The sequence below is a fragment of the Geotrypetes seraphini genome, chromosome 6, assembly GCF_902459505.1.
Source record: "Geotrypetes seraphini chromosome 6, aGeoSer1.1, whole genome shotgun sequence".
In the NCBI taxonomy this organism is placed as follows: Eukaryota; Metazoa; Chordata; class Amphibia; order Gymnophiona; family Dermophiidae; genus Geotrypetes; species Geotrypetes seraphini.
This window is the reverse complement of record NC_047089.1, coordinates 104,628,150-104,700,238: the sequence shown is the minus strand read 5'-3', so window position 1 is coordinate 104,700,238 and position 72,089 is coordinate 104,628,150.

Here is a 72,089-nt window from a genome sequence, read left to right as displayed (position 1 = left end):
GGCCATGCAGGTGGACTGGGCCTCAAGCTGCAAACAGTGAGTTTGGTTTTTCACTTGACTGTTTGGACTATTTTGTTTGTTTGCAAAGCTAGGAGTGTGAATTGTTGGGAGAGGTTTTGCTAACACCCTGGGAGGGAATTTTGAAAGCCTGTCTAGAGGCCTTTACTTTGCAAAACCTGTGACACTCTCCTTTCCTGGCAGTGAACTGAATCAGCCAGAGGCTTTATTGGAACTTTGAGCACTGTGGTTTGCTGAACAAGTGCCATGAACTTTATTTTCGTTTATTGAAACTACCTGTTGTGGAGCTGGCAGTGCTAGCTCTGAGGAGAGCTGGATCCTCAGGTGCAGCTGAGACTAAAATAACACTGAGAGCAAGTTTGAACTTTATTTTGTGCTGGTTATTTTCCTGCTTCTTTTGGCATTCTTGTTTTGATGCTGTTTTGAAATCCTGACATATTTTGCATCTGTTATGATGAACTACTTACCTTTGTGAAGAAAGGAATAAAATTGAATTATTTTTTTCATGAACTACAATTGTTGTAGCTTTGATTTGTGGTTCCTGTCCAAAGTCCAGTCCTGCAGGGTGACTCCATTTCGGGTCACACGCTGTTGTGCTATTTTGAGGTAACCACTTGAGGTGCTGTAGAGCCTTGGTCTGGGCTACAGTGTGGGTTGCAACATGAGAGGTGGCTGTGAACCATGCCATACTGGGTGCAAAATAGATGGAGAGATTGATTTGAGCTTCCATAGATAACACAAGGCAACAAAAAAATTATGGGGGGAATCATCTGTCAACACGGCACATTTTTCTAAATCAGTTTTTCACACTGATTTCAGATGTTATTTGTTTTTTTCAATCATGTAAACTTTTAAAGTTATGACTAATGTTATTTTATAGTGTTTTAGCATATAGGTTTTTAAGAACTGCAGCATCAACTTAAAAAAATGTTGCAGTATCTTCAGTCCAAAGTCAAATAACACACAGTATAGCATAATTATACTGGACTGTGTCACCTAGCAACCAATATTTCTTCAAACATGCTTAGAATATGATTTGTTTTTGTGAGTTGTGTCTGGATTGTCACGACACAACATCCAGCAGTAGTCAGCCATCATACTCTCATTCCAGAAACCTTAGTAGTGACGCTCCATTAACTGTCCTAACATAGTAACATAGTAGATGACGGCAGATAAAGACCCGAATGGTCCATCCAGTCTGCCCAATCTGATTCAATTTAAATTATTATTATTTTTTTTTTTTCTTCTTAGCTATTTCTGGTCAAGAATCCAAAGCTTTACCCGGTACTGTGCTTGGGTTCCAACTGCCGAAATCTCTGTTAAGACTTACTCCAGCCCATCTACACCCTCCCAGCCATTGAAGCCCTCCCCTGCCCATCCTCCTCCAAACGGCCATGCACAGATACAGACCGTACAAGTCTGCCCAGTAACTGGCCTAGTTCAATCTTTAATATTATTTTCTGATTCTAAATCTTCTGTGTTCATCCCACGCTTCTTTGAACTCAGTCACAGTTTTACTCTCCACCACCTCTCTCGGGAGTGCATTCCAGGCATCCACCACCCTCTCCGTAAAGTAGAATTTCCTAACATTGCCCCTGAATCTACCACCCCTCAACCTCAAATTATGTCCTCTGGTTTTACCATTTTCCTTTCTCTGGAAAAGATTTTGTTCTACGTTAATACCCTTTAAGTATTTGAACGTCTGAATCATATCTCCCCTGTCTCTCCTTTCCTCTAGGGTATACATATTCAGGGCTTCCAGTCTCTCCTCATACGTCTTCTGGCGCAAGCCTCCTATCATTTTCGTCGCCCTCCTCTGGACCGCCTCAAGTCTTCTTACGTCTTTCGCCAGATACGGTCTCCAAAACTGAACACAATACTCCAAGTGGGGCCTCACCAATGACCTGTACAGGGGCATCAACACCTTCTTCCTTCTACTGACTACGCCTCTCTTTATACAGCCCAGAATCCTTCTGGCAGCAGCCACTGCCTTGTCACACTGTTTTTTCGCCTTTAGATCTTCGGACACTATCACCCCAAGGTCCCTCTCCCCGTCCGTGCATATCAGCTTCTCTCCTCCCAGCATATACGGTTCCTTCCTATTATTAATCCCCAAATGCATTACTCTGCATTTCTTTGCATTGAATTTTAGTTGCCAGGCATTAGACCATTCCTCTAACTTTTGCAGATCCTTTTTCATATTTTCCACTCCCTCTTCGGTGTCTACTCTGTTACAAATCTTGGTATCATCTGCAAAAAGGCACACTTTTCCTTCTAACCCTTCAGCAATGTCACTTACATACATATTGAACATGATTGGCCCCAGCACCGAACCCTGCTGAAAGTGTTCTCCTTGCTCGTCCCTCACCATACCAAGATTTTCTGAAAAAAAGTCAAGATGTGAGTGCAAAAAGTGTATTTTTAATGACATGCGACAGCCAAGTTTCTGATATAAGTCAAAGAGATTCTGAAATCCTTTCTTGTATGAAGGAGACTTATGGTTGCCCAGAAGATTTTCCACTAACCACGTGAATACCTCCCAAGCTTCAAGCTCAGTTGCTGAGAGTGATTGCTTAAAATCTTCATCCTGCATAACAGACTTGATCTGTGGGCCTATAAGTATCCCTTCCTTCAGTTTTGCAGTGCTGATTTTTAGAAATTTCTTAACAAGATATTGAAAATCTTCATCAACCCCAGTTTGATATGAAGAGATGGAAGAAATATTTTATGAGGATCCACAAATGGCATAAATTTCACACTGCTTGTCCCTGGGTTATAGGTATCCCTCAGCTGCCACACATACATGGCATAATGTTCAGCTGTAGATCTGCTATCTCACCACAGGATATGGCAGTATTTAGTGAATCCTCTTTGCATTCCCATTAGCATGCCAATGACATTAGATAATTTCCTGAAGGAAAAGTGGATAGAAGGTTATAGATAGAGGATTACTATACAGGTCCTGGACCTGATGGGCTGCCATGTGAGCAGACTGCTGGGCATGATGGACCTCTGGTCTGACCCATCAGAGGCACTGCTTATGTTCTTATATTCTTAAGATCACCACAGATGTTCTACTGGTATGTTTTATAACTGATTGCTTCTAGTAAATTCTTCATATTCTCATAAGACTCCTTTAGAAAAGGAGAATGAGCAATTGGTATACATGGTTTGGAATTTCCGTTGTGCAGTAACACTGCCTTCAAGCTTTTCTGTGAAGAATCAATGAAGAGACACCATTCATCTGGACAATGCTGTTGAAGAGCCCGTGATGTCATGATAAAAACACATTGAGCCATTTACAGTGAAGAATGTTGTTAAGTTATGATTCCTTTATCTGTAATGATTTATAATAGCATCTTTTGCAAGAAAGTGCTTTTGCTTAAGCCTTGAAACAAGAAGTTCTGCTTTTTCTTTTGAAAGATTTAGATAATGAATAAGATCATTGAGCTCAACTTGTATAAAGGTCTCTGGTTCTGAATCTTCATCATTCACATCATCAGGATCAGATAATTCTGGATTGTGACCAGTTGCTGCATCATTATCACATTCCTCATCATGTTCCACAGAAGCAAGTCCATCTTGTAGAGGTACAGGGACAGTCAGTGAGTCATCATGAGCAACAGGCCTAATAGCAGAATCCAGAGTAGGATATATAATTGTGTGCTTAGTTTTAGCTGAGAATCCACTTGAGAATCCAAAGCAAAAGTAGCAATCTTTAATATGTTTTCTGATTTCCTCCTTGGATTGGAAATTACATCATTGCCTTTCGTTAATTGAGTCTGTCACGAAGTCTGTTGGAATAACTGGTAAAGATGATATGTGGAGCCCAAGATTTATCCAGGTGGACAGCCAAAATACAGTTTCTATAACTTCTTCACATCTACAGTAATTGGGCGACATTGTGCTTTCGTTGTGAATGAACCACAGATGTAACAGAAACTATCTGGATGATTAGTACAATGTCTTGGCATTATAAAGACTGATATTAATCACCATAAATAATGTCTGTAGCATAAAAAAACAAATACAACTGTCATTAACCCTCCTTACATGTTTATCCTATAAACGCATGATATATTGCCCAATTAATGTTTATAATTATATATAATGAGCCTCATCACAAAAATGTGATGGGCTAGTGAAAAACTAAACATAGATTTGAAATCAGCATGAAAAGTACTACAAAACCCACCCAACATTAACTGATGAAAATGATGTGTTGACCTGTGTAATTGATTATCTAATTAGACACCTAATACATGTTGCTTGAAGATCAAAACTATAGCTAATCTTCCCCATACATAGCAATAGATCACTTCTAATCTTATATTGTGATCCTATCCACAGGAATTTTTATTTTCACCTTATTAATTTTCAGCTCTTGGAAAATATCCAATGTTCAACAAATCATTCAAATCATTGCCATCATCATGAAGGAGAAGTAAGATGTTAATCAGTATAAATATAACTGTACACCTTGCCAAACTAGCTGGGAAGGGAAGCAGAGGAGGAGAGGTGCTAGACTTAAGGCATGGGGACAGGAAAAAGAGAGAGAGAGAGAGAGAAAGGGAGGAGGAAGCGAGGGATGCTGAACTGGGTGTGAGCAGAGAGAGAGAGAAAGAGACTGGACCGGAGGAGAGAGGACAAACATATGATGAACCAACAGAGAGAGGGAGAGAAGGTCAGGGGTGGGATGCAGGAGGAAGGAAAAAAATGACAGGGACACAGAAGACATAGTTGCTGTGAAGGGGACAGGGACACAGAAGAGATGGTGATTGGAGGAAACAGGGACAGGAATGCAGAAGAATAAAACTAAACAGAATGGTATAGAGTATTGAATAAATGAATAAATAAACATAAAGGAAGGGAAAGGGACACAGAGTAGATATGCTGAACATAGGAGGAGGATAGGAACAGGGCACAGAGGGCAGATGTTATTGCCAAGATGGGTTATTTTACTGTTAACCTGGGTTATTGGCATCTAGGTCTCTTTGCTTAAAATGTGACCTGTGCTTATAAAACTTGTGTTAATGGTAGTAATAATAATAAAAATAATAACTTTATTCTTGTATACCGCATTACCATGGAAGTTCTATGCGGTTAACAGATGAAGAGACTGTACATTTACAGCGAAGTTACATTTTCATCAATGCTACATTTACAATGAAGTTATTTTTACAGCAAAGTTACATTTGCAATGAAGTTATATTTGCTGTGAGATACATACAGCGATGTTACATATAGCGGTGTTCGATATGGTAGAGAAGAGGCATTTAGTATGAGGAGTAATGAAGACGGGATAGTTAGATGGATTGAGTGATCCATTTTGCTAAGCCATTTAGTGGCTAACAAGATTGGGGGAGTCGGAGAGACTGGAGGTGAGTCGAGGTCAGAGGAGGAGGCAGGGAAGAGGGGGGGGAGAAGTTAAAGGAATTAGTCAAAAAGGTAAGTTTTGATTGACTTTCTGAATATTTGATAGGTGGGTGAATTGGAGATGAGGGCTGTAAGGTGTTTGTTCCATTTGCCTGCTTAAAATGCTAGGGATCTATCGAGGAATTTCTTGTAGAGGCAGCCCTTCAGGGAAGGAAAGGAAAACAGGTAAGTGTTTCATGTACGAGAGGAGCCTGCAATTTCGAGATGCTCAGATAGGTAGATTGGTGAAGAGCCTGCTAGGGTTTTGAAGCAGAGGCAGGCAAATTTAAAGATGATCCTTGCCTCCACCGGCAGCCAGTGGAGTTTAGTGTAATAGGGGCTAACGTGGTCATATTTTTTGAGGTCGAAGATGAGACGGACGGCAGCGTTTTGGACTATTCTTAAACGTTTGATGGTATTTTTATAGGATCCCAGGTATATGATGTTACAATAGTCCAGTATGCTTAAGATTAGTGATTGGACCAGAAGATGAAAGGAAAGGTGGTCGAAGTGGCGTTTAATGGTGTGAAGTTTCCAGAGGGAGCAGAAGCATTTTTTGACCTGGGCACTGGTATGATCTTCGAAGGTCAAGCATCTGTCTAGGAGGACTCCAAGGATTTTTATGGTGGGGTTGATAGGGTAGTCTAGGCCGTTCAATTTCAGGGAAGTATTTGTTAGTTTATGGGTAGGTCTTGCCAGAAAAATTTTGGTTTTTTCGGTGTTCAATTTTAATTTGAATTGTGAGGTCCATAGTTCTAGCTTGGTGAGGACAGAAGAGGTGAGATGTTCCGTCTGTTGTGTGAATGAAGTTGGGGGAATGATAATGGTGATGTCGTCTGCGTATATGAATGATTTTAGGTTTAAGTCGGCTAGTGTCCATGCCAGAGGGGCCAAGTAAATGTTGAAAAGGGAGGAGGATGGGGGGAACCTTGTGGGACTCCACAGGGATTGCGCCAGTAATGGGAGAAGGTTCCGTTGCTGTGGATCTGGTAAGTACGGTTAGTTAGGAAGCTTGAGAACCAGTTTAGTACTTGGCCGGTGATGCCGATGGAGTCAAGGCAGCTGAGCAGAATATCGTGGTCGACCAGGTCGAAGGCGCTGCTCAGGTCGAATTGGAGGACTAGGGCGCTTTTGCCCAGTGAGAACAGGTGAAGAAGGTAATTGGTCAGGGCAGCTAAGACAGTTTCTGTGCTGTGGTTTGTGCAGAAGCCGGATTGGGAGTCATGAAGGATATTTAACTTTTCTAGGTAATTCATGAGGTCATGGTTAATTAGGCCTTCCATGAGTTTTTGGAAGAGTGGTATATTGGCGATGGGTCTGTAGTTGGCGGTGGAGGAGATGGGTTCCTTGTTGTTTTTAAGGAAAGGGGATATGAGAATGTGGCCAAGTTCAGTCGGGAAGTGACCAGTGGATAGGCATAGTGAGACCCAATTGAAGAGTTCGGCTTTGAATGGGGGGGGGGCGGATTTCATGATGGTGGGTGAGCATTTGTCTAATAGGCAGTTGGAGTCAGCGTATTTTGAGTAGAGTTTGAGAAAAAGGTTCCAGTCTGGGCTTTTGAAGGAACTCCAGATCATGTCTGTTGTTGAGCCTAATGTGTCTGCTGCAGGAAGGTTGAATATTGGCTCAGGGCTGGGAGTTATGAGAGACGATTTTAAGGTGTGAATTTTGTTGGCAAATAGTCTGCTAGGATTGTAGCGGAGGGTGGGAGGTCTGAGCTGGAGCGTTTGTGTGAATCTGTGTCTAGCAGGGAGTTGACTATTCTAAAAGGTGCTTTACTGTTTACAGAAGGGGAGTTAATAAGTTGGGAGTAATGTTTACTGCGTTTTTCGTTGATCAATCTTTTGTATGCATTGACTTTCAGTCGCCAGTTGAGTCTATCGCTGTCAGTCCCTGATTTCTGCCATGTCCTTTCTAGTTTCCGTACTTCGCATTTTATGGCTAAGAGATCCACATCAAACCAGCTGTTTGAGGGCCGAGGTGTTTTCTTGCGAAGTCTTAGGGGGTGATGGTGTTTAGGACTTGGTCGCTGAAGTTTTTCCAGTCTAGATGGAAGTTGGGGTCAGGGTCGAGATTAGAAATGAGGGTGTAATATGACCAGAAATCTGCTGGATTAAATTTTCCTCTTGTCCAGGTTATCGTCTTTGTGTGGTTGGGCGTGGGCTTCCTGTCTGGTTGTTTTTTGAGCCATGCTAGTTCAAAATGACACAGGAAGTGGTCAGACCAGGGAGTGTTAGACCAAGTTTGGTCTGTGAGACTTATGTTGGGAGTGGTGGAGATGTTGGAAAGGAAAGTGATCAGGTCAAGCTGATGACCTTTATTGTGTGTTGTGGTATGGGGGGGGGGGGGCTTGGTGAAGCCTAGCGATGTGAGGAAGGAGAATAGGTCTGCAACATTGGGTTCTCTTCTTGCTCAAGGTGTAGGTTGATGTCTCCTGCTAAGAGTATGTGGGTGCTGGCTGCCGAGTTTGTAAGAAGGAATTCATAGAAGTCTTCTTTTGCTAGATTCCATTTATTAGGGGGTATGTAGAATAGCGTGACGATAAGATTATCAATGTGGTCAGTTTTGGAGATTTTACAGGTGAGGATTTCCAGGTCATTGGTTAGTTTGGAATCTAGGATTTGGAAGTGAAAGTGGTCACGGAAAATAATGGTCAGGCTACCTCCCCTTTTGGAGTTTCTTGCGAGGGGGATGATTTTGTAATGTGGTGGGAGAATATCCCCTATGATTGCATCCTGGTTGGAAATGAGCCATGTTTCGGTTGAAGTACAATGTCTAAGTGGGTTTCTTCCAGCCAATCTTTGAAGAGTTGGGCCTTATTTGTAACCGAGCGAATGTTCAGGTAGGCGCCAGGAAGGATGGATTGTTCTGGGAGGGGCAAGGGTTCCAAACATTGTAAATTTTTTAGGGATCATTTTCTGTTGTGTGTTGGTCTGGGTGGGTGGCGGGAAGTGTTGATCACAGGAATGGAGAAAGGCAGTGGCGTACCTAGGGTATGTGGCACCCGGGGCCCATCATTTTTTGACACCCCCCCACCCACCCTCCATATAAAAAATATTTTTTGTAATAACCATGAAACGGTATAAATGGTCAGAATAGAAACAGGGAGTGAAAATATTCTTTTATTGAACCTCATATATGTAACCATTATTCCAAACATAACATAACATAAATTATGTCTGAATTGTCATGACATCAGAAGTACGTATGGAGTAGTTGCAGGTGATGCTTGGGACAGTTCTGATTGTGTTAGTTCGGTTTTATGTGTTTTTTGAATAGAAGGGTTTTTATTTCTTTTTTGAAGGTTTTGCAGTCTGTGGTCGAGGTCAATAGGTTGTAGAGTTGGGGGTCGAGTGTTAGGAGGTTGTCGAACAGTTTTTTTCTTTTGACGTTTTTGGTTGGAGGGTGTGTGAATGGTGTGCGAGTTCTCCTATGTCTGGTTGAGGTGGATTTAATTATTTAGCTGAAGAAATTAGTTACCGCCCCCCCCATTCCACACACATTAATTCTCTTCCATTTTTGTTCCCATTATAAAAAACACTGATAAGTTCCCAGAAAAAAAATACATTAAAAGAAGAAGAGAACATAACATAAGAATAGCCTAATTGGGTCAGACCAATGGTCCATCATGCCCAGTAGCCCATTCTCATGGTAGCCAATCCAGGTCACTAGTACCTGGTCAAAACCCAAAGAGTAGCAACATTCCATGCTACCGATCCAGGGCAAGCAGACACTTCCCCATGTCTTAATAACAGACTATGGACTTTTCCTCCAGGAATTTGTCCAAATCTTTCTTAAAACCAGCTAAGCTATCTGCTTTTACCATAACTTCTGGCCACTTCATTTTTAAGCTCAGATCTTTCCTTCCAAACAGAGACCTTGCTAGATGTCAAATACAACACAAGGTAACTTCACACGGACTTAGCTGTGCAGGAAATGTGAATCTCCTCATACACCCACCTATAGTGCAAAAATGTGCAAAGGTCTGTTTTTTTTCTTTCTATCACTAGATAGCCTAATGCCACACAAGCAGCACTGTTACAAAAGGTCAATGCTAAGGTTAACAAAGTTTCCTTCCTTGGACCACAAGGAGATACTGACAAACCACTGGAAGAGATCACAAAACAACTACCTAGGCACAATACCTAAAGACCCACTCAGTGTGTGAACCAGTTGAGTGGAGTGGACTAACTGGGGGGTGGAAATGGGCCTGGAGTTTGCTCAGGAGAATTTCCCAGACCACCTCTTCCTCTCAACACATTGACACACTGCCACCATCACCACCACCACTAGGAACACCTCACTGGGTAGGCCAGCAATGCTTATAAACTTTATAAAACACATTATTATATTTTTTTTTATAAAGCACATATTTTAACTGAACTCTCTGACATCCTCAGCCTTTCCATTCAGAAAAATAGAAGGAAGAAAAGTTCCCATTTCCTGCTGTCTCATGTCCCGGCCTATACAATATTTTTCTTCTGCAGACCCTTCAAAAGTCTGACCAAATCCTCATTTCACTTGCATTATAAATTACTGAGGATGCCATCTCTCCCCAATCCCAGGTCCTAAAGTCTGAGACAGTAGCGCAAACTGCCTGATTCAGGAAGAAAAATTTCGATTCAGCCTATTTAATTGGTTTTTCGATTCGATTTTTCTGCCCAGTTGGGTGATTTTTTCAAAAATCCTGGTGGGTTTTATAGCTTTTTCACCCCCTTTGGCTTCTCTTAACCACACTGGCGCTGTGGTGTAAATAAAATAAAGAAACAAAAAGGACTTTTCCTCTCTCTGTTAAATCCTAGCTCACGTTTGCGGTCTAACACCAGCTCTGGCAGGATACACATTTCAAATCTGACATATTGTAATCACAAAACAGAAAATAAAATTAACTTTTCTACCTTTTGTTGTCTGGTTATTTTTCAAATCTTGTTGGTCCCAGGCTCTGGTTGTCTTCTGATAACTTGCTTGCCAGGGTCTCCTTCTTTCTTCATGCTAACCATCCATCTGCCATCTCTGTCCTCCCTTTCCATTTCCCTTCTCTCCCCAGGAAGTCTGGTATCTTTCCTTTTTTTCACCTCCCTCCACAGATCCACCTTTTCTTAACTACCCTTTCATCCGGCATCTCTCCCTTCTTCCCCACCACCCCAGGGCCCACCATCTCTCCCTTTCTTTTCCCAATTACCCTCCTATCCAGTATCTCTATCCCTCCTCCAAACCATCCCTTGTGTCCAATTTCTCTCCCTTTCTGTTCCTTCCCTCCCTAAATCCCATGGTCCATCATCTCTCTCCCTCTCCTCTATTTTCAGACCCATTATTTCTTCCCCCCCAAAGTCTGGCATATGCACATCTCTTTGAGCACCCCCTTCCCTCTGTATACTTCTACACCTGGGTCCCCCCCAAAGGCCTCTCCCCCATTGAAGGCCTGCACCCCCCTTGAAGGCCTGCACCCCCCGAAGGCCTGTACCCCCCAAAAGCCTGAACCCCCTTGAAGGCCTGTCCCCCCCCTTGAAGGCCTGTCCCAACCCCTTGTAGGCCTGTCCCCCCCTTAAAGGCCTGCCTGCCTGTCCTCCCCGAAAGCCTGTCTCCCCCCATGAAGGCAAGTCCCCCCCTTTAAGGCCTGCACCCCCCTTGAAGGCCTGCACCCCCCAGAAGGCCTACACCCCCCCGAAGGCCTGCACCCCCTTGAAGGCCTGTCCCACCCCCCTGTCCCCCCCTTAAAGGCCTGCCTGCCTGTCCTCCCCTTGAAGGCCTGCCTGCCTGTCCCCCCCTGAAAGCCTGTCTCCCCCCATGAAGGCTTGGCCCTCCTCTTGAAGGCCTGCACCCCCCCCGAAGGCTGCACCCCCCAGAAGGCCTGCACCCCCCCCAAAGGCCTGCACCTCCTTGAAGGCCTGTCCCACCCCCTGTCCCTCCCCTTAAAGGCCTGCCTGCCTGTTCCCCCCCAATAGCCTGTCTCCCCCAATGAAGGCTTGTCCCCCCCCCTTTAAGGCCTGCATCTCCCCCTGAAGGCCTGCCTGCTCGCCCCATCCCGAAGTACTGCTCGCCCCCCCTCCCACCCTCCATCCAGACGTCCGGTTCTTCCCCTCTGGCCTCCCCGCACCATTTAGAGTAGAAGCAGCCTGCAGCAAGATCGCGATGTTAGCGATCTTGAGCTGCTTGTGCTGTCCTCCGCCGTGGACCCGCCCCCTCCTCTGACGTCAGCAAGATCGGGCGAGAAAGAAGGCAGCTTGGGAGCCCTGTGGTTGTTGGACACGACGTGGGCCAGTGGAAACCAAGAGTGGCGGATGGGGATGTCGGCTACTCCGCCTCCTCTTGAGCGGCAGGTTCAATCTATGAAGTTTTCTTCACCAAGGACGCTTCACAAAGGCGCGTACTAAGGCCGTTAGCGATGCTGCTCAAATCTTTCTCCCACTGGCTCGGGGGAGGGGCAAAACGGCACTCGCGTGCCTCATTGGAGCAGGCTCCCAACAAAATGGCACGCGAGTGCTGTTTTGCCCCTCCCCCGATAACTTACATTGTTAACTTCCCCCCTTTAGGGAGCAAGAAGGTTTGGCATTGGACCTGATTGTGTTTGATAGACCACCTTCAAACTTGTGAGACCTCATTGTGTACAATTCTGGAGGCCGCAACTTCAAATAGACATAAAAAGGATGGAGTTGGTCCAGAGGCTACTAAAATGGTATGTGGTCTTTATCATAAAGCGTATGGCAGTGGTCTCAAAGTTGTGGTTCAGGGGCCACATGTAGCCTGCCAGGTACTATTTTGCTGCCCACAGTCTGTACTAGTGCTGTTTTTATTAGTACTGACCGCTCTTTGCAGCATCCTCTGGCTTCCCCCCTGGCCTCCTGCTCTTACCTTCAGATAATTACTACAGTCTGCAGAGAGGATTGCCAGTACTGTAGTGATCCTTGCAGGCTGCCATTGTCCTCAGCAGCACATTCCCTCTGCCACGATCTTACCCCTGACATCAGAGGAGGGGAGGGACCACGGCAGAGGGAACGTGCTGAAAAGGCCAATGGCAGCCTGCAAGGAATGCTACAGCACCAGTGATCCTCTCTGCAGGCCATGGTAATTAGCTGAAACTAAGACTGGGAGGCCAGGGGGGAAGCTGGAGGATGCTACAATGAAGGGGGGGGGACATGCAGGCCTTCAGGGGGGAGAGGGAACATTTATAAACTATAAAAAGTTTTACTTCATGCAAAATTGGCATTTCTTTAATAAGACATTAACTATTTTTTTCTGAGGTCCTCCAAGTACCTACAAATCCAAAATGTGGCCCTGCAAAGGGTTTGAGTTTGAGACCACTGCTTTAAAATCATAAATAGCAACATTCTGGAGCTCAGATTGTGATGTCATAATGCCTCATTCTATCAATGCCTAAGCTCTGTCCTCATCTACACAAGCCTCAAACACTTTAATGGGGACAGACTTAAAGATCTCAATCTGTACACTTTGGAGGAAAGGCGGGAGAGGGGAGATATGATAGAGATATTTAAATACCTACATAGTGTAAATGTGAATGAGTTAAGTCTCTTTAATTTGAAAGGAAACTGCAATGCGAGAACATAGGATGAAATTTAGAGGCTCCGGAGTAATCTAAGGAAATATTTTTTTACAGAAAGGGTGGTAGATGCATGGAACAGTCTCCCAGAATAGGTGGTAGAGGCAGAGATTGTGTTTGAATTCAAAAGGGCCTGGGATAGGCACGTGGGATCTTGCGGAGAGAGAAAGAGATAATGGTTACTGGGGATGGGCAGACTAGATAGGCCATTTGGCCTTTATCTGCCATTATGTTTCTATTAACATTTTTGTATCCATTCATTAAAAGGATGTTTAGATTCCAAACACGCTGTGTGATCCATGAATGAGAGTATTGTTCTTCAAGGAAATACACTGAACAGCCATAATGCTTCATGCATTGAAATGCCTCCACTATACATCTCAACAGAAAATGGAAGCTTAGAGGATTTAAAGCTAATAAGCAGTGGTAGCTGTCTCAAACTGATCAAAATAGATCAGTATGTGGAAATCAATACCTATTTGCTGCTGGCAGAATTTATAGCAGCTACTATTTACTATTTAATGGTTTCCATTTTATGCTCATCCTAGCATCATTGTTTGAAGCTGCTGGAAATCTGTTTGCTCTTTCTTTATTATGTCCTTTAAGGCAAATGTTTCTAGGACTACTAGTAGTTTTCAAAGAGCTGTAATGGATTTTAAACTAATTTATTCAGTCAAAACATTTCAGTGAAACATTATTTTGTCATCCTCTTGATCATGTATTATCTTTATCTCTAGTGGAAAGTTAACTTCAAAAATTCCAATATTAGAAGCAAAATTCAATTATTTTCTGTCACTAATACCATTTTAACATACCCTTAGTTGGTAAATTTGGAATAGCTTTTCATAGATGGTCCTTTATTTCTATTTGATTTATTTTCCAGCAAGATGCAATATTTATATCTAAATCCATCTGTCTCTTTCTTTTTTTTTTTAACATTAATGATTTTCAAAACTTATAAAAAGTTCAACAATTATGTATTCAAAAATATCAAACAGCACTTATTCTTACAAGCACTATATATTCTTACAAACAACTGAAACAAATTACGCTAGTCTCTCCCCTCCCCTTTCCCTCCCCCCTACCTGGATGTGTGTAGAATCTAAATAAATCTAGGAACTAAGGATTTACTCATTCTGCTGCTTGACAAATGCCTCCAATGGACTCCAAATCTCTTTGAACCTCTTACTATTTCCAGATTGTTCTGCTATCAACCTTTCATATCTATAGTATAAACAAAGTGTTTCCCACCAAAAAGAAAAATTCAATCTATTCCAATTTTTCCAATTTCTAGTTGTTAATTTCATGGCCATCTCAGTCATAATAATAAGTCTATTAAGTTTCAACAATGTCCCAAATAAAACCATGTCATACGACAATGGAATAGAGACACCTAATACCAGGTTGATTTTGCACCAAATTGACTTCCAGAAATTGAGTATCAATGGACAATAAAATAAAAGATGATCCAGTGTCCCCTCTTCAAGTTGACAGTGCCAGCATCTATTAGACTCTCTCTCTTTATGATATCTATATTTTAATATGAATTTTATCAATGATATTAAAAATAGAGGTGACATTAACAGAAAAAAATGCAGTTATCAATAGAATCCGTTTCAAATACCACAATTAACTAAGAAAAGCATATATCAGCCAAAACAGAAATAGAGCATAATCCTCAGTCTCTCTCCTCTCCATGGATTTTTTTTATATTTGTTTATTTAAAATTTAAAATATCACACTAAGAGTCTCAGGAAAAGTGTATGTGTAATTTCTGTCTTATTTGAAGAATAGATCTTTAAAGGTAATGAATGAGGGCATAGGCAGTGGAACACTTGTTTGTTCAGTGGGGGTGCAAGCTCCACCTCAGACCCCACCCAATATCCACCCCAGATCACGCCCCCATAATAGTACTAATTGTAAAACCATTTTTCCATTCATTTTTCATATATACACACACAATATAATTTTATTAACAATACAAAATTAAACTGTAAGCACACTGTATGTTTCTCAACATTCATTCCGACCAGAACACCTGGTCTTGGTCACACGTGCAGAGCACGGATAACCCCTATGCAAAATTAGGACAACAAATTAAAAGTACTAATATACAAACAAAACCTTAAGATGCAAGACTCTGCATGCAGTACAACCCCCAGAGAAATAGAAACAAATGCTTTTCTTCCTGAACAGCGCAAAATATAGACAGCAGATGTAATTTCTCAAAACTGACACAATTCAATCAATAAATTGAAAATAAAATCATTTCCCCTACCTTTGTTGCCTGGTGATTTTGTTTTTCAAACTATCTTTCCCAATCTCTGGCTGCATATCCTTCTGTCTGTGCTCTTAACTGTGTATCCAGGGCCACCTTATCCATTTGGTTTTTTTTTTCTCTCCTTCACTTTCTGCCATACATCTGTCTTTAGCATTAACTTTTAACATTCAACTTTCTTCCATTTTTCTGCTTTCTTCTCAAAATCTACTTTTCTATGCCTTCGTTCCCATCTATCCATGTGTATCATCTCCTCCCTCTTTCTTCTCCCCCTACTCCCAACTATCCAAAAGAAACATTTATTTTTATCTCTTCCCTTCCACACCCATTGCTGTGAAACATCTCCTCACTCTATCTCCCCTTCCCCTCCATCCATATGTACCATCTCATCCCTCTCCCATGGTCAGACATCTCTGTCTTCCCCCTTCACTCCTCATATGGTCTGGCATCTTTCTCCTCTCCTTCATATAGCCTGAAATCTCTCTCCTCTCCCATGGTCTGGCATCTCTCTCTCCTCCTGAGGTCTAACATCTCTCTCCTCTCCTTTCTGTGGTCTGGCATATCTCTAGCCCTCCTTCCCTTGCATTCTGTGGTTTGACATCTCTCTCTCTCTCTCCTTCTCATTCCAGTGGTCTGACATCTCTCCCTTCTTTGGGTCATCACTCCTCCCTCCCAGTGTAACATTTCTCCCTCACTCCTCTCCACCACTATCATGTCCAACAATTTTTCCTCTTTCTTCCTTTCCCCATCTCTCTTTCCCTCTCATACCACACACCTATGTCCAACAATTCTCCAAGGTTTTTCCTTCCCCCATTGGCAGCATTTATTTCTTTCCCTTCCCACCACTCTACCTGTGCAGCATCTCTCTTTTCCTCCTTTCTTAACCCCCCCCCAGCCTGTGCATTTGTCCTTCCCAACCCTCTTCCAGTACATGCAGCATCTGTCTTTCCCAACCCCCTGAGCATCTATCCTCCATGTCTTCCCAACTGCTTACCCCCTGCACCCAGCCCCCTCCTTCCCATGTCAGGCCATGCACCCAGCCCTCTCCCTCCCCTAGTAGGATCTTCACCCAGCCATTCCTTCCTTCCCTCCCTCCCTTCCCTGTCAGACTCTGTACCCAGCTCCCTTCCCTCCCAACTCCTGTCAGGCTTTTCACCCAGCCCTCTTTCTTCCTCAAGTTTCAAGTTCAAGTTTAATAAATTTTGATTGTACGCAATATCCAGTATTTCAATGCGTATTACATAATTCTAATATACAATAAAAGCCAGGGATGACAAATACAAATAAGACATAGTTATACAGACTAATCATTTTGTTCTATTAATACAAACTAGAACAAATAGGTAAAGGGTAGAAATACAATTTATACAATTTATAAAATAAAAAAAACACAAAAAAAAAACATTTAAGGTTTGCACAAAAGGATAGGGTCATTTGAGAGAGTATATAAAAAGAATTGATTGGAAAGGCGTTAATTATTTTGAAATAGTTAAAAAAAAAAAAATAGGTAATGTTGAGAAAGATTGATCAGTTTAAGTGTAGAAGGCCTTTAGCATGAGAAAAGTAAGAAGACTAAGATTAATAATAATGACCTTTTAAAAGAAAAGAAAAGTAAGAAGATTAGATTATAAAAGCACTTATAGTTTCCATATTGATATCCTGTTCATTTAATTCTTTGAGGACTAGGTACAGCGTTTATTGGAATGTTCTATCTATGTATTGAATGCATCTTTATAAAGAATTCTTTTCAAGCCGCGTTTGAATTTGTCTAAGGATGATTCGTTACGTAAATAGATTGGTAAATTATTCCACTGTTCGGGTGCATGTACTGAAAACATAGTTGCTCTTCTAGTCCCGATTATTTTCAAAGAGGGAATAGTTAATAAATTTTGTTGCGATGATCGTAGCGTCCTAAGTGAAGAGTAAGGTATTAGTAGTCTGTCCAGAAATAACGGATCATGTGATTGTTGAATGTTGAATGTTAATAATATAATTTTAAACGTTATTCTGTGTATGATGGGTAGCCAGTGTGCATCTTGTAAGAGTGGTGTAACATGGTCATATTTTTTTGAATTTGTTATAATTTTTAATGCTGTATTCTATATTATCTGTAGTCTTCTTATTTCTTTATGAGCTATGTCACAGTACAAAGAGTTGCAATAATCTAATCTAGAGATGATTAGAGAATGAATAAGAATATTAAGTGCTTCTGGTTTAAGGACCTTAGCTAATGATCTAAGTCGCAATTTATTGAAACAGTTTTTGACTACTGTACTGATTTGATTATGATAGCTAAATTCTTGATCTAAGGTTACTCCCAATATTTTTGTTGTATTCACTTGCTGAAGGGGAATATTGTTTAGTAGTATCTGAGATGAAAATTGTTCCTTTAGCTCTTTTTTTCCAAGGGAAGAACATCACGGAGGATTTTGTTGGATTCAATGCTAACATATATATGAGGAGAGACTGGAAACCCTGAATATGTAGGCTTGTCTTCTTGTATAGTATCTATCTATCTAGCTACAAATGTATGCTTATAGACCACATATCAGAACAGATCCCTGGTATACAAGAGGCTGCTGAAAAGGTCTCAGTCTAAACAAGAAGTAAATGATGTGAAGCCATGAAACTTACAAGTTATTCCACACTTTTCTTGACACCTTTTGTTTCATTTCATATCATTGAAATGAAAAGGTCAAGAAAAGTGTGGAATAATTTAAGTTTCATGGCTCCACATCATTCTTTTCTTGGTTGGGCCGAAACCTTTTCAGTGGTCCTTCGAATATAATTGAGGTAATAAATGGGTGTGCTTTGGATATTGGGCTTCAGTAAACTCAGTAGCCTAATTCTCATAGATAATGCATTCTCTGACTTTGCTAAATGGCTCCCCACACAGTTTATGGGGCTATAACATTTGTTATATGGCCATATATGTCTTATCTTAAAGCACTCAAGTAATGGCTATAGTAGTGTGTTTTTCCAGCTTCAGTATCTGTCCATATTGTACAGTGATTTGATAGTAAGAAATAGGACTAGATAACAAATCCTCTTAAAAAGTAGTAGTTGGTTGAATACAAAAGCCTCTGTCCCACCACTCCACCGCTGTTATAATTTAAAACCGCGGGAAGAAATTACGTGGTGACTTTCATCATTGGCTCATGTGCATTAACCAGTATTCTTACATTTCTCCTTTAAAAGCTTACATTTGGAGTCGGACGACAGCAACCACCTCAGGAGACCCTTGATAAAGCGCAACGGCACAAAACATGTCGGGTCAGGCTCCCAGATGTTGGCCGATGCAGAGATAAGTGCATAGTATATACAACAAGATAATTGAAGTAAAATAGAAAATGCTAGTTTAAATGTATAAAATCTAGTCACTAATAGTGGAGTACTGGTTAATGCACATGAGCCAATGGTGAAAGTCACCACGTAATTTCTTCCCGCGGTTTTAAATTATAACAGCGGTGGAGTGGTGGGACTGAGGCTTTTGTATTCAACCAACTACTACTTTTTGAGAGGATTTGTTATCTAGTCCTATTTCTTACTATCATATAAGTCTTATGACATCTATAGTGGGGGACAGCCAATAGCTGATTTTCCATTGCTCTTGGACATACATTCATCTGGTTGTGTTATGTTCTTCCTAAACTGCATATCTGCAGTTGGACATTTTATTTCCAATTTGAATGGTCTTCCTAAAATGCCTTCCACTTCTCTAATTTACACTAGAAAAATGAAGTTTATGAGTATACATATAATTATAATTTTTGCAGAACTGTACTTTTGACATTGCATAATTTGTTTCTTTTTTCATAGAGGAATTAGTTTATTGTTTTACCCATTGATTTCCTTCAGTATGTACAAATAGACCCTTTATATTGTTGTAGTATAGGCATTAAAATAATACACACAAAATCAATTTAAAGTCCATTAATTTAAGGATCAATACAAGGGTAACATAAACCTATTTTTAAATGTTCAGCAGCATTAGAAAGATAGTGTCTTTAACAACTTATTATGATTTCTCAGGCAATGATGCTTTACTATAGAGATAGCAGAAATATTCAGCCTCTATCCATATGGGACTTAATTCAAATTTTAAGTTTTATTAAAATTTGTTATACCACCTATTCAGACTTCTAGGTGGTGTTAAAAAAGAAATTCTATACTATTCCTCTCTAACAATGCCCCCTTTGGTTTTAGTAAGAGCACAGACACATAATAGCCAATTAATATTAATTTATTAGACATTTAATAACATAAGCTTACATTATGGGCTTAAATATATGTGATTGTATCTGTACAATGGGAATCCTTTCTCTTCAACAGTGTCTTGCTGAAGGGAAGAATTTCCAATAAATCAGATAAATTCTATCACTTTTATAAACTCATCACCACCTTCATGTGATTGGCTAAAATATTTCTTCTACCATATAAAGCATTCCATACATGGTAGGGGAGTGGCTTTCACTTAACAAAGACATTTTTAACTTTCACAGGGAACAGGCTTAAAGAAAAGTTTTATAAGATTATATATTTGCTTAAAACAATTGATGAATATGCATAAAACATTATAATATACCCAAATAAACTTTCTTACGCAGTATCTTTAAGAATTTGAATCAAAACAGTTATCTGTGTCTATAGGAACTCATTCTCTGGAGAAGCTGATAGTTTCACACAGACACACAAAACCCACACCAAGTAAACCCCCCTTAATGAGAATAATGTGAAGACTAGATGTTCTTTATCTGCCATCATTTACCATGTTGCTTCTCTACCTCCTAGAAAAACTAACAGGTTCTTTAATACCTTTGTTCACAAGGCTTTTCTCAGACCAGCCTGTAACCAAACAGTATTCTTTACATTTAAAAATCTTCTATTTTAAAGTTAGTTCCATCTCATTTTCCTAGGGTCAAAATAACTGACCTTCCTTCTATATCCTGGGGATCTGAAAGACTGGAGTTTCCATGGTAACAGTGTCCCTGCCTTTAACTTAACAATTTCCATATGTTGCTTCTCAGGACCTCTCAAAGTTTTAATATAAAGTTTGCAAAACAGTTTTATATTCATGTTCTCATTTGGGATCCCAAAAACTCACACCTATTTCATTCATATTCAATAATTCTTTAGAGCACATTTAAGAGATTTAGGATTTCTTCTCTACCAAATAATAGAATGATATCATGTTTCCTCTGAGCCAACCAGCTCAGGACTGTGAAATAAAAATATCCTCTAAGCTAGCCAGACCAGAAGCCACGAGGCTTCAAGTGGGAAAATTTAAGCAAAGAAACCTGAACAGAGAGAGGAGATAGAGAAAGAGCACTTATAATTGTAATACCTCTACAAATGTATTATATATGCATCCAGTTGCTCCCCAAGTTCTTGCTTAGCAAATCACATAAAGTAATGAATATTATTATGATTTTTCTAACTATTAATCCCTAGTGTTTTTCTGACCTTGGCTGCAATCCATATCCAAATTGTTATCTCTTTGAACCTAACTTTTCACATGCCTTTAATTGGGCATTGGCCCTATCTACCACAAGTGCATTTCTAACTAGGTAGTCCCGAACCATATGATTAATAGGTGTCTTTATTTATACTTGCATGTATCAAACAAAAATTATCCATCCCAGGATGGCCTACCACACCCTGCTATTTGTTCTGTGCTGTTTGTGCTAGACGACAAAACTGCTTAGTGTACATAAGATAATAGTTAAAAAAAAAAAGGGGAAATAAAATACAATAATTGGTATAAAACTTAGAAGACCACTTAACAAATGAGAGACAAACTAGACATGAAGAAGAACTGGAACAAAAGGGAAGAGGTAAAAAATACATTATCTATAGGAAAGGACGTCAAGGGAAATACACGAGGTAGGGGAGCAAAATTGGGAAAGTTAAAATTAAAAAGGTAGCATCCTATAAATGGTACACAAATTTGGGGCTCCAATAAAAATGAGTGCTAAGCACTATTCTATAAATGGTGTTCAGACCTGGGAACCATTTATAGAATAACATTTAGTGCCAGGATCTGTGCCTAATTTTAGCTGCAAGGATTTATACTAGAGAATGACACAGGGACAAATTTGTCCCCGTCCCTGTAGGAACTCAATCACCCTGTCCCCGTGTGTTGTGTTGCTGTCCCTGCCACATTCCTGCAAGCTCTGCCTTAACCACACAAACCTCAAGCACTTATGATTTTAAAGTATTTGAGGCTTGTGAACATGAGGACAGAACTTGCAGGAATGGGGCAGGGACAGGAAAAGAACTCACCGGACGGAATGGGAAAATGAGTTCCTGCGGGGATGGGGAAAAATTGTTCCCGTGTCATTCTCTAATTTACACCAATTGAAATCTAGTGTAAATTAGGCACAAATCCCTTGTATTCTGTTACACTGTGTGCAAATTTGAGAAATGTTGCTGATCTACCCAAGCCTTCCCATGGCTGCACCCCTTTTCTGAGCCAGGTGTATAATTTACACAGAGATCCCAGTGCCTAAATATGTGTGCATAAATTTAAATTAATGGCAATTGGTGATGATAATTGATTATTTTCTACTTATTGGCCCTCATTGGTTCATCTGTCAATTAAAATATTTATATAAATTGGGTGCGCTCCCAACAGGGGAGAGTGTGGCGCAGTGGTTAAAGCTATAGCCTCAGCACCCTGGGATTGTGGGTTCAAACCCACGCTGTTCCTTCTGACCCTGGACAAGTCACTTAATCTCTCCATTGCCCCAGGTACATTAGCTAGATTGTAAGCCCGCTGGGACAGACAGGGAAAAATGCTTGAGTACCTGAATAAATTCATGTAAACCGTTCTGAGCTCTCCTGGGAGAATGGTATCAAAAATTGAATAAATAAAAACTTTGTGTGCACAATATATAGAATTAGGGTGATAGTATATTTTTCTTTTGCTCTCCTAACTTAAGCCAATCAACATATCTTCAGCATTGTCACTTCTATGGATAATAACAGAAAACATTACAGATCTTTGAAGCACCACATCTGGCATTTTAAACATATGCTGACCAGAGGGTTTAACTATTCATCCATTAGTGTTAATCACATTAAACACAAAATTACAAAACTCCTCAGTATGTTTTGCCCATTTCTTAGAAATGTATTTGATAAAACATTGCAAAATTAAAGCAGAGACTTTCCTTACTATAGTAAGTTGATTTCTCCCTCTTGTGAATAGTATTTTTTTTCTCTATTCACTCTTTCACAGGGGTCACAAATATAATTGTATTATAGCCAACATTATATTTCACTTTGATGCATGTAAAATGACTGCTGGGCTTAAAAATTACAATATATAAGACAGCAAACATATTACATTCTGGCATGAAGATTTAACTTCAGTCACTCTTGATTGCCCTCTGAAGGGTAACTTAATTTTGAAATGCATGCAGGAATTCAGTGCATCAGCTCTTGGTGCAAATTGCAATTTACACTATTCTTGCAGCATACATCATATATATCTTCTGAAAAATATATAGCTTTTGTTTTTGACATTGTAAGTAAATTAATATGTTCTAGTTCATTGCAACTTGTCATATTTGATAAAGTTCTGCTCCTATCTGCCCACTGAATTTGGTATTTATTCACAGGTAGCCATGTTTTCAGAAATATGGGCAGTAAAACACACATTGTTGCTTCAGAAACTAGTTTAATGACATTAATATAACTTTGTAGCATAAATAAACCACTAGTAAGGATGTGAAATCATGCTTAAAATGCAACATGAGATAACAGTAAAGTGATAACTACCTATTTTATTAAGAAGCCCTCTGTTTTTGGACAGAGGACAGATAACATTGACCTAGCATCCATGAGTCAATGTGGGGTGGTGAGTGAGTTGTTGGGCGGAAATAGGGACAGAATAAGCTAGCAAATGGGTATAGGATATGAAAGTAATACATCAAAATAACAGAAGGGTGTGGGGATTATAATTGAGGTGGGTAAGGATTGGTGGAATGGTGAGGGGAAAGATAAAGAGTGAGATGATTGGTTGAAAAAGGGATATATAGGGGTTGGGGATAGGTTGTTAAAACTAAGGTGTTTAGATGGGAAGCAGTTTTTTTTGCTTGGGTTGTGAATGTGGTGGGAGGCACTGAGGAGGGAATTTTGCTGTATGTGGTATTGCAGTAAACTGGGAGTGATAACTTTGTCTTACTGAGTGATCCAAGCAGTGTGTCATCATTGGACTGAGTGCATACATGACTTCATAGCAGGCTGGGAACAGGGGCAAGTTAGTAAGGTGACATTGTTGAGGACTGTTGGCATTGAACAGTTCTGGTGCAGGCTGTGAAACGCTCCAGTGTCAGCTTCCAGGTCAGGTGAGATTGCCGCGGGGCCAGCTATACAGGCTGCTGGCAGGCATGGCCTATTAGTGCTTGGATGGCACCTCTGGCATGTCTGTTGGAGTGCAAGTTCTTGGGTATCCTCTTCCAGGCGGAGCAGCATTGTTAGGTGGCTATGTCTTCAGGTACGGCAAGTGGGGGTAGTCTGAGGTGGGGTATGATAGGACTGGGTCTGTGTGCAAAGGGAGTATTGTGGCAAGTTGTAAGGCACTTAAGGAGGCTGGGGAGGGGGAGGGGGGGCGGGACAGTGCTACCTCAGGAGTGTGTAAGTTGATTGGTTCCCATGGGTGAGGAACTGTGGGAGCTGCAGTGTCAGGTGCAGCAGGGATAAAAGGGGTAAAGAAAGTAGTCTGTATTAGGGTAAGAGTAGAAAGGGGCATGGGGGGCTAGCAGTAATCCAATTTGTAAGCTGAACCAGAATGTACGCAGGTAAGGCTAGACTCAATTAGGGTACTGGTCTTTGACCTAAGGGCTGCAGCATGAGCGGAGTGCTGGGCAGGATGGACCACTGGTCTGACCCAGCAGCGGCAATTCTTATGTTCTTATGTTCAGGGGTGATAGACTTGGCAGGGCCTGGTCCATCTATAGCCAGTTCTTCACAAGAGGCTGTGTCACCGAGAGGCAGCACTGGAAAATTCCAGAGTGAGCTGTTAGACTGCTGATGTGGCTGTGGAGCAGACAGCTGGTGAGTGTTCTAGGTTAGGGATTTGTATGTGGGGGGTAGGAGGGGTAGTGGTAGGGAAAATAGGGATATCCATCAGGGTTGCAGGCTAAGCATAAGTATTTGGGTAGATGTCTGTGGGACAGAAAATTCTTATCTAGTCTTAAATATGTGGTAAAGTATTTGGATGCAGAGAAGCATTATCATAGATTGCCTAAAGGGGATCCTATGCAAGTTTAGGAATCATCAGACTCCAAGGACTCCTATGATTTCTCTTCATCTTCAGAGTGTGTGCTGGGGATTAATGAGCTTGGTAGGGTGGGGGTGCTGATTCCACCAGGAGGTTTTATGGGAGCATTGGATTTGTCACGCAGGGGGCATTTGCATTGTGCTATTGTTTGCATGTTGGAAGCTTCTATACCACTACTAATGACAGGGAAGTCAATTCAGAGCAGTTTACATGAACTTCTATAATGTTGTTACAATACAAAGTTACCATTTTCTGAGATGGTTTTCAATATAGACACATTTGGGGAGTAGTGAGCTTGGTAGGATGGGGGTGCTGGTTCCACCAGTAGATTCTATGGGAGCACTGGATTTGTCACACAGGGGGCATTTGCATTGTGCCATTGTTTGTTTGTTGAAAGCTTATAATTAAATCATAATTATTAAATTTTCAAAATATACAAAAATAAATATTACAAAATCTATAATTATATAACAAAAATATTAATAATAGGAATAATACAAATCTTCCCAATCCCCAAATTCTCCCCTTTCTCATCCCAGAATTATGATTACAAAAATAATTTTTAGTTCATGATATATTAATTAAAATACAACTACAGGTATGTGGTATTAAAATATCTAAATAAGGCTGCCAAATATTAATTAACTGCCAACCTAGCCTATTATCCCAATCTGTTAATTGTATACTTTCCTTCATTAAAAGATGCAACATTCTAGAATGCCAATTACTATATGTTGGCCTCAATGGTTTAATCCAAAGATATAGAGGGGTATAATCAAAAGACATGTCTAAGTCCGTTTTGGGCATAAAGTCACAAGTTGCCCAAAGTCGGACAAAAGTCAGACAGGGGAAAAGGACCATTTTTGAAAAATACGTCGAACATATTTTTTTTTCAAAAATCATCTAACTGGTCGCCTAGCCATCTGATCATCCAGACCGCTAAGTCATCCATCTTTATACCCCATTTTTGACCAAAAATTTGTTAAGTCATAAACATCTAAAAAGAACTTTTGGGCATGGAAGGGGCCATAAAGTGAGGGACTGGACACCCAGACATGGCACCAGAGTAATGGGATACCTTACAGGGAACTTCTGTGAGCTTCACAAAAAAGGTACCACATAAACATCTCACCACAACTCCCTTATAGGTCATGGTGAACCCCCCAAAACACCCCCACAACCTACTAGACCCACCTATCTACCACCCCAATAGCCCTTATGGCTGTAGGTACCACTTATATAGCAGTACAAATGGATTTGGGGGATTTTGGAGGGTGCACATGTTTCACAATGAATGCAGTCATTAGAGTGGCTTATGGGCCTAGGTCCTCCTCTCCATGGTTCACTAACACACCCCTAAGACTACTTAAGCCACCTCTGTGCAGCTCTATTAGGCTTTCCTATGCCAGTTTGCTAGGTGTTGATGTTCTGGAGGCAGATATGTAAAGTTGTTATTACGATTTTTATGAGAGTGGGGGTGGGAGTTAGTGATCACTGGGGGAGTGTGTAGGGTTCTGTGCTTTGTCCCTACAGTGGTAATCTGGTCACTTTGGATACCTTCTTGTTACTTAGACCTAGTGTTAGATGGCCTAAGTCACAATGCCCAAGTTCCGTCTAGGCAGTGTTGTAAAACCTTCAGTTATACTGTGTAGCCAGCACTGGAGCCCTAGGCCGGGACTCAGCAGTGCCTCCAGTGGCCACCAACAAAAAGTGCATCGGCATTTGACTCAGACTGGATTCACCCTGCAGGATTTTTAAAGAACTCAATCAGAAACCACCAAACACAGTTGTAGAATGGCAATAAAGAAAATTTAATATTCAAAATAAAGTCAGAATGGCAAACAATCAAACTGGCTCTGAGTTCATTGTAGCACAGCAATGTTCAAACCAAAAAAATACAAAAAGAAGGAAGAGATAAAAACCCTGCCAGCATTCAGGATCTCTTTTCTCAATGGCTCAGTCCTGCCTGTGATATTCTCTCACATGGCTGTTTATATTCCAAATTTCTTTCTTCTCAAGTCTGCTCCACAGCAGAACTCAGGTAAATGTAGTCCACAGTATTCAAAACAGTGTCTGTAGAGTATGCTTTTCACTCCACTATTCTTAATGCACATACCAAAACCTAGAGCTCCAGCCTAAAATATCTCAGAGCTGGGCACAGAGGAGCACTATAAGTTTGCCTTTCCACAAGCACAAAACAGCTTTCAAAAATCCCTCCCAGATGTAAGCAAACTTTTCCCCTCACTTACTCTTAGCTCTACTCAAAGTGCACAGTTCAGAAAGTCCTTGCAAAATGACTGGGAGCAGTAAAAAGAACCCAGCCACAAAAATAAGAACAATCATTCACAGTCCTGTGCTCAGTCTGAGCTGATCACCACTCCCACATCCATTGGTTCTGAAAACTCACACAGCTCCTCAGCAGGCAGCTCTCCTTGAAGTTCCATGGGAGTTTCTTCCTCTGCTACTGGTAACTCTGGAGGTGTTCCAGCTTCCTCTACCTCCATTGATGCACAGCCATTACTCCTGCTTGAGCCAGGGAGGTCCACGGGGGAGAGAGCCCTCAGCTTCCTCCCTATCCTGCCTCACAGTTTGTTGAGGAGTGCTGACCTTTCTAGGGGAGGGATACGCCCTGATCTACTTGAGTCAGCAGGAATCTGTTCTTCTCTTTGGCTCCCCTGGTGGTGGTCTAGATAATAGGACCTTGGCTGGCTTTCAGGTCTGACTTTTTTCTGGCTTCCCTGGGTCCTAGTTCTGCTGTGTTCCTGAGACTTGTGAGGGATTTTCCCAATCCCTGACTCTGGATTGTTAGCAGGCTCAGAGAAATCCATATAGTGATGGAGCCGGGCCCTGGGCATCCCCTTTCTGGGTTTCCTATCCACTTTCCTCCCAGCACCCACAGGGACCTTGGCAAGCACAGAGCCTGACTGGTCACAGCATTCAGTACTACTAAGTCTAAGACAGCCCACGTCCCACCAAATCCCACCCTTGACACTCCTCCTGAAATGTCCCTTTTAGTTCTGGGCGTACTGCAGCACTGTGAAGGCCTAGGTCATTTTAGATATGTCTAAAACCTGGTTCGATTATCGGCACTTGGACGATCTGTGTTACTGATCATCCAAATGCCTATTTAGGCCGGGTTTTAGATGTATTTCCGTTTCGATTATGAGCCTCCTAGTATAACTTTCAATCCTGATAAAATTGTTCTTCTAAGAAATCCTTTCAGTCCTTTAGGAATAGGATGTCTAATATCAAAACCCAAAAAAGACTATAGCTATTACAATGCCACTTTGTATGCCATATATAACTAACCTTATAAAAAACTTTATCCCAAAATTGTTTTACTAATGGACATTTCCAAAACATATGTGATAATGTCCACATTTCAAACAAGATCTGATGAAGTAAAAGTTGTACTATAAGCATGCCAAGGAGCAATATATGCTCTACAAATAAATTTATAACCCATTTCAAAATATGTAATATCAGAAAGAAGATTATATAAAATCTTTAAAAAAATCTTTGGATATGAAACCCTTGAAGTTTAATATTTAATTCTACATTGCAAACTTGAGCTACCTTAACATAGTCTAAAACAGGTGAAAGATCTAATAAAGAATGTCTAATATATTTTAGAGGCACAATCAATTGAGCATCTAATCAGTACAATTCTGAAGGGTGTCAGATACATTAGCAATCAAAGCTGATTTAGGCAGAAAAGTAACAAAATTCAACTGCATATAAGAAAATATACCCAAACAAGACCAGCCATAATCATTTCATAACTGGGAAATTGTTGCTAAGACACCTTCATCAGTTAATATCTGATATAAATAGGTGATATTTCTTCTCTTATCAGGCTGAAAACCCACTGCTGTTATACTAGGTGTACACAAACCATTACCACAAATAGGTAAAAGAGGCGTATTTTAAAATCAATCTTTAATCTATATATATATATACAAGAAATCAACTGTCAGATACAGCCACCTCCACAATTCTAGCTTCCATCCTGCACATAACAAAAAGTCCACACACCATCATATATTCTCTGACTAAAGAAACAGATAAATACCTCAAAATACCAATGATTTCCTTCAAATAGAAAGGCTACAACCACACAGTGAGTTCCAGGAAATTTGCCTCTTAACACAGCCAGGGAATACCTACTGCAGTGAAAAAAAAAAAAAGAATGAAAGAGTAAAAATATAAAACGAAAAGGAAACCTAAAAAGAGCCCTCCCACTTGGCGCAGCATAGAAATAAGAGTTGGTAAAACTGAGAAGTTATTAAAGATTTATAGCCACTACTCCAGGAAGATAAATTACTCAAAGAGATATTCCCAATTCCACCAATTCAAAAGCTAAAATTACAGCAAAGCAAGGTCCCCAAAGAAGCTCTAAAATATAGAAGTCCTTGCTTTACAACAAACTGCAATTTGTGCCATTACATGTCACAGGACCCCACTGTTTCTCACATGGGAAAATCATTCAACATAAAAGGATCCTACTAATGGTCCTCCTCAATTGTTTTATACTAGGGGCCACTGAAAAGTTCTCAGCCCAACCAACAAAGCTGGGGCAATCTACATCAAGGGCTATACACTTAGGCCCAGATTCTCTAACTGGCACTGATGTTGACGTGGCCACTGATCGCATGTCAATCAAGCAACAGTGCTGATTAGAGAATCATATATGTGACAGCACTGGTTAAAGAATCATGCCTCCAACAAAGTGGTCTATGATGATTGGTAGGATATTCCTACCAACTGCTGTCCTAACAGTTGTCTTCCTACTATGATAAAATGAGGAAAATGGTTAAAAAGAAGCTAAAAGGATCAGTTGCAAAGGGGACACTTGATGAAGTTATAGGGAAATAGTTTTTAAAATATAGGAGGAAATTTTTTTCACTCAGAGAATAGTTAAGCTCGGGAATGCATTGCCAGAAGATGTGGTAAGAATTGATAGCGTAGCTGATTTTAAGAAAGGTTTGGACAAGTTCCTGGAGGAAAAGTCTACAGTCTGTTAGTAAGACATGGGGGAAGCTTCTGCTTGCCCCGAATTGGTAGCATGGAATATTGCTACGCCTTGGATTTTGTCCAGATACTAGTGACTTGAATTGGCCACTGTGAGAACGGGCTACTGGGCTTGATGGACCATTGGTCTGACCCAGTAAGGCTATTCTTATGTTCTTATGATTGTAAACCAGGCATGAATGTTATTTAAAAATACCGTCGTGGAAGCCCAGACCAGATGTATTCCAAGTATCAGCGAAGGTGGAAAGAAGAGGAAACGAGAGCTGGCGTGGTTAAAAAGTAAAGTGAAAGAAGCTATCAGAGTCCCAAAAACATCCTTTAAAGAATGGAAAAAAGACCCAAAAGAAGAAAATAAGAAGAAACATAAGCACTGGCAAGTTAGATACAAAGCATTGATAAGGACAGCTAAGAAAGAATATGAAGAGAAACTTGCAAAAGAGGCAAAAACTCATAGCAATTATTTTAGGTACATCAGAAGCAAGAAACATGTGAAGGAATCTGTAGGACCATTGGATGATCAAGGAGTGAAAGGGGTGCTCAGGGAGGATAAGGCCATAGCGGAAAGACTGAATAAATTATTTCATTTGGTCTTTATGGAAGAAAATGTATGAGATCTACCTAAACCGGAAATGGTTTTCAAGGGTGATGATGCGGAGGAACTGAAAGAAATCTTGGTGAATCTGGAAGATGTACTTAGCCAAATCTACAAGTTAAAAAGTGATAAATCACCAGAACTGGATGGTATACATCCCAGGGTATTAAAAGAACTCAAAAATGAAATTGCTGACCTGCTGTTAGTGATCTGTAACCTGTCGCTAAAATTGTCTGTAGTACCTGAAGATTGAAGGGTGGTCAATGTTAAGCCGATTTTTAAAAAGGGCTCCAGGGGATATCTGGGAAATTACAGACCAGTAAGCCTCACATTGGTGCCGGGCAAAATGGTAGAAATGATTATCTATATATATAAAATCGGAGGTATGTATGTGTGTGTGTATGTGCCGCGATCACGCAAGAACGGCTTGACCGATTTGAACGAAACTTGGTATGCAGATCCCTCACTACCTGGGATGATATGTTCTGGGGGTCTCGCAGCCCACCTGCACATGTGGGCGGAGCTACAAACATAAAATCAGATTTCACCCATTCATGTCAATGGAAAAAATGTAAAAAGCTGCCATTCTCACAGTAATTCAAAAACGGCTTGACCGATTTGAACAAAACTTGGTAGGCAGATCCCTCACTACCTGGGGTGATATGTTCTGGGGGTCTCATGGCCCACCTGCACATGTGGGCGGAGCTACAAACAGAAAATCAGATTTCACCCATTCATGTCAATGGAAAAAATGTAAAAAGCTGCCATTCTCACAGTAATTCAAAAACGGATTGACCGATTTGAACGAAACTTGGTATGCAGATCCCTCACTACCTGGGGTGATATGTTCTGGGGGTCTCGCGGCCCACCTGCACACGTGGGCGGAGCTACAAACAGAAAATCAGATTTCACCCATTCATGTCAATGGAAAAAATGTAAACAGCTGCCATTCTCACAGTAATTCAAAAACGGCTTGACCGATTTGAACGAAACTTGGTATGCAGATCCCTCACTACCTGGGATGATATGTTCTGGGGGTCTCGCAGCCCACCTGCACATGTGGGCGGAGCTACAAACATAAAATCAGATTTCACCCATTCATGTCAATGGAAAAAATGTAAAAAGCTGCCATTCTCACAGTAATTCAAAAACGGCTTGACCGATTTGAACGAAACTTGGTAGGCAGATCCCTCACTACCTGGGGTGATATGTTCTGGGGGTCTCGTGGCCCACCTGCACATGTGGGCGGAGCTACAAACAGAAAATCAGATTTCACCCATTCATGTCAATGGAAAAAATGTAAAAAGCTGCCATTCTCACAGTAATTCAAAAACGGCTTGACCGATTTGAACGAAACTTGGTATGCAGATCCCTCACTACCTGGGGTGATATGTTCTGGGGGTCTCGCAGCCCACCTGCACACGTGGGCGGAGCTACAAACAGAAAATCAGATTTCACCCATTCATGTCAATGGAAAAAATGTAAACAGCTGCCATTCTCACAGTAATTCAAAAACGGCTTGACCGATTTGAACGAAACTTGGTATGCAGATCCCTCACTACCTGGGGTGATATGTTCTGGGGGTCTCTTCACCCAAGAATTTATATGTTCTTGCTCCTGGAGGTGAAACTAAAAATGTTGTTTATAATCACGTTTTGCGTTAGTTGTATTGTATTCATTTTATCAAATATTTCACATTATAATTTGAATATTGTACTTTTTATTAAGCTGTAAAAAAATAATTTCATTCACCACTATAAAGTATCTTTATTTGAATCCATTTACAGTGTTATTGCTATAATTAAATACCCGTGCAACGCCGGGGCATCAGCTAGTAAAAAATAAAATTGTGGAACACGTAGTCAAGCATGACAAGGTTGGATAAGTTCCTATTGGAAAAGAACATGCGCAAGTAAGGCTAGAATCAAATAGGGCACTGCTGGGCATGATGGACCACTGGTCTAACCCAGCAGTGGCAATTCTTATGTTCTTGTTTAATGAGATCTTGCCTCACAAATTTGCTCAACTTCTTTGAAGGTGTGAACATGTGGATAAAGGTGAGCCAGTTGATATAGTTTATTGTACAAACCATTCTTAAAACTAGCTATGCTATCTGCTCTTTCTACAACCTCTGGCAAAGCATTCCAGATCTTAACTATTCTCTGGATGAAAAAAAATTTCCTCCTATTGGTTTTAAAAGTATTTCCCTGTAACTTCATCGAGTATCCCCTAGTCTTTGTAATTTTTGATGGAGTGAAAAATTGATTCACTTGTACCCATTCTACTCCACTCAGGATTTTGTATAATTCAATCATATCTTGCATGTTTAGGAGGGCAGGTTTACTGCTCAAAGCAAGTAGTTGTTGGTTTCTTTAATGAGGCTTATGACCTCATTACAGGAGTTCTTACTTGAAGATTCTAAACAACTAATGTTGGCAGTTAGGAGGAAATGTCTAGTCACGACAGGTATGTTTATGGCAGCTATCCATGTGGTAAGAGTTGATTTAGGTAACGGAGGTGTAAAGTGCATAGCTTAGTTAAAACTTGAGCTCACGTGAGAATGGGCTACTGAGCATGATGGACCATTGGTCTAACCCAGTAAGGCTATTCTTATGTTCTTAATTTTGGTATCCAGTTGTTCTACATCTACCAATTGTCCTACCCTGTCAGAAATGTCAAAATTAAAAATCTAAATAGTCCATGCATTCCCATCAGTTGATCTTGGTAGGGGAATCCCCAATCAGCTGAGCCAACAGGACTCCCTGAAACCATGACTTTGGGGAGTCCTGTTGGCTCAGCTGATTGGGATTACCATACTGCGATCAGCTGAACCAGTAGGGAGATCCCTGATTCCTCTCTCCCTCCCTCCAATCCATTAATCTCCCCAGCCTCCTTCCCACTGATCACAACACCCCTCCACATACCCTCGACATCCCAATACACCCTTCCATATCACCCTGTAGCTTGCTTTTTGGGATGCATTGAGAGGGATCTAAAGCCCAGATTGGTTCAGGGCCTTAAGCCACTCCTAGTGCATCCCAGGGCCTTGGTCCTTCCCCAGTGCTCCCAATACCCTCCCAGATACCCCCAACATCCCCACATACACCCATGTACCTCAGCTGAAAAATTGGCAAAAGGAAGGCCTTCAAAATGGCAGTCCTTCCTGGTGGGAAGAGGGTACAGATCAGGGAGAGAGTGAGTGGGGAACTGGGTGTAGAGCCTGACAGGGCAGGTAAGGAGGGGAACTGAGCAGAACCTGGCAGGGCAAGGGAGGGAGGGGGGCTGGGTGCAGAGCCTGGCAGGGCTCTGCACCCAGCTTATATTCAAGTCAATCCTTTTTCCTCCTTTTTGGGAGGGAGGCCTACCTCAGCTTATATTTGGGTCGGCTTATATTCGAGTATCTATGGTATTATCGATAAACCCAAACCACCCTTTATTACCCTCAACCTTCCCTTCCCCAAAACTTTTCAACTCAGCTCCCATCCAACGAACTGCCCAAAGTAAGATGTTAAACTCTCAGTAATGCTGCTGAACATGTGTACATGAAGCAGATGTCAAAAATGATTCTAGAAGGTAACTTTAACAATCCAAGATCATAAGACCTTTGATGTCAAAATGATATATTTTGATACTCTCCAGAGAGGACAATGATCTGAGTTTCCTATCAAATTACAAGCTATATTATACTGTTTTTAAGGCTTCTGATAACCCATCAGAGGGGGAGAGATGATGAAAGTGGGGAGAAGGGAGAGAGAGAAGAGGGTAGACGGTTGTCAGTTGAGAGGGGAGAACAGATGCTGAAAGCAAGTGGAGAACGAGAACACATACTGGATGGAAGGAGGGGATAAAGAAAAAGGGCATATGCTGGATTGGGGGGAAAGAAGATAGTGAGATAGTGTCCTATCCTTCAATATAGTCTCCCTGCTTTGCAATGACCGAGTCCCAACATCTGGGAAGCTTCATTATTCCATCCAAGACATCATTTTAGTTCGAATGCTGACTGGCTCAGGTACTGGCGGAAGAAAGCTCTTCCAGAGATGCAAAATGGTTTCCACGCATAGGTTGTTTCAACTTTAGAAAAAGATCAAAGTCTGGTGGTCTCATGTCTGGACTGTAGGGAGCATGAGATAACACCTCCCAGCTGAATTCGTGTAGTTTTTCAATGACATTCCCTATGTGTGGGCAAGTGTTGTCATGAAGAGTGAGTGGCCCAGCCAAGAGCAACTGAGGTTAGGTTTTGTACATTTTTCTGTACATTTTTTGAAAAAAAACAAACCATGATAATACACTGCTGTGGCACTTCTTCCACAGGGAACTTTGTTTGTGATGATGATGCCTTCATGATCATAAGAAAAATCATTTGTTTGACTTTTGATTGAGCTCATCAAAATTTTTTTTGTCATGGGGAAGATTGAACTCTCATTGAAAAACTAAGCAAATATGGCTGGGAGGTGTTACCTCATGTTCCCTACAGTCCAGACATGAGTCCACCAGACTTCAACCTTTTTCCAAAGATGAAATAACCATGCGTGAACATCATTTTGCATTTCTGGAAGAGATTTCTTCCACCGGTACCTGAGCCATTGTCAACTGAACTAAAATGGTGATTTGGATAGAATAATGAAGCTTCCCAGACGTTGGGACTCAGTCATTGCAAAGCAGGGAGACTATATTGAAGGATTGTAAAGAAATACTTGAAAAAAAACCAACAACCATGTAAATTAAAAAAAAAATAAAATAGTGTGCATTATTTATGAAATGACTGTCGTATACACTTTGGAAGAAAAGCAATAGTGGGAGATATGATAGAGACATTTAAATACATCTATAGCATGTCTCCTTAAACCAAAAAGAAGGGCATAGGATGAAGATAGGCATAAGATGAGGGTAAAAGGGAATGCATTTGGGACTAATCTAAGGAAATAAATAGAAATATAAACTGAGATTTTGGGGCCAAAAATGGAAATCTCTGACATTTCTACCATTCCCTCCCTCCTGGAAGTGTCCCCCTCCCACTGCTGCAACTACTGCTAACTCCCTTGAGCTGGCAGAGTTCTTACTGTCTCTCTCCCTCCCTTGAACAGGAATAGTTATACTTAGTTCCTCTCTCCTCTCTCCTGGACCCCCCCAGTAACTCCCCCCAAGCCTACTGTACCTGTCTGGTGGTCTAGTGTCAGGAGTGATCCTCACTTGCTCCTTCCCATGCCACGTCCTTGGGGAAAATGGCTGCCATGGCTTCTAGTGGTAGTATTGTGAGGCTCTCTTCTTTGAGGGAGTAAACAGACAGATAGACAAGGGCGACCCAGTCGACATTGTATATCAGGATTTTTAGAAGGCGTTTGACAAGGTTCCACATGAACGACTATAGAAAATTGCGAGCCATGGAATCGAGGGTGAAATACTCATGTAGATTAAAAACTGGCTGGATCATAGGAAACAGTGAGTGGGGGTAAATGGACAATACTCGGACTGGAAGAGCTTCACCAGTGGGGTGCCACAGGGCTCGATGCTTAGACCCGTGCTCTTCAACATCTTTATAAATGATCTAGACATTGGTACGAAGAGTGAGGTGATTAAATATGCGGACGATACAAAGTTTTTCAGAGTAGTGAAGATACAGGGGGATTGAAAAGATCTGCAACGTGACAAAATCAGACTCGAGGAATGGGCATCAACATGGCAGATGAGGTTCAACATGGATAAGTGTAAAGTGATGCATGTAGGTAACAAAAATCTCATGCACGAATATGAGATGTCCGGGGCGGTACTTGAAGAGACTTCCCGGGAAAGAGACTTGGGAGTTTTGATCGACAAGTTGATGTAGCCATCCATGCAATGTGAGGCGGTGGCAAAAAGGGTGAACAGAATGCTAGGAATGATAAAGAAGGGGATCACGAATGGAGAAGGTTATCATGCCACTGTACCGGGCCATGGTGCGCCATCACCTGGAGTACTGTGTCCAGCACTGGTCGCCATACATGAAGAAGGGCACGGTACTACTCGAAAGGGTCCAGAGAAGAACAACTAAGATGGTTAAGGGGCTGGAGGAGTTGCCGTACAGTGAAAGATTAGAGAAACTGGGCCTTTTCTCCTTCGCATAGAGGAGATTGAGAGGGGACATGATTGAAACATTCAAGGTACTGAAGGGAATAGACTTCGTAGATAAGGACAAGTTGTTCACCCTCTCCAAGGTAGGGAGAACAAGAGGGCACTCTCTAAAATTGAAAGGGGATAGATTCTGTACGAATGTAAGGAAGTTCTTATTCACTCAGAGAGTGGTAGAAAACTGGAACTCTCTTCCGGACTCTGTCATGGGAGAAAACACCCTCTAGGGATTCAAGACAAAGTTAGACAAGTTCCTGCTGAACCAGAATGTATGCAGGTAGGGCTAATCTCAGTTAGGGCACTGGTCTTTGACCAAGGGCCGCCGTGTGAGCGGACTGCTGAGCATGATGGACCACTGGTCTGACCCAACAGTGGCAATTCTTATGTTCTTATGTTCCTACAGTCTAGAGATGATTGGTGTAGTGGCCTGGGTTGGTAATGGTCTCCTTCAATTCAGGTGATCTGACTCGGGCAAACAAAGTTCTACAGTACCATTGTTAAGTGGTATCCTGCCATATAAGAAGAATGCTCCTTAGTGGCAGTACTGAGAGATTACTGCCATGGATCATGTTGGCTATTTTGTTTACCAGAGCCAGACTGACCAGAAGCAGGGGGGGCCTGCTGCCATCCCAGGCCACAACCTCATCACTGATCACCTCTGAGTATTGGAGCTCCCAGAGGACGGATGGGTGGGGTTGGGTTGTTGACAAATAGCCAAGAAAGTAATAATGCCTCTGTATCACTCCATGATCCAAAATTGAGTATTGTGTTCAATTCTGGTTGCCTTATCTCCATAAAGATATAGAGGAATTAGAAAAGGTTCATAGAAGAAAGATCAGAATTATAAAGGGGATGGAACTCCTCTTATATAAGGAAAGACTAAAGAGGTAGAGAATGACACGGTGACAAAATTCATCACCGTTCCCGTTCCCACGGGAAACCATCTTCATGTCATTCTTTAAGGAGAGAGGGAAGAATCAGAGTATGAATGGCCACAACTACTGACCCACAAGCTTTGCTTTGAAGAATGCTGGTGTAGAAGGACTGAGGTTGAAACAGACACTAGAAAATGACATGGGATTATTTCCGGTGGTTATCCGCGGGGACGGGAACGGTGATGGATTTTATCACCGTGTCATTCTCTATTAGGGATCTTCAGCTTGAAAAGAGAGGGCTAAGGGAAGATATGATTGAAGTCTACAAATTACTGAGTGGTGTAAAACAGGTACAAGTGGATCAATTTTTTACTCCATCAAAAATTACAAAATTACAAAGACTAGGGGACACTCAATGAAGTTACAGGGTAGCATGTTTAAAAACAATAGAAGGATTTTTTTTTTCACACAGAGAATAGTTAAGATCTGAAATGCATTTCCAAAGGATGGTGGTAAGAAAGATTAATGTAGCTGGTTAAAAAAAAAGATTTAGACAAGTTCCTGGAGGAAAAGTCAATGGTCTGTTATTGAGATGGACATGGAGGATGCCACTGTTTGCCCTGGATTGGTAGCATGAAATGTTGCTACTATTTGGGTTTTTGCCAGGTATTTGTGATCTGGATTGGCTACCGTGAAGACAGGATTACTGGGCAAGATGGACCACTGTTCTAACCCAGTAAGGTTATTCTTATGTTCTTTTTAAAGAAGGGGCTTATTATGAGGGGCTTCAGACATAGCATTGGGGAGTTGAGAAGAGGCATTAGGGACTGTTGTGGACTTAGGAACTGGAATCAGGGCTGTTGGGGAAGCAGAGATCTGAAAAATAAAAAGTACCTGATCAACACAGTGGGAAATGGAGAGTTTAGGAATATTTAAATACTGAAGATTTATTCAAACTGAATTTCAAACTCAAAATCAACCTATCAGGGACATAGGACATAGCATTCAAGGTTGTTGGAGATTTGGGTTGTTGAGGGCTGTATGGAACTTGAAGAAAGGTATTGGGGGTTGTTTAGTTCTTGAGAATTCATATCTGGGAGCAGGATGTTGAAGAATTAGATGTGAGGGAGTAGGGGGAATGTGTGTAGGGAAAGAATCTGGTGTGACATATCTACACTAAATACCATTATTTATTTATTTATTGATAGCTGCTTAGACTGATACTGCATTATCTGCAGTGATTCAAAGCATGAACAGCCATGTAAAGTGTCTGCCCTGTGTGGTAAATGCAGGGCACACACCTGCATATATAATATAGGTTTTACACTTGCTGCATGCTAATTTTGACATTAAATGTACAGTAAGTGCAAAAATGATCACACTTTAGAAAAAGAGCCTCTTAATATGTTGTGATATGATGCAATTAGTCAACATCTGTTTTGTGCACCAAAGTTGAAGGTACATTTGCTTTGAATAATATTAATTAAAAAAAAACCATACATATTCAGCGACTTTGAATACAGAATACATTAGTCCATTTGCTTGCCTGGGTCTCACAGTTCACTTGAATAGAACATACCACATTTTCTTGTCTGCAGGGGATTTGGAACTGCTATAATATGTGCTTTAGGAGTGAAAAATTTTGCTATTACCATAATTCCAACTTCACTCACATATTTCATAGTTGACCTACTGAAAGGATTCCCTAGGTGAATGCATATTTTTTTTTCTGACTTTTATGTGATTCAGTATTTCTCCAATAATTCTATTTCTTGAGACTACTTTTATTAGGGGTATATTTTTGCCTCACAATAAAGTTACTTTCTCTTTAAATATCTGTCATTTTGTACTCCTCCTCCTGTGCAGTCTATTTAATGGCAGGATTTTCCCATAATTTTTAATTGCCCATATAAATATCTAGCAGTGGAAAAAAGGGTAAGCATTGCTGTGGAAAATGATAGCATATCATCCTTAAAATGCAAAGAGGTTGATATTGAAAAGACATGTCTAATTGAATTTGAAATTCAGTTCAAATTCACCCCATGCTCTCCTTTTCCATCCTGCTGATCAGGTACTTTTTTTCCACATTTGGCTGTCTATAATAAAAGGTTGAACTGTGTTTCTAATGTATATTGAATTCTATTTTTCAGATAGCAGAATAGGTAAAAATGTACACGAGTGTGAACACTTTTACAAGGCACAGTACCGTATTTTCACGCATATAACGCGCGCGTTATACGCGTTTTTACCTACCGCGCATACCCCTCGCGCGTTATATGCATGAGTGCGGTATACAAAAGTTTTTAAACATAGTTCCCACCCCGCCCGACGCCCGATTCACCCCCCCCAGCAGGACCGCTCGCACCCCCACCCCAAACGACCGCTCGCACGCGCTCCCACCCGCACCCGCATCCACGATCGGAGCAAGAGGGAGCCCAAGCCCTCTTGCCCGGCCGACTCCCCGACGTCCGATACATCCCCCCCCCCCCGGCAGGACCACTCGCACCCCCACCCCGAAGGACCGCCGACTTCCCGACAATATCGGGCCAGAAGGGAGCCCAAACCCTCCTGGCCACGGCGACCCCCTAACCCCACCCCGCACTACATTACGGGCAGGAGGGATCCCAGGCCCTCCTGCCCTCGACGCAAACCCCCCTCCCCCCAACGACCGCCCCCCCCAAGAACCTCCGACCGCCCCCCCAGCCGACCCGCGACCCCCCTGGCCGACCCCCACGACCCCCCACCCCCCTTCCCCGTACCTTTGGTAGTTGGCCGGACAGATGGGAGCCAAACCCGCCTGTCCAGCAGGCAGCCAACGAAGGAATGAGGCCGGATTGGCCCATCCGTCCTAAAGCTCCGCCTACTGGTGGGGCCTAAGGCGCGTGGGCCAATCAGAATAGGCCCTGGAGCCTTAGGTCCCACCTGGGGGCGCGGCCTGAGGCACATGGGCCCAACCCGACCATGTGCCTCAGGCCGCGCCCCCAGGTGGGACCTAAGGCTCCAGGGCCTATTCTGATTGGCCCATGCGCCTTAGGCCCCACCAGTAGGCGGAGCTTTAGGACGGATGGGCCAATCCGGCCTCATTCCTTCGTTGGCTGCCTGCCGGACAGGCGGGTTTGGCTCCCGTCTGTCCGGCCAACTACCAAAGGTACGGGGAAGGGGGGTGGGGGGGTCGTGGGGGTCGGCCAGGGGGGTCGCGGGTCGGCTGGGGGGGGGCGGTCGGAGGTTCTTGGGGGGGGCGGTCGTTGGGGGGAGGGGGGTTTGCGTCGAGGGCAGGAGGGCCTGGGATCCCTCCTGCCCGTAATGTAGTGCGGGGTGGGGTTAGGGGGTCGCCGTGGCCAGGAGGGTTTGGGCTCCCTTCTGGCCCGAACAACTAGCGGGGGGGGGGTTCGCAAGAGCCAGGAGGACTTGGGCTCCCTCCTGGCCCGATATTGTCGGGGAGTTGGGGAGTCGGGGGGGCAAGAGGGCTTGAGCTCCCTCTTGCCCCAATCGTGTCGGGGGTGCCGCGGTTGGCTGGGGCAAGAGGGCTTGAGCTCCCTCTTGCCCCGATCGTGTCGGGGGTGCCGCGGTTGGCTGGGGCAAGAGGGCTTGAGCTCCCTCTTGCCCCGATCGTGTCGGGGGTGCCGCGGTTGGCTGGGGCAAGAGGGCTTGAGCTCCCTCTTGCCCCGATCGTGTCGGGGGTGCCGCGGTTGGCTGGGGCAAGAGGGCTTGAGCTCCCTCTTGCCCTGATCGTGTCAGGGGTGCCGCGGTTGGCTGGGGCAAGAGGGCTTGAGCTCCCTCTTGCCCCGATCGTGTCGGGGAGTCGGGACCGCTAAGAGGAAGCAGCAGGACACCGGTAGGAGCTTCTACATGATGGGGGGGTCAGGAGGCTGTGGGGGTGCGAGCGGTCCTTCAGGGTGGGGGTGCGGGTGCGGGTGGGAGTGCGTGCGAGCGGTCCTTCGGGGTGGGGGTGCGAGCGGTCCTGGGGGGGTGAAGGGGGAGAGGAGAGTCGGGCGGGCGAAAGGAGAGTCGGGGTGGCCAGAGGAGAGTCGGGGCGGGCGAAAGGAGAGTCAGGCGGCGACGGGAGAGTCGGGCAGCATGCGCGGTATACGGGTGTGCGCGGTATATAAAAATTTCTGTACATAAATGTGTGTTTTTTGCGCGCTATACCCGTGTGCGCGTTTTACACGGGTGCGCGTTATCTATGTGAAAATACGGTAAATTTTATTCAGGGAAAATGCATCCAAATAAAAAATATAATAGACAAGATACATCCTTGAGACATTGGCAAATATAGCCACTCAGGGCTATATTATACAAATATATGGTTTCTAAAAAATTAGCGCCAACTATAATGGCACTTAGCACAATCCTATAAAAGGTACATGCACCTTATGAAATTGTGCTAACCTTTGAATATTGGTGGTAAAATGGACTAACCAGTATGCTGATCCATACCAATTAGTATTTTCTATCGTCCCTTCCTCTGAGAGATCATTTGTGCTTGTACAATGCTTTTTTGAATTCAGGCATAAAGGGCCATTTTCGATAGGACAGTTCCCATAAGACAGAGCCAGAGAAGCAGCCATTTTTTAAACTGGCAACATCTCAAGATATCAAACTCTTTCAATGATCACCTTATTTCTTTATATGAAACAATATTAACTTAAACCCACTAACAGCTGATGTTGTTTAGTGAACACTCAGACCCACAGCTAAGGTCCCAGTGAAGCACTTGATAGAGGATTTGAAGTACACTGTATTAGTGCGTGCCTATAGAGAAACAGGAAATGTTACTCAATATCTTCTGTATTTGGAGCAGAAGTTTATTTTTCAGTGGCATACCTTGGCCCCTGCAGGGTTAAACAACGAAATTGATTGGTTCCAACTGTAGGGGGAGTGTCTCTCCGCTTTGACGTTGTTAGTGATGATTTCGAAGGAGGTGTGTATATAAGGCATGGCCTGCTGGTGTGCAATCCGTTGCCAGTAGCGTGTCTGTGTTCAGTATGGAGTGTCTGTTCCGGTAAGTCGTAGAGTGAATGTTTGTAATGTGTATCTGAAGAGTTTAAAAGTATATTTAGGAGGTAGTGTAAGCTGATGTGTTTAGTGTTGATTCTAGTTATTTTGTATTTCTAGCACCCCTCCTGAAGAAGCCAGCGGGTGAAACCTAGGTTGGGGGGTCGGCAGTGTATGTGCATGTGCATGCAGTAATATGAATAAAGGAGGAGCCCGGAGCAGTTATGTTAATTACCCACATCATTCAAAGCTAAGTTGGTTTTTTGTTTTATTTTATTTCATGTTATTTAGTCTTTGTATGGTGGGTGAGACTGTGAACAACAATGATGGTCTCTTATACAGCTGCTCCATGATTTTTTCACTGGGACCTTAGCTGTGGGTCTGAGTGTTCACTAAACAACATCAGCTGTTAGTGGATTTAAGTTAACATTGTTTCATATAAAGAAATAAGGTGATCATTGAAAGAGTTTGATATAAGTTATCACCTTGGATAAGTGAGTTCCCTTGCAGTTTTAAGAAACATCTCAAGATATCCATTTTTTTTAAAAAAAATTGCCTACTTATACATCTTGGCAACTTGGACATCCAACTTTATTTCCCATCTTTGACCACAAAATCATCCAAGTTCAAAATGTCCTAATCCAGCCTATTTGAAAATGGGAGGAACCAGCATTGTAATTGGCTGGCAATATTGACATACCAATAGATTAATGTAATGTAATGTAATGTAATGTAATTTATTTCTTATATACCGCTACATCCGTTAGGTTCTAAGCGGTTTACAGAAAATATACATTAAGATTAGAAATAAGAAAGGTACTTGAAAAATTCCCTTACTGTCCCAACTGTGAACTTTGTATAAAAGGTTATAGAGGTACATCTTACTATAACCCCCTTATAATATATGGTGAGCCCACCCAAACTTCCCTCAAATCTACTATATTTACCTGCCTACCACCCCAATAGACCTTATAGGGCTCATAATTGAAAAGAAAATATACTTAAAAACCTACCTAAATTGGCTCTTGTATGATCAATAAGACAGGTCATCCAAGTATCAATAACCAAAATGGGTTTTAGATGTATCTCAAAGCAGTTTAGACCTTTTGACTGCTGCTGTGCACCCAGAGTGAAAAGGGGCATTTTTTGAAGAGTGATTAGGGCGGGAGGTAGACGGAATGTGGGACGACCTAGACTTAGTCGTCTGGCAGCGATAATTGAAAGTTTAACAGGTTGCCTGGATGGAACTTATACGTTTTGACTTAGACTAAGTCAAAACAGGTATACCGTAAGTTCTGGATTGGGCTGCTGATTAGTTCAGCGGCCCAGGCAATCCATCCTCCTGCCATATAAGAATCACAGCAGGAGGGATACCCTAACCCTACCCCCTACCCCCGAAAGTTCACCGGCAAAAGGGATGCCCAATTCCTCCTGCCCAAACTGCTGTAAACCCCCACCCTGAAAATTTGCCGAAAGGAGGGATGCCCGGTCCATCCTACCCAAACCCAATGAGACCCCCTGCAAGCATCGCCAGCAGGAGGAATGCCCAGTTCTTCCTGCCAGACACTCCTGAATCCCTAACAACCTTCGTTGGCAGGAGGAATGCACCATTCCTCCTGCTGGACACCCCCAAAATCCCCCCATAAACTTCACTAGCAGGAGGGATGGCCAGTTCCTCCTGCTGAATATCCCTGAACTCCCTCCCACAACCTTCAACGGCAGGAGGTTTGTCCAATCCCTCCTGCCAATACCCCCCCACCCCCTGAAAGTTTGCTGGCAGGAGGGATACCCAGTCCATCCTGTCGATATCCCCAAAGATAGCCCACACAGACCCCCAAGCCCACCCTCACTGGACACCCCCCAAAATTCTACCTAGACATCCCTAACCTTTTTTAGATGGCCAGCTGGCTGGGTCCTTCCTGCATCCGGCCGACAGGCCCGCCTTTGCTGGAATGGCAGGCCTGCCCCTACCCGGTGTATCCCAAGATGCAATTGGGATGGGCCTAAGGCCCTGTTTGACCCTGTAGGAAGGGCATTAGGCATCTGGGCCAACCGAAATCTTAGGTCCATTTAAAAACAGAACATTTTGGTGCTTGAAAAAAATTGTCTGACCCTGTCAGAGTTCAGAGTCAACTGCAGGAACATTGTTGCAGATACTACAGCTTCCATATCAGATCACTCCAGAAAATTACATCCAAACTGTCTACTGAGAGACCTTGCTGGGCCAAGGCAACATTTTTTTCCCCTGAGGGAGGTAATATTTTTTGGAGATAGGAGGATTTAGGAATTTCTAAAACCTCAGTTAAATATCTTTTAAATATTTCAACAGCTAGTACCGAATATGCTTTAGGAAAAATTGTTAATCTAAGATTATGTCATCTGGTGGTGTTTTCAAGGATCTCCAATTTATAATGGATATTCCCACTGTCTCTTATCCAGGTTTGACCCTGTGTTTCCACTGTTTCTAATCTAGCTATATAGTCTCCAATTCTGTTTTCTAAATCTTTCACATTTTCTTTTATAATAACTGATTCTGATAACATTCCATTACAATGAGATGATATTTGTTGTATTTGAGTTCCGAAAGAGACTTGCAAAGCCAAAATAACCTCCCAGATTGTTTCAAAGTTAAACACAGCTAGTCTCTGTATTGGAATCAGTGTCATTTGTGAAACAAATTACTCAGTACTCACAGTATCTGAAATTAAGGCAATTGTATTTGGGTATTGTCTTCCTCCTTCCTACTGTATCAATCCACCAACAGCCGAATCCAACAATGTTCGTCATCATTCTGCTAACACTGCAGGTTTTCCTTTCAACTCATGGCTCTGAAAGAGAACAGCTTTGCTCCAATCTCCTGGCGCCAGTAATGACGCAGTGTAGAGCTATGGTTGATTCAACAGACTTTGATCGTCTGGAGAGAGACTGTGCCTAAATTGAGGCACAGTCTGGCTGACCTGGAACATCCTTTCCGACGTTAGAATTGACGTCGGGCGGCGAGAGTTGGTCGGCCTCGTGGGGAAGAAAAGCAGGGAGGGAGAACTCAGTGCCGGCCTGTTCCTGATGGCGGCAGTGGCAGCTTTTCCCCGGTGGTGTGGCAGCAGCTTTTTTCCCAATGGCGGTGGCATGGGGGAGGGCAGGGACAAAGAAAGAAAGAAAGGGGGCAGGGTGAAACAAAGAAAGAAAGAAAAAAATGGGGCACGGAGAGAGAGAAAGACAGACATAGAGAAAGAAAGGGAGCATGGAGAGAAAGAAAGAAGGGGACAGGATGAAATAAAAAAAGAAATGGGGCATGGAGAGAGAGAGAAAGACAGACATAGAGAAAGAAAGGGGGCATGGAGAGAGAAAGAAAGAAGGGGGCAGGTTGAAAGAAAGAAAGAAATGGGGCACAAAGAGAGAGAGAAAAAGACAGACATACAGAAAGAAAGGGGGCATGGTGAGAGAAAGAAAGAAGGGTGCAGGATGAAACAAAGAAAAAGTTGGGAGAGGGAATGAGGTCTGGAGGAGAGGAAGCATACAGGAGGCTGAAAGAAGGGAAGAAATATTGGATGCACAGTCAGAAGAATAAAGTGCAACCAGAGACTGATGAAATTACCAAACAAAGGTAGGAAAAATGATTTTATTTTCAATTTAGTGATCAAAATGTGTCCGTTTTGAGAATTTATATATCGTGTCTATATTTTGCACTATGGTTCCCTTTTACTAAACCGCAATAGCGGTTTTTAGCGCAGGGAGCCTATGAGCGTCAAGAGCAGCGTGGGGCATTCAGCACAGCTCCCTGCGCTAAAAACCACTATCGCAGTTTAGTAAAAAGGGAGGGGGGTATATTTGTCTATTTTTGTATAGTTGTTACTGAGGTGACATTGCATAAAATCATCTGCCTTGACCTCTGAAAACCCGCGGAACATAAATGATAATTAACATTTTCTATGTGTACAGTCTGCTTTGTGTTTTAAAAATTTTATTGTTGGTATATCATTTTGACTTGGCCACGAAGGTGAGGGGAAGGGAGGGAGGGGAGCTGCTGAAAGACATCTAGTAATCCTTGCAGGCTTGACTGTGCAGGGAATTATTTTTGTAAAATCATGTTTTGTTATGTGACTGGCATTATTTAGACTAATTTCTATGAATGAATAGAGTGGAAATGATATAAAATTACTTGCTTGTTTTTATGTGTGTGCACTGAAGGAAAGTGGAGAGAGAGTGGGCTGAGGGCGCTGAAGGGAAATGGGGAAGAGAGAGTGGGGTGAAGACGCTGATTTATAAATTGACAATTGTACAGAATATTGTTTCTTTTTATACTTTAATATAAGTTCAATATAAAACAATTCAAGGCTTGTGTGGATGGAATCAGGTGGTTTGCGGGTATGGGGACCGAGCTTACGGGGGATTATTCCAATAAAATGGTATTTTCTTATTTCTCATTATTTGTTTTATTTTTATTTATTAATTTGTAAAGTGGTAATTGTTATGTATCAGTTTTTTCAAATTTACATATACTGTCTTTATATTTTGCACAGTATTAGAGGACATGTATTACTGTTTTTGTGGTGTTGTGGTGTTGCATTGTATGCAAAGTCTGGTTTCTTGGCAGTTCAGTTTAACTTTTGTCTACATATTTCTATTTTTAGTTTGTGATTATTCCATATTGGGCAAGGGTGTATCTATGTTCTGTATGTATGAAAAGAACATAGTTTTCAGTTGGCATTGACTGTGCGAGATCTGGCTTGTTTAGTTTTACAATGTATGTGTTGGCGTTCATTGCAGTGTTTAAGATGCTGCCTTTTCCTAGGTACACTCTTGTGCGATATGTGGATTGTTACTAAAAATCATATTTTTCATATAGATGGGGGGTGTCAAAAAATGATGGGCCCCGGTGTCACATATGCTTGGTACGCTACTGCCCACTTCCTGCTGAGGACATTTCTTTCAGATACCCAGATCCATGTTCCACAAACTGATCCATTGGGCCAGGTAACACAACTTCAGACCCAGGTTCAGATGGAAAAACCTGGGTCTTTGATTTTCTTTTTTTTTTTATGATCAAGCTCCTTTTGCAGCACGATGGCATTGTAGAAACCTCCGGCTACCATCTTGTTCACGTTCCTCTCCACCATCTTAATTTTTGCTGTTTTTATTAATTACAGGCAATTTTGATTTTCAAATCAGCCGTGGAGGTAGCTTGTAACTGCCAATTTTATTTGTGCAGAAAAGCAGAGTGACACAATCTTTAATTTCCGTACTGCCAGTTATTTTGGGCTTATGTTTAAACGGTAGAGTTTTATCTGGTAACAGTTTTGTAAACAAGGCTGATTCTTCACAATTATATACTTGCTTTTTCTGTATAGCCTCCATTTTCAAGGGCAGCTTTTAACTCGCTGGGAAATATGCTGATGGCAGCATCATATGCCAAATGGCTTTCCCCTGAAATCAACATTTCCGTGGAGTTTCTTGAACCTATTTATATACCCTCTACTAGCAGAAAATTTGTATCCAATCAAACATCCAAATTTTTCAGCTTGTACTTGGAACATTGGGCCCCTAAAAGATGTCCCTTTATTTCACTCACGCAACCCACATGCACAATGCTTTATCAAGCTCAGAGGTTGCAGTCCTTGCAAAGTGGTGATGTTTTTATTGAAGTCATGTAATTTAGCTTCATTTCCAAGCCAACCTCTGAAAATTGATTCAGAAATTTTGAGGTCCTTTGAAGTTTTATTTTGTCTCTCCTTTGTGTATTCTATCCACAGCTGATAATTTTTCCTTGGCTGAGTAGCAGCACTTTTGCTTATTTCCATCCATCTCAAATTTAAAATAATCAGGATTACCCAGAATTAGGCAGATATGTTTTACCTTTGACACATTTGGACAGCAAAAAAAGTTTGTTCTTGCAACTGTCATGTGATTTCCATTATAGTCTATCATGTGTCTATCGAGTCAGAAGATGATATCTTCTGGCTCATGGGACCCTCGACCACCAGAGGGCATCCTCTGAAAATCAGGGGAGGGAAGTTTCATGGCGACTCCAGGAAGTACTTCTTCACCGAAAGAGTAGTGGATCATTGGAACAGACTCCCACTCCAGGTGATAAAGGCCAGCAGCATGACGGATTTTAAAAGAAAATGGGATACTCACGTGGGATCTTTAAGGGAGTAAATTCAGGGGAGGGGATGGAATGGGCAGACTTGGTGGGCTATAGCCCTTTTCTGCTGCTTTTTTCTATGTTTCTATGTGATATTGAGTTCTGCATATTAATTTAATAATTTTTGGAGACAGGTTATTATCATGTAAAAAGTGCCCAAGTACATTAATGTGCACTCACAATTTGTGTACTACTGTACTATTGGTGTTCCATCCCCACCAGCCACTTTCAAACTTTTCATTGGAGGGTATCATCAAGTAGGAGAACATTTCCAAATGCATTCTCTTTGTCTATTAAGAAATATTTTGTTCTTCAAGTATGTGGCTCTTCCTCATCCATCCCCCCTCTTTTGTCATGAGCTTGGTCAGAGAGGCAGACAGTACCATTAAAAAAGAAGAAAAAAAACAAAATAAAACAGAAAGATGATGGGGGCTACCTCAGAGGTCTCTAGATACCTCCACTAGTCCCCAGGCCTTGCACTGAAATACAGTGATTTAAGTGTTTCAGCGCCTAAGTATAAAGGGGGCATGCTTATGGGCAAGGAAGGGTGCATGGTGGGTCACACATAGGCAACAAACTCATAGAATACTGAGGGTTGCACAATTTAGTGCCAGCAGTAGCTGCTAGCATTTATACCTGTCTTTTACATGGTGTAAGTGTTAGCACCTAAATATTGGTACCCAAATGCCAACTTAGATGCAGATGTTATTGTAGAAAAAAATATTTTAATATGCAGATTTTGGACATCAAATTTGCACACCAAAATCTAGGCAAAATCCTGAAATGAACACACAACTTAATTGGTTAATGAGCCAATTAATGGCAATAATTAGGTGATAATTATTGGTGTTAATTGGCATCAATTAAGATTTGTACTCACATTCGGCTGCACTCTATTCTATAACACTGAGCATCCAAATCCCATAGTGTGGAATCCAAAAGGGGGTGTGGCCATGAGAGGGACATGGGTGGGTCAGCAGATTCTAAAAATTTGCATGTCGTATTATAGAATACTGGTGATGCTTGCCCATATTGGGTGCCAGGAATTATATCTGGTTTCAGCACATATAAATCTGAGTGCAGAAATCATTGCTACATGCTGTTCTGTAAAGTGCACTCAGCACTGAGGCCCTGATTCTGTATAGGACGCCCGGGAGAGGTGTCCTATTCAGAATCAGGCCTACACTAAACCCCGATTCTGTAACCGGCGTCCATGGTACAGACGCTGGTTAGAGAATCAGGTTAGATTAGACACGGCACGCTACACTTATCATGGCAAGGGATCTCTCTGCCGCTATAAGTATAGCGGGCCGCAGCCGCCTGTCCGATTGCTGGCAGGAGGGTACCCAAACCCTCCTGCCGGAAGATGCCCCCCCCCCGACACTACCGGCCATCCCCCCGACACTACCGACTGCCCCCCCGACACTATCGATCACCGGCAGGAGGGTGCCCAATCCCTCCTGCCAGAAGACGCATCCCCTCCGCACCCCCCCCACGCTAACAGCCCCCAAACCTCCCCCTCACCAAACTAACCTTTTCTTGTTGGCCAGATGGGACTTGCCCGTCCAGCCGGCAGGCCCACCTCGTCGAAATGAGGCGGGCCCACCCCTTCCCGGCCCATCCTTCCAAAGCCTAAGGCCTGATTGGGACCAATAGCGGGTCCGCCCATCCCCACTAAGTCTAAGGCCTGATTGGCCCAGGCGCCTAGAGCCTAGGCACCCTCCTGCCGGCAACTGGACAGGCGGCCGCAGCCCGCTATACTTATAGCGGCAGAGAGATCCCTTGCCGCAATAAGTATAGTGGCCGCGTCTACTTACAATGTATTGTAAGCATCTCTTCCTCTACTAGGGAGACGCGTAGGGCCGCCTAGGTTCTCCTAAGGCCCGCCTAAGGCCCTTAGGCAAGCTTAGACGTCTTGCGGGCCTCCCTAGGCTCCCGGAGGTGCCTTCAATATAGGCGGCCTCCCTGGGGAGCATTTTTTTTAAAAACATGTATCCCGATTAGCTGATTAGACAGCTGTAGGATGCCTGCAGTTGCCTAAAATCGGGACGCACTTTGTAGAATCAGGTCCTGAGTGCTGATTTTTTTTCTTACTGTAATATTTGAGCACCTTTTACTGAATCTGGCCCATAATGACAATAGGGTAGTCGTCCCTCACATTTCGAAGGTACATCTTGCGTCAACTGGAGATTGTACATTCTTTTATTTAGTTATGGAATAATCTGCCCATAGACTTGAGAAAAAAGACTCATATATAAACTTTAAAAGACATTTAAAAGCACATTTTTTCCCAATTGGCTTTCTCAACTTAGAACAGAGTTTGGGACTATGATCTGTGTTTATGTAATGATTAATTCTGTAATGGAAAATTTTTAGCTCTATGTGTTAATTATGGCTCATTGAGATCTGATTGTTTTATTGTGTTATTATTAGAATTGTTATTGTTGAGATGTTTGCTATGATATTTTATGAAAAAAAAATTAACTATTGCTCTTAGGGCTTCTTTTACTAAGCTGCGCTAGCGGTTTTAGCGCACATGCTAGACTCTAATGCCTCCATTGATCTAGTGTTAGTTTCTGGCGTGTAGCGCGGGGTTAGCATGTGCGCCAATGTAGCGTGCGCTAAAAACGCTAGCGCACCTTAGTAAAAGGAGCCCTTAATCTCTCCTTTTCTATTTTTAATGGAGTTCTTTTCTTGATGAATATGAACTATGTATTGTAAACCGCTTGGATCCTGTTAGGCTGTTATACGATATATAAAGTTCTTAATAAGCATAAGCATAAAGCACAATAGACAAAAATACTGAATTCCTGAATTATGCTTATAGGTTAGATTTTTTAAAATATCTGCCCAATATTCAGCCAAACATAGGTTTATAACTTTTCAGATTGAAACATCTTAATTTAGGTACTCAAAAGTTGTAATTATTTAGCACTTTTTTTTAAAAAAAATTGCCCTCTATTTATGCTATTACAAAATAGCACTTGGGTGGGAGTTATCAATGTGGACTACTATTAGATTAGATTATATTATCATGTTGAGTTCTTTTTGCATAGAGGTACATTTTATGCAATGAGACCCTGTAGTTAAATAATACAACTTGTGGTAAAATAACCTGACTTAACAATAGCCCACATTAATAACTTCCCTCTTTAGTTTCTCTGCTGCCACTTATATATGTACGTGTATATTTATAAAAATCCAAAATATCACTCCAATATCCTCCCTGTTCTTTGTTAGTGTATACTTTCCCATAAAAGTGCTAGTATTCTATACATTTATGTGCTAAACTGGTACATAAATGCAGGCACTCAGTTATAGAATTATCTTTTATGTGCTTAAACAACAATGCTATTAATACAAAGGGCTAGATTCACTAAGCAAACCGATCATGTATCGATCGGTTTGTAAGCTCTTTACGACCAGATTTCCCTCCTGCACTATTCACTAACGCCTGTCGCGATCCAATCCCGATCATCCCATGCAAATTAGTAAAACCCCATGCAAAATAGCTAAGCGATTGATTCACTAACAATTGCTTGGCTATTTTGAGTCAGGTTTTACAATTGGCAAACCCGACTGCTTCAGACCTGTCGGTAACTGTGTTACTGTCAGGTCTGCAGGCTTTTTGATAGGCCTGCCTGTCTTTTTTATTCATTTTTTTCCATGGCACAGATATTTTGCATGTGTTACACATGCAAAATATCTGTCCCATTAAAAAAAATGAATAAAAAAGACAGGCAGGCCTGTCAAAAAAATATGTACCCCCTCACTAAAACGCACCCCCCAAGCACGGCTGCCCCCACCTCTGACTGGCACGGCCCTCGCCAAAACAATGGCCAATCAGGGACTTCCTTAGACTCTTCCTTAAGGAAGTCCCTGATTGGCTGAGGTGCCCCAGGCCCCTCCAAAGGGAGGAGCCTGAGGCGCCTCAGCCAATCAGGGCCTTAGGCCTCTCCATGTGCATCAGATGATGCGCCGGGGCGGGGCCTAAGGCCGCTATTGGGCAGCGGATGGCCTGAGAGTAGGAACAGGAGGACTTTTCTCCTGTTCCCGAAGATTTTGGAGCGGCGTAGGAGCAGGAGGAGGGACCGGACACCCCTCCTACTCCCAACTATTTTAAAGGAAGCGGAGTAGGTGGGTGGGCCTGGCCCGATCACCTGGGCTGACCAGGGGTGGGCCAAGGAGTGGGAAGCCTAGGAGCAGGAGGGACTGAGCACCCCTCCTGCTCTCAACTTTTGGGTGCCACGGGTGGGCCGTGCCAGTCTGGAGGGGGGAGGGCAAGGGAGATATGTGCCTGTCAGGGTGGGGAGGGGGTGAGTGCTTTGCTGCATGCATGCAGCATTTTTTTTTAACCGGTGATGGCAGGAAGGAGTTGGTATCCCTCCTGCTTTTTCTCCGGGAGGGGGGGGGGGTATGGCAGAGCAGAGCAGGGCAGGCAGGAGAGATGGGGGCTTGGGGGGTGTCGAGCAAGGCCGGTGTGTCGGGCCGGTGCCTGATCTCTCTTCCCTGCTCGCCGGACTCTTCTGCTCTCTGCCGCCATTCCCCGCAGTGCAGGCCCACTTTAAAACCATGGGCTTGCAGGGAATGGCGGCAGAGAGCAGGAGACTCCTGGAGCAGGCAAGAGAGGTCTGGACTGGGCTGAGCCCTGACAGCAGTGATAGGAGGCTGCTTTTTCTGTCACTACTGTCAGGGTGTGCCCATGAGCGGGGATCGTTCTGGCCTTGGGTAGGGGGGCATGTTAATATTTGCATGCAGGCCTTTAATGAATTGGCATGCAAATGGAAATGGATCACACACGGTTTAGAGGTTTAGTGAATCCTTCCCAAAGATTGCAATCTCAACTTGAGTTACTAGTGGTAGACAATAAGTAAGGCATTCAAACCATGCTACTCCAGTTAACATATGGAATTAATTTCCTTGGAAGGTATGACTATGTTACTTCAGACATTTGTGATATCCTGAGTTGACTAGTTTGACTGGTTTGAAAGTTTAGTAAAAAAAAAAAAAAAGCAAGTTAAACAATGTACTCTATATCGAAGGCTATATACGTAGGCCCAGATTCTGTTTACGATGTCGTTATTGGCAGCCACCTAAAAAATCGATCTTTGATTATGTGTCAATCACACAACAGCACCTTTGCAGAATTGTTGCTATATGAAAGATAGGCATTGGAAATGTAGGCCAGGGCTTTAAAGGCCTACATTTTCAGTGCCTACCTTTCACAAGAATCATGCCTACAGAGGCACTTTATAATGACTAATGCCTCTTCAGGCATTAACCACACCTACAGTTGTGTTAGTTATTGTAAGGTGCCTCTGTAGGCAGGATAATGCTGGCCTTTTTTGAGGCACCCTTAAGTACCTTCATTTTTTTAAAAAATTATGCTTTAATTGGGTTTTTAATTGGCTCAATTAATGTGCCAATTAAACTAATTAAGTTAGGCGGCAGTAGGTGTCTTCCGCTACCTAACTTTTGGTGCTATTTACAAAATCAGGCCCTTAATCCAGTGAGTTTCCAGTTCTTTTGTATTGTAGAAAAAATAGTTTACGAAAAATCTGGAAACTCGTTGGACTAGTGTATAGCCCTCGATGGACAAGTTAAATTGTTTAACTTGTTTTTTTAACCAAACTTTTCAAACTACCCTCATAGTTTTTACTGTAGTTTACTATTTTTAAGGAACTATATGTTAGAAGATTTCAATGTAAAGTCTAGCTGATGGGAGGAATTTTGTTTAAATTGTATACAGTAGTGGTTCTCAACCCTGTCCTGGGCATCCCCACCCCAGTCAGTCAGGTTTTTAAGATATCCCTAATGAATATGCATGGAGCATATTTGCATGCCCGATTCCTCTATTATATACAAATCTCTCTCATGCATATTCATTAGGGATATTCTGAAAATCCGACTGACTTGAGGTCCCCCAGGACAGGGTTAAGTACCACTGGTCTGGTTGACTCTAATAAAAAGGATATTAAAAAAAAAAAAGAACCACCGGTATACAGTATATAAATTATAAGAAGAATATTTGTTAAAAAAAAAACCCACACATGGACCACCCTAGCAGACATTGACCACATCCTTGTATATTTTGCAGGAATATTGCCATTAATTTCTGTGGGACAATCACATAATATCCCTTTTGAAATTCTCAATATTTCCAAATTGTTTCTCTAGCTCTTGCTGTTTACGCTTATTTTTACAATGCTGTGTTACTTTGTCCTACAGCAATGTCACAGTACTTTTGAATAGGAGGTCCTTTTCTAAAGTTCATTCACTGCCTTTTGAAATAAAAAGAATTGTGGCTTCAGAAGAAACCACCTGCATTTTAATTTCTCTAGTTTCACTATCATTATCTATGAGTAGAACATTTAATGATTGCTGGGTTTTCAATATCAGGCAGGGGAGGGTTTATATTCAGTTTTCTTGCCAACAACCTTTTGCTATAGTGATGGAAGGTTCTTTTTTGATCTAATAATGTCAGGAAAGTCATTTCTCTACTGTCTGATTTACTGTTGACCATGGCAATTATCTCTTTGAAAAGATATTAGAAGGAAACAGCAATTTTACCTGCAGGATTTACTGAGTTTTAAGTCAAAGATTTCTTCCCCATTCAATAAGAAGGTTCACTAGTTTATTCCATCATGATACTTTCCTTCTTAGAACACATACTTTTATTTTATCAAGTTTAAAAAAAAATTACAGCAAATGATCAATTCAAGTAAACAAGTACAGCTCATTACAGAATAATCCCTAGATTCAAAAATATAAAAATATAAAATCATGAACCTCCTTTGGGTTTGTAGGCAGTTTTTAATAATTTTTTTAATGCAATACAACAAATCTAAATAGTGGGGACAATTTTATGTGGGATATATCAATAGAACAGCATGGTAGGAGCTTATACAATTGTCCATAAGTATATGTGCATAAAAGCAGATACTCAGAAAACAGCATAGGCATTTTCACAAGTAGAGAGGAATGGCCAGAGCACAAGTGGGATTGGAACTTATATACCGTATTTTTTACTCCATAAGACACACCTCACCATAAGACGCACTCCAGTTTTAGAGAAGGAAAACATGAAAAAAAACCTTTCTGAGCCAAATTGTATACTAATATATACCCGACACCTTTAAATCTGTCCCAGTCCCCCGGCACCTTTAAATTCCATCCCAGCCCTCCCCCCAATCAATCATCACTTTTACATACCCCCAGCACCTTTAAATTCTATCCCAGCACTCCAGCACCTTTAAACTCCATCCAAGCCACCCTGCGGTACCTTTAAATTTTGGAGGTCGGTGGACGGCTGCCTGCTGCTTGTTGGGGCCTGCGGTGCACAAGTGCACTAATGCCTGGGCCCATGACACTTCCTAATTGTGCCGGTCAGTTATGCTTTGCTGGACGGCTTCCTGCTGATTACTGGCATGTCAGGCCAGCGATGCACAAGTACACTGCTGCATGAGCACGTGCCACTTCTGAATGGCTGCCTCAGTTCTCATGAGGAGCTAGCGAGAACTGAGACAGCCATTCAGAAGTGGCTTGCACCCACGCAGCAGCGCACTTGTGTGCCTCTGGCCCTGACATGCCGGTAAACAGCAGGCAGCCATCCAGCAAGCACCAGCGATTGGTACAATTAGGAAGTGTTGCGGGCCCAGGCATTAGCGCACTTGTGCGCCGTGGGCCCTGACAAGCAGCAGGCAGCCATCCACCGACCTCCAAAATTTAAAGGTACCACCGGGGTGGGGTGGGTGATTATTTGCTTCATAAGATGCAACCTTATTTCCACCCACTTTTTTTTTTTGGGGGGGTGCATCTTATGGAGCGATAAATATGGTATACATTTTCTAAAGTATAATTATATGTGCCAAGTCCAGTTGACACATAAATCAAAAAGTTATGTCTGTCTTGGTGCAGAAGCTGCTACAGGTAGTTCATTTTATATGCATATGCATATGCATCAATATATTGACCTTAAAAAATATGTGCTAGATATATACCTATGTGGCTTTCTTGACTATACACCCTGTTATAAAACATCTCACAATGTGGAAAATGAAATAAAGATAATGCACTAAATTATAAAACCAAGAAAAGTATATTATTATGTATTTACTATACATTTGTATAGGGTATGCAGTATAAAAATTGGAAGTTATATTGTTCAGGTATTTTTTTAATTCTTTATTGTAGAGGCAATACAGAGACACAGCTTGCACAATTGAGAAATACATTTGTCAATAACCATTAACATTCTATCTTATGATAAATACAGCAGTTACATATATGAGAAAAAAAACACTGAAAAACCCCAAAACAAAATATGAGTAGGATTACCCAGAGCACAGAAGTCCTTACAGCTGAAACTAAAAGGGAGGTTTCCATTGATCAAGTTCTTTTATCTCATTTTTTCCCCAAATTAAGGACAAAACCATGGTGTACTCCATCTGCACTGAGTTTCTCATAGTACCCCTAGCATTCACTCCTTCATATAGCCTTTATTCCAATATCCCTCACAGACATCACTTATAATCATCCCTCAGCTATACTATCCCCCCTCCCTCCCTTTTGCCAAAGTTGGTGCTTGGTGGCATCTAAACAATCAAATGAAATATCCTGAAACCATTGCCACAAAGCTACATAGTGCAATATTTCTGTAGTGTTATAAATGTGCATATTTCAAACTTTGTCATGTCTTTCATTCTTTGTCAGGACTGGCTCAGGGACTGTCGGGTCTTTAGCCAACTTTTACATGCCTGAGATTAATTAGCTTCCCCTTTCTCTTAAGCCTAACCCCCTCCTGTTGATGATAAAGGGTGCCAAAATCCTGAGTCCTGGTCCAGCATCTTCCCTCTACCCCCACTTTGACCATAAGGAATATAGAAGAGAGAGGGAGAGATGTAGAACCAGAATTTTGGTGTCTTTTATCAACAGTACCATGAGCTAGTGCCTTGCCTGATCGATAGGTTGAGCTGATCCTGTTCTTTGTTTCCACCTCTTAATTAATAGTGCATCCTTCAAAGTCCAGTATTGTAATATTGGGAGAAGGTACCTCTCATTATCAAGGATGCTTCTCAATTTTGCCACCTCCTCTCTCAGTTCTTTTACTTCCTTCATGAGAGATTCAAGCTGAAGACAGCTTGTACATGGAACTACTCCCTCTGCCTGGGTAACATTTTTTGTCTGTACAGAGACAGAAGTTGTAATCTGTGCAGCAGCTTTGGTGATATGATGTTTCCCAGCCATACTGTGATGTAGAAGAACTTACACCTGGAAGAAAAAAAAAAAAGAAAGGGCAGAAAAATCCTACCAAAATAATGCCCTGTTCTAGAGGCAGACAGTAGTTCACAGGTTGCTATAAGTAAAGAAATGAGCTAGGGGTGGGCTTTTAATGCTGATCCTCTGCAACCTATACAACCAGGCTTACTGAGGGTTAGGCACTGGACATGTAGTTGAAATAGTAACCTAGTTTATATGTGTATACTGTATACGTAGGATGACTGATTAATTTGTATAAATGTATGCATATAAGTAGGACGATCAATATGGCATAATTATGCCAGTATTAAAAATTCTGTATTGTAACACCTCTATAGAAGCCCCTTGTAACTCTGTATTGAGCCTGTGTACTGTATATATATATATAACACCTCACAGAAGCTCTTTGTAACTCTTTATTGTAACACCTTTACAGAAGCTCATGTATTGTAACTCTTTTACAGAAGCTCATATAAATTGCTCTGAATTGACTCCCCCAGTCATTAGTAACAATATTGAAGCTCTCAATAAACAATAAATGTACCAAAACAGAAAGGTTTGATTCCTGAAATAGGCGCATAACACTTTGAAGTTTGTACTGCTGCTTTAAATTTTGTACTGCTGCTTTAAATTTTGTACTGGGAAATTAGATGAAGCAAAAAGTAGGAGATGATAGACTCAAGAAAATTGTTTGCCGAATGAGGATTAAAACCTGCAGGTGCTAAATCAAAGAATCATGATTTCCTTCTATGGTTCCATGCCTGCTGTGCTCAGTTGGTACAGAATAGAAGTCTCTAATAACAGTAACCTAATCGTTGTTGCAAATTAGACCACACTTAGAGTTCATTTTACACATAGATACAAGATTTTCTATTTAGCATGCATGAATTTAAAGTAGCATTACTAGGGAATAGATAGCACAGTTAAATAAACTCTTTGAGTTTGATCCACATCTTTGATATTGAGCACACTGTACTTATTTTGTTCATTTTTGCTTTTCACAAGCAGTTCAGTGTGAAATATATAACAGGTATTTCCCTGTTTCTGGAGGATATATTAGTCTCAGTTTGTACCTGAATCAATGTAGAATTAATTAAATGTCCCATTGTTTAAAGTAATTATAGTATAGTTGGCTTTTAACCATGACTTCTTGGTTTAAATTTGTCTGTTTTAACCACTAAGTTACTCCTCCACTCAGTTACACTCAATTGTTACTTGCTACAGAAAAATGGAGAAAATGTTAGCTTTACTTTCTAGTACTACCTACGGCAGGGCAGCCCAGGTCTGGTCCTCGAGATCTACTGGCAGGCCAGGTTTTCAGGATATCCACAATGAATATGCATGAGAGAGATATTTGCATACCAAGAAGGCAATGCAGGCAAATCTCTCTCATGCATATTCATTGTGGATACCCTGAAAACCTGGCCTGCTAGTAAATCTCGAGGACCGGACTTGGGCAGCCCTGACCTACAGCTTTGTGTTCTATATGCCATGCTTGAAAATATTTACTTTTGCCTCATATCCTTTTTGTCTCTGTCACATTTCCATACTGGTTAAGAAATATGATTTTTGAAGAACACTTTTTTCCAACTTAGGAATCTTTCTACTAAACAAGTCTAAGAATTTGCACTTAACTGCCTAAACAGCAATAATTAACATGTGTGCAAACTAATTGTTGGGAACATGTACAACCTGCATCTACAAAGAAGAAACAAAAAAATAATGTGGAGAATTGATGTTCCTGAGATGGACTTTATTAATATTAAAATAATATTAAAACTTGGCAAACCACATAAAAACATCTAGGACACAGTTCACTGAAAAGCTTTGGACCCTGGAACCAACATGGTCCGTGTTTTGACAGAATGTCTTCTTCAGAGGTCCCTATGAAGTCCTATGGTAAAGATACGTGGATAAAAATGAGCAGCTGGAAATAAACTGAAGGTGTAGGCTGAGGGTCCGTACACTGCCTACTGGGGTGTAGGCCGAGGGTCCTAGCTAGCTGGTGCTCAGATGCTCCGAGAATGTTTCGGGCTTACTGAGAGTTAGGCCGAAGCCAGCATTCCACCTCTCAAGAGTCACTCAAGAGCTCCAGGGAGCCTCTTGAGAGGAGGAATGCTGGCTGCGGTAAGCCCTCAGTAAGCCCGAAACCTTCTTGGAGCATCTGAGCGCCAGCTAGCTAGGACCCTCGGTCTACACCCCGGTAGGCGGTATATGGACTGGGAAAAATTTGTCTTCATGTCATTCTCTAATGCTAACCACTACTCTTGCAGAAGCAAACTCCAAAGAAAATCCATCAATGAATGATGCAAACATTGAGTGACAAATGCTCATCATGCTCCACAGTGAAGATGTGGTATGTAGACTTTCAGCATGGAGATTTTGAGACCAAAAATGCAGCAAGGTCTGTGAAGCCTCAAACCAAGTCAACTCCTGAAATTGTTAACCATGTTCATAACCTGATTTTGGCAGATTTCTGAATATTGGCTAAAACAATTCCTGAGACATAACAGATATTCAGGGAACATGTTGGGTGTATAATCCACCAGCAGCTGCATATGCAGAAGCTATCAGCCAAGTGGATGCCCAAATATTTGAATGCTGAGAAAAAAATTATTTCAAGTGCACACTTCCAAGTTGATTTTGCAGCACTGTTAGCAAGCTGGTGCCAACTTTTTGGAAAGATTAGTTACTGTTGATGAAACATGGTTATATCACTCTGATCCTTAGACAAAACAAAAATCCATGCAATGGCAGCACTAAAATTCTCCAAGGCCAAGGAAATTCAAGACCCAAAAGTCAGCAGGAATGGTCATGGCCACAGTGTTTTAGGATCAGGAAGGTTTTGTAACTACTATCTTCCAAGGGGCCAAACAATTAATGCAGAATACTACTATAATTTGCTTTGCCAATTAAATCTTAAAACGAGTTTGAAAGGGTGACAAAATAATGGAAGTTTTGCTGAAAGAAAGGATAGTGTACTTCCTTGAATCTAATGGGTTACAGGATCCAAGGCAACATGGCTTTACAAAAGGTAAATCGTGCCAAATGAACCTGATTGAATTTTTTGATTGGGTTACCAGAGAGCTGGATCGAGGACATATGCTAGATGCAATTTACTTAAATTTCAGCAAAGCCTTTGATACGGTTCCTCATAGGAGGCTGTTGAACAAACTTGAAGGGCTGAAGTTAGGACACAAAGTAGTGAACTGGGATAGAAACTGGCTGTCAGACAGACGCCAGAGGGTGGTGGTTAATGGAAATCGCTCGGAGGAAGGAAAGGTGAATTGTGGAGACCCTCAGGGTTCGGTGCTGGGGCCGATCCTGTTCAATATGCTTGTGAGTGACATTGCTGAAGGGTTAGAAGGAAAAGTATGCCTTTTTGCAGATGATACCAAGATTTGTAACAGAGTAGACATCGAAGAGGGAGTGGAAAATATGAAAAGGGATCTGCAAAAGTTAGAGGAATGGTCTAATGCCTGGCAACTAAAATTCAATGCAAAGAAATGTAGAGTAATGCATTTGGGGATTAATAATCGGAAGGAAACCGTATATGCTGGGAGGTGAGAAGCTGATATGCAAGGACGGGGAAAGGGACCTTGGGGTGATAGTGTCCAAAGATCTAAAGGCAAAAAATCAGTGTGACAAGGCGGTGGCTGCTCCCAGAAGGATTCTGGGATGTATAAAGAGAGGCATAGCCATTAGAAGGAAGAAGGTGTTGATGCCCCTGTACAGGACATTGGTGAGGCCCCACTTGGAGAATTGTGTTCAGTTTTGGAGACCTTATCTGGCGAAGGACGTAAGAAGACTTGAAGCGGTTCAGAGGAGGATAACAAAAATGATAGGAGGCTTGCGCCAGAAGATGTATGAGGAGAGACTGGAAACCCTGAATATGTATACCCTAGAGGAAAGGAGGGACAGGGGAGATATGATTCAGACGTTCAAATACTTGAAGGTATTAACGTAGAACAAAATTTTTTTCCAGAGAAAGGAAAATGGTAAAACCAGAGGACATAATTTGAGGTTGAGAGGTGGTAGATTCAAGAGCAATGTTAGGAAATTCTACTTTACGGAGAGGGTGGTGGATGCCTGGAATGCGCTCCCGAGAGAGGTGGTGGAGAGGAAAACAGTGACTGAGTTCAAAGAAGCATGGGATGAACACAGAGGATCTAGAATCAGAAAATAATATTAAATATTAAACTAAGGCCAGTACTGGGCAGACTTGCATGGTCTGTGTCTGTATATGGCTGTTTGGGGGACGATGGGCTGGATAGGGCTTCAATGGGAGGGTTTAGATGGGCTGGAGTAGGTTTTAACGGAGATTTCAGCAGTTGGAACCCAAGCACAGTACCGGGTAGAGCTTTGGATTCTTGCCCAGAAATAGCTAAGAAGAAAAAAATTAAAAAATTTAAATTGAATCAGGTTGGGCAGACTGGATGGTCCATTCTGGTCTTCATCTGCCATCATCTACTATGTTACTATATATATATATATATTTTTTTTTTAAATTTATAATTTTGAATACTTTACAATATCCAACAATTCCAAAGGAAAAAAGGAAAAACCATATTAAACCAATACATAATCAAAATATCTATATAATAAAACCGTAGGCGGCGCATGCGCACTCTAATCCGCGTGCTTCCGTGATCCGTATGTCCGTGGCCGGCAAGAGTGCACATGCAAACTTACAACAGCTCGCACTCACGGTCTGGCTGGCTCTTTAAAGTTTTTTTCGGTGCCGGCTCACCTGCTCCGCCTTCCTCTTCCTGCCAGTCTCAGCCGGACTCACTCCTCCCCCCCTGGCAGCCCTGAACCTGTTCCTCCGTTCCCCGCCCAACGGGCCGGTGAGTGCTGCGCCAGGGGCAATGCAGGTGGAGACTATCGGCGGCGGAGCCGGAGGGAAGGGGGGTGGGAGGCACGCGAAGCTGCAAGTCGCCGACTCCACCCTCCCCTCTCTCGAACCGCACAAGGACTGCCGTTGATGAAATTTGCCCCACCGTTCCTTCCCTTCCTCCATCAGGTACAGTTCAGCTACGCCTATGTTTAAAGCAGCTGCTTTGAAATTGGAGTCCTGCCGCCACCGTAACACGTTCCCTCTGCCGCGGTCCCATATGTCAGAGAAGGGGCGGGACCAAGGCAGAGGGGAACGTGCTACGGCAGTGGCAGGCCTCTGATTTCGATGCGGCTGCTTTTAACATTGGTGGAGCTGCACAGCACCTGATGGAGGGAGGGAAGGAAAGGTGGTTGTGCGCTGTTGAGCCCCTCTGCACGCGCCCAAACCAAAAAAGGAGCCAGGACTCTTCCCCACCCGGCGCCGGCAGACCCGAAAAAACGGCCCTACCGAACAGACCCGCGAGCAGGGTTGCCATGGAAACCTAACCGGAATTACATGCAGTCGGCAAGGGTCAGTGAGAGGGGATCAGGAGCTAAAGAGAGATTGAAAAAACAAACAAACAGTGCACAAGTAGAGAGAGACACACAGACAGTCACAGAAGGACAGGGGGCTAGAGCAGAGATGCTTGCAGGGAGAAAAAGCTAAGCAGTAATGTTACAGTTTGAGAGTGCAGACTGAGGAAGAAAGCAGAGACAGCGCTACACAGGGAAATGGAGGGAGGAAAGAGACAGAAAGAAAAATACAGACAGACATAAATTCTAGCACCCGTTAATGTAACGGGCTTAACGACTAGTACATACATAATTTCTTTTAAGTCCACATTAATGGGGAGCACATGCTATATTTTTTTTCATCAATAAAATCAGGAAAATAAAGGATAATAATTCTAGGTTCACACTAGGGAACCTCGATTCATTCCTTAAATTGGGATATTAATTAATTTAATTCTCCTCATATTCTCAGCTAAATGAAACAAATCTCATTTCTGTTCTCTTGCAACCAAAAATTGTTGTAGTTGTATAGGATCCCAAAAAGTATACTCAACCTCTTGTAATTTAACCAAACATTTACAGGGAAATTTCAGGTAAAAGGATGCATCCAGGGCCAAAACTCTATCCTTCAATTTCAAAAATTCTTTCCTCCTCAATTGAGTGGTCCTAGATACATCCGGGAAAATCCTAACCAAATCCCCACAAAATTTCATTAACCTGTTTTTAAAGTAAAGTTTCATTATCAACGTCTTATCCATCTCACTCATGCATGTTATTACCAGGGTGGACCGACTCTGAATCACATCTTGTGTATCTTCCAAAAATTCAGTCAAATTTACCTCTGGTGTGGTCAGATGGTCCACCTCCTGGGCAGATTCAATTTTTTTTGGAGGAATATAATAATAATTATTTATTGGAAAATTCTCCGCATTGGCCATTCCCAGTATTTCTTTAAAAAACTTCCTCAGCAAAATTTCAGGTGACAATAAATGAGTTACTGGAAAATTAACTAAGCGGATATTTTTCACTCTATTTCTATTCTCCATGGATTCAATTTTAGAATGTATCACAGTAGAATTGTTAACAGCTGATACCGAGACAGCTTGTAAGTTATTACATTGAGTTTCAATGATATTCAATCGTTTATCCAAACAACCTAAGTTAGAATCCACATTTTCTAATTTAGAAGAAACTAACTGAGAAAAATCTCCCATTTGTTTCATCGTTGTCCTGAGAAACCCTTCCACTCTAGTTATTCCTAACCATAAATCCTTCAAAGTAATATCCTGTGTTTCCTCTGTCCGTGGATTTTCCTCCACTCCACTAGAAAAAATCAATGGTTTAGGTATTTCAGCATATATTAATTTACTTGTGTGGGTGGATGAAACCACTTGACCCTCGGATATAGTAGGGTTTATATTCCTACTATCACTGGATACCGGGTGAAGGGGAGGAGTCCTTTCAAGGGGACTTATTGAAGCTCCTGACAAGGAGGAGTCAACATTTAATGGTGGTTCAAGTGGATTATCAGACAATAATGTTAAATGTCTGTCCATGGGACCAGATACCACTGGTGTCGAACTTTTTGGTTTAATTTTTCTTTTCCCCATATTCAAACAAATATATAGGAAACTTATAAGGAATATTAATAAAGTTACCAGTCAGTTCCAGGACCCGGGCTCCTCGTGGCTCCTCGTGGCTCCCAAGGGGCCTTGCGTGCCCCTTAGGGCACGCCCATTCAGCCACACCCTGCAGCCGCAACCGCGGCGGCGGCTTCCTTTTAAATTGTAGGAGATGGACCCAATGACGTCAGGGGTTCCGTCTCTTGTAAGTGCCTGTCGGCGTGCAGGAAAGAAAATTGCCCAGAAAAGTCACTGCTGCAGGGGACCAGGACCGGCAAGGAAGCCCCTCAGCAATATCCTCCAAGTATGGCAAGACTCTCGATGTTACCGTGGCAGCGGCGGCTTCCTTTTAATTTATAGGAGACGGACCCGATGACGTCAGGGAGTCCGTCTCTTGTAAGTGCCTGTTGGCGTGCAGGAAAGAAAATTGCCCAGAAAAGTCGCTGCTGCAGGGGACTAGGACCGGCAAGAAAGCCCCTCAGCAATATCCTCCAAGTATGGCAAGACTCCCCATGTTACTATATTTTAAAGCCCACAGAGATGTTAGAGGAATGGATAAAAAGGAGATGGAAAAGTCTTAGGAAGACTGAAAAATATTGGACTGAATAATCAATACAGTAAAATATGATAGGTCTTGCATGCAGGTTAGCTCATCTTTTGCACACCGTTTTTGTGTGCCTTATCTAGAAAAAAGTTTTGCACAGGAGCTAACTTGTGCAAAGCATCCATTAGATATTACAATACATGACATTTAAATTCATGCTAATTAAGCTATTAGCTATTCTGCGCAGATGCAAAGAAGTATACAGAAGATAAAAAAGATGGGGCACATAGCAGGGGCTTTAATTTAAGGTCTTGGAAGACATAGAAGTTAAGGTCATGGGGTTAGTCAGAATGGGCCAGATTCTGTAAATGGTGCTGCTATTGACAGCTGCCTACAAAGCACCGCTGACCATGTGTCAATCATGCAACAGCACCATTTGCAGAATTGTAACTTGAGTGAAAGGTAGACACCAGAAATGTAGGCCAGGGTTTTGAGGGCCTATATTTCCGGCACCTACCTTTCACGTGAATCGTGTCTACAGAGGCATCTACTAGCATTTACAGCAGTGGCCATGCCTACTTCAGCCACAGACACTGGTAGGTAACTCCATAGCCACAATTATGGTTCTACTTTATGAGGCGCAGGTAGGCAGCTACATTTTGTTTTATATCGACTTTTAGGAAGGTTTTAAGGATGCAGGATACTTAAGTTAGGTGGCGGTACAATGCCTACCAACACCTAACTTAAATCACTGTTTGTAGAACCAGGCTAGCCCCTATGTGCTTGTTTCTTCCTTTATCTGCTACAGGCATAAGTAGTGATAATTATTTCTACATTCCATGAAGAGCAGGGAGGAAAAAATAACAGAGCTGAGGAGAGATGGACTGAAAAAAAGAGTAATCATAAAAGAATAAAAGATTGATCACAGAAATGAGTATAGGCATGCTCATATATCTGTGCATATGCAGAATGCTATACTATGCATAAATATTAGAATTTTATGCACAGAATAGCATTCAGGTCTCTGCATGGATGTATATGAGTGTAGACCAATAAGTCCTAATACAAATGTTTCCACTAGCAGAGACTTACATGTAGGGCCAGCTCAGGAGATTGAAGTGCCCTGATTGAAGTGCCCATCACATTGGCATCCTTCCATACATATCAGCTCCCTTCTATCTAGCCAGCCTACATGAAGGCTTATCCCCCAACTCATCCAGGAGTCCTGGGGAAATTGGTATAAATTCAAGCCCCACTCGCTCCTGCACTGATGGCTGCCTTCTTTAAAATGATCATATACTCTAGGCAACAGTGCTATTTAACTTATTTATAAATGATTACATTACATTACATTACATTAGTGATTTCTATTCCGCCATTACCTTGCGGTTCAAGGTGGATTACATTCAAACTAAAACAAAATTAAATTCAAAATTTGAAGGAATAGAATAAGCGATGACATAGAACTTTTAAGGTAATATATATTGGGTAAAGAGTTACCAAAGGGAAGTGGAGGTCTTTAGGAGATAAGAATAGGATGAAATTATGGGTTTTAGATAACGTTTGGTAGATAAAAGAGTATTAGAGAGATCTAAGGGTAAATAGAGTGTTGGATATTGGGTTGGGATTGGTTGTGCTGGATAGGTTTTATGTGTTTTTTGAAGAGTATGGTTTTAATGTCTCTGCTGAAGGCTTTGTAGTCTGAAGTCGAAGATAACAGAGTGGTGATTTGTCTGTCCAGTTTAGCTGCTTTGGAGGCTATTAGGTTATCATAAAGATCTGGAAATTGGAATGACAAATGAGGTGATTAAATTTGCAGATGACACTAAACTATTCAAAGTTGTTAAAACACATGCGGATAGTGAAAAATTGCAGGCGGACCTTAAGAAATTGGAAGACTGGGCATCCAAGTGGCAGATGAAATTTAATGTGGACAAATGCAAAGTGATGCACATTGGGAAGAATAACCTGAATCACAGTTACCAGATGCTAGGGTCCACCTTGGGGCTTTGTGCCCAAGAAAAGGATCTGGGTATCATTGTAGACAATACGATGAAACATTCCACCCAATGTGCGGTGGCGGCAAAAAATGCAAACAGGATGCTGGGAATTATTAACCAAGAGATGGTTAACAAGACTACAAATGTCATAATGCCCCTGTATTGCTCCATGGTGCTATCTCATTTGGAGTATTGCATTCAATTCTGGTCTTCTTATCTCAAGAAAGATATAGTGGCACTGGAAAAGGTTCAAAGAAAAGCGACCGAAATGGTAAAGGAGATGGAACTTCTCTCATATGAGGAAAGACTAAAATAGGGCTCTTCAGCTTGGAAGAGAAAGCTGAGAGGAGATATGATTGAAGTCTATAAAATCCTGAGTGGAGTAGAATGGTTACAAGTGGATCAATTTTTCACTCTGTCAAAAATTAGAAAGACTAGGGGACACTCGATGAAGTTACAGGGAAATACTTTTAAAACCAATAGGAGGAATTTTTTTTTTTCATTCAGAGAATAGTTAAGCTCTGGAATGCATTGCCAGAGGTTGTGGTAAGAGCAGATAGCATAGTTGGTTTTAAGAAAGGTTTGAACAATTTCCTGGAGGAAAAGTCCATAGTCTGTTATTGAGAAGGACATGGGGGGAGCCACTGCTTGCCCTGGATCAGTAGCATGGAATGTTGTTACACTTTGGGTTTTGGCCAGGTACTAGGGACCTTGATTGGCCACCATGAGAATGGGCTACTGGGCTTGATAGATCATTGGTCTGACACAGTAAGGCTATTCTTTTGTTCTTATGTAATCACATCTCTCTATAAAAATAACTCTCACTATTATTTCCTACCTTTAGAATACTTTCAGTTCTATTTTTCTCTTCGATCACAAAACTGCACCCATTGCACATGACAACTGAATGGCTCTTCTCTTGAGCCATCTCCCTGGTAGCCAACTGACCAAATGAACACTGGATGGAATAAGTAAAGACCCTTCCTATACTCCCCTAGTGGTCACTAACCCCCTCCTACCCTACAAAGATCTGAATAAAGCAGTACATACTTGTCTCTAGAACAGCAACACCTGGTATGGAAAAACCTAGTAGTGCTACATACAGGTGTCTTAAGTAGCCTGGTAGGTGGTCTAGTGAACCATAGAGAGGAGAATTCAGGCCTATAAGCCACTCTAAATGCTACATTTATGGTAGAAAGTGTGAGCCAATGAAAAAACAACAAAACCCTACTATTCTACCATATAGGTACCACCTTCAGCCATAGGGCTATTGGGGTAGAAGATAGATGGGCATAGTAGATTTGGGGGGAGTTTTGGAGGGCTCTGCATAAAATGTCACATGGGCTGGAGGGAGGGTGGAAATTTGCTGGCTACAGGACGCAGGAACAAGGGAAGAGAGTGGACACTGAAAATGGAGACAAACAGTGACACAGAGAACATAACATACCATAATTTTTTTATTTATATATCTCATAAGCCTTACAGTTCAAAGCAGTTTACATGATTAAAAAACAAGGCAATAGAAATATTGGAAATAATAACTTCAAGTACGACAAATTTAAACTTATAGCAATGGAAAAGTAAGGTTGGAAAGGAATGGGAGAGTTTACTCGATAATGAGGGGGGAAAAAGTTATTAAATTAGGATGATTAATTTGAGAAGAGGAATGTTTTAAAGAGTTTTCTAAAATGCATATAGGAAGTTGAGGAACGGACTAGTTGACTCCAATCTGGATCTTTTGAGGCTGCTTGGTAGGCTAGGAGCTTGGAAAAGAATCTCTTGTGGGTAGATCCTTTAACTGATGGAAAGGTAAAAAATGATTGAGATCTTGTGGTTCGCCCAGGTCTGGAGAAGGAAAATTGATGGGTAAGGTAGGAGGGTAGAAATCCATTAAGTGCTTTGTAAAAGAGACAGCCTACTTTGAATAATATTCAGTTTTCCATTCTCAGCCAGTGAAGTTTGTGATAAAAAGGAGTATTGTGGTTAGACCTTTTCAAGTTGAATATTAGCCTAACAGTAGTGTTTTGGATTTTGCTAAGCTTCTGGAAATGTTTGCAAAGTCCAGACAAGTAGGTAATGTTGCAATAATCCAAGATACTTATAACTAAAAATTGGATTAAGAGGATGTAAGATGCTTGGACAAAATACTTCCTTACTGATTTTAGCTTCCAGAGTGTGCAGAAACCTTTTCAAATGATTAGGTTGATGTGAAAAGACATAGACATTTGTCTGTCTAAGTGTACTCCTAGGATTCTGATGGTTGTGGATATGGAATAATTGACACCTCTTAAGGTTATGGAATTAATCGGAGAATGGGAGGCCTTAGCTAAAAAGAATGTAGTTTTCTCAGCGTTTAGCTTTAGCTTGTGGCTGGAAATCCAGTTTTACATTGTTTTGAGGATGATATTCAGTTTAGTACTTTTCCTATTAGACCGAAGGTGTCCAAATGTTGTAACAGTAAGTCATGGTCCATAAGATCAAAGCACTGCTGAGGTCAAACTAGAGGATAAGAACATTCTAACCTTTGCTGAAGAGATGCGATGACTCTCTCCATGCTGCAAGAATGTCTAAAGCCAGATTGTGAGTCATGAAGAAGTTGAAAATGGTCTAGGTGGTTCATTAATTGGATTTGTATCACTCCCTCCATTAGCTTTACAAAGAGGAAGATGAGAGTGATAAGTCTGTAATTGCTAGGTTGTGAGAGTGATTTTTTTTTTGTTCTTTATGATTGGGTGGATAATGATATGTCCTTTGTTGGGAGGGAATGATCCTTTATTGAGTGAATTGATTAGAGGTCAGTCATTAATTTGTGAGTTGCTTTAGACTTTAAAGCAGGAGGACAGGGATCAATAACTGAGTAAGTTTGAACATATTTCTTAAATAAATATATAAATTGAGTCCAGGTAGGGTTGGTGAAAGAAATGTCAGCTCGAGATGCTGGAAGTATCAAGTTTAAGGTGTTAAAAAGGGCAGGGGTTTGGCTTGGATTCATAAATGCTGTGACAGTTTGGATTTTAGATTGGAAGTAAAGAGCAAGGTCATTAGCTGAGGGAGGGATATCGTTGGAAAAGTTAGTGGATGGTGAGGTATCACATAAGCCATTGACTATTTTAAATAGTTCCTTTGTGTCCAGGCTATATTTATTTATGCAAGAGGAATAAAAAGCTTTAGGGATAATAATAAAAAAAAACCCGTCTAAAAAGTGTCCTAAACGGCTACTTGGACGATCAAAAAGCCTGATCATCCAAGTACCCATAACCAAAGCTGGTTTTTAGACGTATCTAAAAACAGCTTAGGCCTTACCCCTGCCTCTAGACGCACAGAGAGAAAAGAGGTGTGTTTAGAGGAGGGGAAAGGGCGGGCACAGGAGGTGCCTAAGGCTCCCGGGCCTATTCTGATTGGCCCAACCCAGGCCAAGTGCCTAAGGACCCACCCACAGGAGGGGCCTAAGGCTCCCGGGCCTATTCTGATTGGCCCAGGCACCTTAGGCCCCACCTATAGGCAGGGCTTTGAGAGGGCTGGGCCAATCCGGCCCCATGCTGCTGTGGGCTGCCTGCCGGATGGACGGATTTGGCACCCGTCTGTCCGGCCAACGTTAAAGAGGTACGGGGAAGGGGGTGGGGGTGGGGGGGTCGTGGGGTCGGACAGGGGTTTGCAGGTCAGCTGGGGGGCCGATTGGGGGTTCTGGGGGGGCAGATGTTGGGTGGAGGGGGGTTCATCGAGGGCAGGAGGGCCTGGGATCCCTCCTGCCCGTAATGTAGTGGGGGTAGGGGGTCACCGGGGCCAGGAGGATTTGGGCTCCCTCCTGGCCCAATCTAGTAGCGGCGGGGGGGTCGCCAGGGCCAGGAGGGTTTGGGCTCCCTCCTGGCCCAAGCCAGTCGCGCGGGGGGGGGGGGGTCGCTGGGGCCAAGAGAGCTTGGGCTCTCTCCTGGCCCAATGTTAATCTGCAGGGCAAGAGGGCTTGGGCTCCCTCTTGCCCCGATATCATCGGGGGTGCCACGGTTGGCCGGGGCAAGATGGCTTGAGCTCCCTCTTGCCCTGATGTTGTCGGGAGGGGGGGGGTCGTGTGTGACATGGTAGGAGGGCTTGGCCACCCTCCTGCCTGAATGGTTGTGGGGGGAGATTCTGTAACCGGTGTTGTTTTTGACAGACACCGGTTACAGAATCCAGCTTTTAGGTGAAGGACTGGCTCCTCCTTCGCCTAAAAGTCCTTCTGTTGGACGTTTGTGGCTTAGGTGTCTTTTTGTTTCATTATGGCTGAAAAGTGTAGACTTGGTGTGGGTGTACTTTTAGACGTAGTGGTGATTGGGCGTTTAGGCAGAGGAAGGCCATAATCAAAACAAGGATGTTTGTTTTGGTTATGGACACTTTCCCTGCTTCTGGGTTGAACGTTTACGGACTTAGGCCAAAAGGGGACTTAGACGCTTTTTTTTATTATGCCCCTCTTTACGTTTATCTTTTAGAAAATGTTTGTATGCTCTGGATGTTTCTCTCTAATCTAATTTGATGCTTTCACTTTTGTACTTGGTCCAAGCTCGTTTTAGCCTGTGTACCTAGTGCTTCAGAGAGACTATCTCTGTGTCCAACCATTTATCAGATTTTCTTTGGCGTTTGAGTTTGAGTCAAGCTCATCTAAAGTGAGAATGCTGATGGAGTCCCAGTTAGCATAGAAGTAGTCAGCAGGATGGTAGGTAAATTTGTTATCATAGCGAGACCAAAAGGCAGACTCATCAATTCTTCCTCTGGATAGTACAGTGTTTGATGAAATTGGCTTTTTACTTCTAGTTTTGAGACAGTTAAGTTTAAATTTAAATATAAAGTGGTCAGATAACAGTGATTAGTGCCAGTTGCTGTCTGAGAATGGAGAGGGTCATTAGAGCAAGTAGCAACTAAGTCGATATGGTAGCCCTTTTTATGTGTGGAACTGAAATGTAACAAAAAATAGTCTAAGCTTTTCAAGAAAGTTAGTAACTCTGAGACTG